Source organism: Ctenocephalides felis, unplaced genomic scaffold (genome assembly GCF_003426905.1).
Source record: "Ctenocephalides felis isolate EL2017-DRISC unplaced genomic scaffold, ASM342690v1 CF-g0.4_SCAFFOLD_01170, whole genome shotgun sequence".
NCBI lineage: Eukaryota > Metazoa > Arthropoda > Insecta > Siphonaptera > Pulicidae > Ctenocephalides > Ctenocephalides felis.
In genome coordinates this window covers 35,062,380-35,134,468 of record NW_020537324.1, presented here as the reverse complement: position 1 = coordinate 35,134,468, position 72,089 = coordinate 35,062,380, and the positions used below count along the sequence as shown (strand labels likewise).

Below are 72,089 nucleotides of genomic sequence, written 5' to 3'. Positions count from 1 at the left end.
TTCAATACTTAAATATTATGTACATCTTATAAATAATAAATATAATCGCACGTAGTGTTGTTACTATTTCATTATAAATAAAATATATTATATATAGACCACAGTTTCTATAATTGGTGACCCCGAAAGTGAATAAAAAACACGCATAAAGTGAGAAGGAAGTGAAACATGTGCATAATTTACAAGTGAGCAAGAAATACAGAACGTTCTAGTACCTACAATGGAGATTCCGACCACGCACATTGAAATCAACAACAACACGTGCTCAATAAATCACTCATTAACCTGGAAAATGAGTCGATTTTAAGCACCACGGCAGCGGACAGGGAGCACCAAGCAAACATGGCAAACGCCATACAACACGGCCACAATCAAGCGAACAACGCACCAAGCAAACATGGCAGCAATCGCCATACAATACGGCCACAAGCAAGCGAACAACGCACCAAGCAAACATGGCAGCAACCGCCATACAAAACGGCCACGGCCACAAGCAAGCAAACGATGCACCAAACAACATGGCGACCGCCAGCAAAAACGGCCACGGCCACAAACAAACAAAAATTAATCAAACAAAAACTTAAAAAAAAAAACTCAACAAAAATTTACAAGAAAATTCAAGATGGCAGCCCGAAGTTCAAGATAAACTTTTCGCCGGGGGAGAGTGATCTGTAGCGACCTGGCAACCCACATCGCACCTCAATTTGACAGTTAAACATTATCTTTGGCTCATCATGTTGGCAACACTACGCGAGAACCAAAGTGCAAGCTTTAGGGTCGGAACTCTCTCTTCCGTCTGCTGCCGAACAGTCAACATCATAAATTACAATACTTTCCTTTTCATTTTCAATACTTAAATATTATGTACATCTTATAAATAATAAATATAATCGCACGTAGTGTTGTTACTATTTCATTATAAATAAAATATATTATATATAGACCACAGTTTCTATAGGTCCTTATCTATGTATGGGTCTATGTACTAAGCATATACTCTTCTTTTATCTATGGATCTAAGTTTCGTCGTTTCGTCAAAACGGTTGACATGTTAACGAGAAACAAACGGTAAAAAAGCTTATTGTTTTGGTTTTAACGTTCATCAGTACGAATAACCAATAACTACGTTTTCAACAAATCGGTTGATTTTTCGATAGGTTTCTAGCGCTTTCTTGCGTCAATGGTTGATTATTGAATTGGTATATTGTTTGCTGGAGGTTGATTGGTTAAGGAGGAAGAAACGGGCTAATGACAAAATCAAGTATAACATTTATTGTATTTGTTGTATAAGTTATTCAGTCATTTTATAAAAATGGACATAACCACGAAGTTTATTCAGGACATTTTGTACCTAGAAAATACAATATCATTATTTAATGAAAAGTACATGATAGATAAGTCCATATTCGATCACGACTTACAATGTAATCTTCAAATGTTTTATAAAAAAATCACTTATCTGGAAAAGATGTGGTCTAGAAATTTGGCAGGCGAAATAAGTTATTCTAATTGTTTAGATAATATGATTAAAACATCGTCAAATAAATTAGATACTAGTAAGTACAAATATAACATACAACAACGTTGGAGTACTAAACATACTACATATAATAAAATTACTTATTAACAGTAACAGTAACAGATGACTTACGTCTATTGTTTAGTTGTATTTAACATAATATACTTTGTATTGTAATATTGTATGATATATACTCTATATGGTTAGTACTCCAGTGTCAATTTTGCTTCACATAATATCTTTATTTAATTTAATTTTGATTGTTATATATTACAGTATCTGAAATAAAGCAATCGTATCCCCACATTTCTGAAAAGATCTTATCGAAATTGATTAATATGAACAAATTTAATGAACTTGCTATTGTTTTAAACTTTAACCTGCGATACACTTGTGTTATTTGTTCAAAAAGATTAAATACTGAGCATGAACTGTTTACACATTGCAATAGTCATAAGCATAATAAAACGATTTCTGACAAAAAGAGTTTTTTGTCATTACAATCTTATTCGAACTATTGGGAAATTCATAAAAGACATTACATTCATAAATATGTTGTTTATCCTCATACACAAGATGCAATTTATTGCTGGGGATGTGGAATTGTATTGTGTCTTGATGATGCAACTTTTAATGAACACTTTTTGTCGAGTGATCATGTATCTACAGCTGCTTACAAAGCACTTATGATAGATAAACTGAATTGGAGTAATCTTACAAATAAGACTGATGAATTTCAAAGTTATCCTTCCAATAAAAAAATTATCGACATTCCCGAATTAAATAAAAATCAGTTGTCTTCATCTCAAATTAAAAATAACATAACAGAAGAAGCTGCCCTTGTGACATCTGATATACTATCCAAAAATATTAGTGGTAGTGAAATTATTTCCGAGAGCGAAGTTAGCTTGTTTGCGGAAGTAATGTCAAAGGATAATTTGATTCAGTAAGTTAATCTCTAATAATTTATCTAGTGTTTTAATAAATATATCCGTATACAGAATTTGCGTAAAACTAGGGTATATGTTATAAAATATATAGGTTTGATTTATTAATTGCTAAATTAATTAGATTGCTATTAATAAATAAAAACTTGCTGTATTATGTAATCATAGACTTTAAAATGATAATTTTTATGGATCTGCAAAATTCCATAAATTCTGACATTATTTTTTGTTCTAGATATAACTTCTGCTGTAACTATAGTTACAAATATATATATATATATATATATATATATATATATATAGTTTCTATATATATATAGTTTTTATATATTACAGAATCTGTGAAAAACTCAACTATTGCCTCCAATGTGATAAGTTATTACGATCATCCGGCACATCTCACATATCCGGTAAAACTCATAAGAGCAATCAACATATAACTCCATCTTTCAAATCGAGTGATATTTTAGTCTGTCTTGTTTGTAATCTAGTTTTTTTTAATGAAGAAACATTTAATATGCATATAAAACAGACAAGCCATATTGATCTGTAAGTCTCTTCATTACTAATGAAAACTATTTATTTTATTAGAATACTAAGTGGATTTATTTTTTGTAGGAGTTTTCTTCAGAAAGATTGTCCAAAGTGTCATATAAAATTATTTGGTTCATTGGAAATCATTTATCAGCATGAACACTTCATATCAAAATCTAAAGAAATACCAGTTAATGGTGGTGAGTTATTTATCTGAAATCATTAAATTATCTTTCTTATATTAAATTTAATAAGTTTTATTTTAACTTTACTTACAATAAATATTACGGTAAGTGGAATATAATATTTTTTATTAATAGTTGAGAAAGAGAAAGATCTCAGAAAAGAGCAAAATCATTTTGTAGAGCCGCAAGGTTTTGAAAACGAAGTAAGTGATATTGTTGCTGAAAATCAACCAAATTGTTTTAAAAATGAAAGAATTGAGATTAAAAGTAATTTAGATAAAACAAGAGAAATTAAAAAGGAAGTGCACAAAGTACAGCATGAAATAAATAATTTGAAACAGAAAAATATTCAAAGTGAAAATATTGCTTTGAGAAAAGAAAGGCTTGATTTAAATAATGAAGAAAATGTGAAAAATGTAGAGTTTAAAAGCACAATAAATAACGCCCAGTCAAAGGAAAAGTGTAGCTATGCTGTTGCTGAAATAAATAGCTTATCAATTTATAATGCATCTCTTGTCACCAATTGTTTGTTGTGTTTAGTTCATTTGAGCAAAAATAGTAAAACTATTTTACAACATGTAAATGGATCAAGGCATACAAAAAATTACCGAAATAGTGAGTCGATAATGTTGCTTAAACCTTTTATAAATAAAATTTTTTACATGCTAAAAAATGACAAAGACGATGTATTTCGTCAAAACATAGATTTTTTATTTCCTTATACAAAAAAAGCTGTTCTCTGTAAATTATGTGATGATGAAATTTCAAATAAGGCAAAGGATATACTTATTCATTTTAAATCATCTAAACATATTAAAAATCGTAAAAGCTACATAAAAAATTTTGAGAAAAGTAAACTCATGGTAAGAAGAAGAAGGGAATTAAAACAATTTTATGAATGTTTGGAAAACTCATGGGCAAAAATAAAACAGGATCACATATATAATAAAGTCTTTTTTGGGTAATTATTGTATTGAAGTTTTCAGTATTATATTCTATGTATTTTGATTAAACAACTATTTTTGTGTTTTTTAGGTTTGATGATGAAAATAATTATTTCTGCGATGTATGTAACATTGATATTGATATTTTTAATGGGAAATCTTTGAAAAATCATATTGAAGGTCATCTTCATAAACATAATCTCTCCCGAATCAACTTATCACACAGATATTACTGCCACCCATGTAATTTGGCAATGCAAAATGTTAAATTATATGAAATGCATTTATCAGAATCTCAGCATAAAAACAGGTAGATATTTTCGTGGCATAATTTTAGTCTTATCTAATTAACATAAATGATTTTTTTTTGCAAACCGTAGTGGTCAAAACTGCATTGATTTTAATCAGAATCTTCAATTTTTTGCCCTCTTTCAAAAATGACAATGCCCGTTAGATCATACTGGAAACATTAATATTACAAATAGAAATACAAAAACATTTTTTCTAAAGATTTTTGAAGGATATGGGGGTGTTTCCACATAGAATCAGCCTACCCTAGGATTTGAATGATTTATATGCAATTTTATGGTTCTCCTTGAAAAAATCTGATAAATATCGAAACCCTTAAGCGCCGCGTTGCAGTCTAACGGATAAACAATGATACGGAACCCAAAGGAATGTAAACAAAATTTTTATTTATTATTAAAATTTTTATAAACTATCTGAAAATTTAATGCATTCAATATCTATCTATCTAATTATATTCATCTATATATCCAGTATATGTACATTTGTCTAATGATCAAATTTGACCGCAAATTGTTTTTTTTTTTACTTTTTTTTATTGGATCTCCGAAACCGCTAGACCTCCCTTCCCAAAAACTGAACTAGATAGTTCTTCATTTCATCAATAAAATGTTTTATAACTTATTCATATTGGACGCTCCTTATCTTAAAAAAAACTGAATTACCATTTTTGCCTATGCCAAAAACAAATCAGCACATCTCCAAATCAATTGCTTTTAAATTTTTGAAATCGGTCTAGTCGTTTTTGAGAAAACGTCGACATTCGGGAAGTTAAAAATGAACTGAATTTTGTCTTTGCATTTGCAGATTAATTTCATTCCAAAAAACTGGAAGTAAGGATGCAGTATTTTCAGATTTGATTTGTCAGGAGTGTGGTTTAAAAATTTTCTGTGATACAAAATTTTTACCTAAACATGAGCATATTACATTCACATTTAACACGGAAACCGGTAAGACATTTAATATTTCATTATTAGAGATAAGTCCCAATATTACAAATATTTGCTGTAGAGAAGCAAAAAGCAATGTTTTGTCATTAAAATGATGAATTCATATTTTAAATTTATTGTATATGTTACAGCATTATTTAATTAGTACTTTTTCTATTTTGGTTTTCAATGAATAAGAATTTAACTTTAAGCACAAATAGATTTGCAAAAATATGATAATATGAATATATTCATATTATCGCTGTTTTGTTTTCATAAATAATGAACATTTGCAAAATAAATAGTGTTAGGTATTATTATTGCCAGATGAATAATACATTGTGATAATTAATTATGACAATTTTCATGCTGATATATTTTTAAGATGTATATTAACAAGTTATTTAACAATAAGTCTTTTATGTACTATATTTTCCTTGGGAGTCTTTTATGTACTATATGAATTTGAGATTTAACATGTTAATTGATTATTGTGGTTATTAATTCTATTGCACTTTTATTGGTTTCTATTGGCATTTTGTTAGTGACATTATAAAATGTGGAAATTTAGTATCTATTGAACTTGTGACATCACTATGTGTATTTATATATAAAATATTTGTCAATAAGTTTTTTTTTTGTGTGTACTTGTTTGAATGGTTCTTATACTAATATATTTAGATTTTCTGATTTTTTTGTTTTAGAAGCAAATATGTGTATTGACAACACGAACAAAATCGATTCAGAAATAAATTCTAAATCTAATTTTGAGCAGAAAAAATATATGGAAGCTTTTAATACTTTAGACACAGCTACAAAGTATTATTTGGAAGATGGAATAAACGCTAACAATGTAGAAGTAATGATAAACTCAATTAATAGTACCATATATGATAAAGATACATTCTGCTTAGCTGCTTCTGCGAGTGCTCCTAATAATTATGGTGTTGACAGTAAAAACAATATATCTGAAGCACCAACCATGAACGATAAAAATGTTTGGATATCGGATGTGGGAAATGATTCAAAAATGGCTATATGTGAATTGACACTGAAATCATGTGAAATTGATAATGAAAGATATGAAACTGAACCAAATCATAAAAGTAATTCATGTGGTCATTCAGAGTCAGAGTTTTGTGCAGTTTTTAATATGCTGGTTGATACAAGTTCGAAATATTACACAATTGGAATAAATGTTAATATGAAGCATTTATAAATTTTAGAAGTTTTTATATTGCTCAAAAGCAAAAAATACTGTTTATTGTTACAAAATATATTAGTGTTATTGACAGCCAGATACGAGAGGCCGCAACAAGATATTATAACTATGTTATTATATTTCTATAAATTGTATTCCTAATTTTATAACTTTGTCTAAATAAACTAAAAAATTTACAACTTTGTATATTTGTGAAATTTATTATCTAACTAAACAAACCTCCTAAAATGTTATGGGCCTATGACAAGTAGTTAATTATAAAAATTCAAACAAGTTTCGAATTATAGGCCGTATCTATGGTTGTGTTTATTTTTAATTTAACAAGTACTTGCCGAAATTAATTAATTAATTTTCCAATAATATTCAATAGTTTCTAACACAAGGCGACGTAACAGCAAATCGATGTACATACTTATAAACCACTCAATTATTTATAAATTCATTTCTTATTGCAGCAAAATATCACATACTAGTTTAATTTTATATTTATAAATATTATCTACTTTTCAAGAGAGCCCTCTTTATTAAAAACGAACAAAACATTTGTGTATTTATAATATAATACTATAGTAATGTTCCAAGTTGAATCAAGTGTTTAACAACCTGATTCGGAACACACTTTTTTACTTGATTCGAATCAACTCATATCAAACTGAAAAACATTTAATGTGATGTTCTAAATCAGATAATTTATCTGCCTGAGATAAATTATATGTATGAACATATTATATTACAATGAATATAAAAAAATAATTTAAAAATGAATAAATAAATTAAAAATAATATAAATATAGAAATTAAAAAATGAACTAAATCTTGTGAAGTCATCCGACTCCTGGCCCGAATCGTGCGAGCCATCCGACTTCTTTCCAATCAAAATAACATTTGACTGTGAGTCATTAATCGAATAACTTATACTATTCATATAACATTTGTGCCGAGTAAGAAACGTAAGTTTATTGAAATAATTCCTATATTATTCGTAGTTTCTATAAATCTCAGTTATTAAAATAGAAAATATTTTCATATGCAAGACAGATAGTACAGCTGCTCAAAGAATGAGACTGTTTCGCCAGCGAAAAAGTAAAAAAAAAAAAACAAGCAGTTAATGAATGTTTGTTAATTTTATTTACATGAAGTTCTTCAATGACAATTACATGATGTAAGTGATTATACTTGTTTATCTATGTAAGTGATATTGTGAAAAGAATGTTTATTATTTAGGCGTTTAACATAATAATAATTCTATGCACTTTTATAGATATTAAATAAGAATGTTAAAGCAACACAGCTTTATTCTATCATGCCGAAGATATCATAACTACACTAATTTATGTTGTAATTCATTAAGATATTTGGCCTTGATGATAACGCTGGTGTCATCCGCAAAAAGAATAAAATCACAAAGATTTGTACAATGGGGTATATCATTAATATATATGAGAAATAGGATCAATAGCCTCTCCTAGGAGAGGTCCTAAAATTTATCCTTGGGGCACACCTAATCTATTCGTCAATTTATCCGAAATTATTTGTGTTCGATTAGACAGGTAAGATTCAAATAGTTTAAGCGAACGTCCGCGAATACCACAATTTTCTAATTTGTCAAAAAGTCTTTGATGAGAACTACTATCAAAAGCTTTAGATAGATTGCAAAATATTGCAGTGCAATATGTGGCTTCTTTGAAGGAGTCAATGATGTTATGAACTAAATTATAAATTGAGTGGGAAGTAGAATGGTTCTTCCGGAATCCATGCTGGCTCTTGGACAAAATATTACATTTATTGAGAAAAGACGTTAAACTAGTATGCAAGATTTTTTCAATTATTTTATCAAAACAGTTCAAAAGGGAAAAGGGACGGTAATTATTTATATCGTCTTTATTATTTTTCTTATGAAGTGGAATGCTTATGAATGCTTAAGGTGGGATGGAAATATTTCTTCATCGAAGCATTTATTTAAACAGAGCATATTACAAAAAAGGTATAGAATTTTTTAAGAATAAAGCTAGGTATCTGATCTGGACCCGCTGAACTTATTAACTTCTCGTAGGGTATATGGTAATCGCAAAAAAATCGAAAATGAAAATGTTTGCATACCTTTACGTTTCGAAGGTTTCTGAACATTTTGGCGTACCTTAGAAAAAATGGATATGTGTGTGTGTATGTATGTATGTATGTATATGTTTGGATACAGTTTTTCGTCCACGATTTCGGGCGCACGGATCAACCTATTTGAATTATGAAAAAAACATTCAATTTCTATTGATGGAAACATGTGCTGATTAGTTTTTGACAAAGCTGTTTCGAAGATACAGGGCAAAAAGTGCCAAAAACGGTAATTCAGTTTTTGAGAGAACAGAGCGCCCGATTTGAATGATTCAAAAAACATTTTACTTGTATTGACCAAATGAAAAATTGATTAAATTTTTGGTTAGGCAGGTCTAGCGGTTTCGGAGATACAGATAAAAATGTAGAAAAAAAAAGATATTTGGCGGTCTAAAATTATCATTATAATGATATGTCTATAGACATATGCACATCAAATTATCAGATATTTTAATAATAAGAACAAATGTTGTTACGTTTTTTTTAGGTTTTGTACCAAAATTTATAATTTTTGAAGTTCAGTTTTTTTTTCAAAATTTACAAAAATATACAAAGTTTTATACTTTAAATATAAATTTTAAATTCACTATTTTATTTTAAAGAAATATATCTTCAGATGGATTCATTCGGAATTCTTCTTATGCTCTTAATGTAAACATTTTCAAGTGTTTTGAGCGATAACATCGTCACCTTATAATATATGAACCAACGAATATATAGTAATTATAATTATCTTTTTAAAAATATTCAAAGAATATTTAAAACAATTGTTATTATTCATTGATCAATATTTTTTGATGATTAATTTTTTTATCGGAATATTTAATTCTGGTACGGGAAGTTCAAGCAATGTGCCTTAAGGCACAATGTCATGCCCACTAGTTTTTACTTAAATGATATCTCTACACTCTTCTTTTATCTATGATCTCGTATATATATATGATCATAGGTCATAAATATAATATTTATAACTGATCATGAATGATGTAATTATTCTATTGTACATTGTACAATGTACACCTCCCATTGTCATTTCGTGGAACTTCTAATTTATTTTTTGTGGACCCTTTGAAAGTGGTCATGGACCCTGGCTGGACACCATATGGCCTACTTCGGAAATCACTGTTCAAACTGTAAGCGAGCAGAAGCAGTCGGTCTAACGTGATGTATAATATGCGCAGATTAATAATTTCTAACAAAAGCGACCCACGCGCATATCAAAATCAAAATCCATGTTCGTTCGTGCTCGTTCGCTAGGTGTGGATGCACCTTTACGTGAGGACGCACCTTAACGCGTTGAGTTTGACACTTTGAAAGTCATGTGACCATCGAAACAGAAATTGTATTTTTTGCAACGAGTATATATCAACAAAGTATATTTTATATGTCGTTTTTGTTTTATAAATTTTTGATTATGCAGATTTTATTTTGATCTAATATGATTTAATATAGAGCAAACAAAAACTATTTATGACCAATTTAGTCACTTGTTAACTTCTGTATATTTTCGAAATTATGAATATAACCACAAAATTCATTCAAGATATTCGAAATTTGGAAAATACTATTGCTTTGTTCATAGAAAAATATGCAACCGATAAGACAATTCTTAATGATGAATTGCAATGTAGTCTTCAAATATTCTGTAAAAGAATATTATACTTTGAAAAAATTTGGTCTAGAAATTTAGCTGGCGAATCAAATTATTTAAATTGTTTGGATAATGCAAATAAAATACCACTAGAAACATTTGCGACTGGTATGTACAATTTACACTATTTATATTATTGAATTAACTTAGTTTATTAGAATTGTTTTATGCCAGATCTTTGTTGAGAAAATTGAAAGAATTTTTAATATAACCTAAGTCATTCAAATCAAGTGAACACATATGTTTTCATAGATTAGGAAAATTACATGTTATGCTTGAATTAATATATGATAAAACTCATAAATAACATCATAACATGAATATAATCTATCAGCTTCATTTCGTAGAGGCAAGGTTTTTTTTTTTAACCCAAATCGTTTAATGTATTTCTTAACCTTGTATCTTCTAGATTGCTATTATATATTGAATCAAAATTTTCAAATAATTTTAACTAGATTGTATGACTCAGTTTCCTTAATTATGATATGACTCTTGTTTTTGAAAAACATTAATCAAGAAAATACAGTTTTATTTTATAAGGCAATACTTACAATACTAGTCGAATACGATTTATATATTTTTTAAAACTATTTTATAATTAGCAACTTATCTACAGAAATTTGATGAATTTCCATTAATTTTCAATTGTGATAACCAATACAATTTGTTGAGAAACAGTAGTCATTGGTTTCGATCTTCTTCATATTGGAAAATATTGTTATTCCACATTAATCTCAGATGAGAAAACACTTAAACATTAAAGACACACTAAAAGGATATTCAGATTATTGGCAATATATGGCATATAATTTGGTAACATCTTGAAGGAGATTTGCAATTTTCTATTATTTGTACAATAAATATTTAGTGATTATTTTTTATTGCATGATCATATGTCTTCAATTTCTTATAATGAATTGTTAATAAAATTCAAGCTAACAATAACAAGAATAATGACACACAAAAATCTGAATTATCTTCTTCTGCTGGTAAGCTATTAGAGTATAGGTACTCTATACAAGATTTAATAGAGTTAGCTCCAGAGCACGAAAAACATGCTTGCAATGAAAATATAAAAAAGCTGATTCAGTCATCATTCAACTCTGGATGTATTAAATTATGTGATAAAGCATCAGTTCAAAAACCCAAGGTTGATGTGAAATTGCTTCCTAAAAAAGAAATATTATGCACAGAAGTTATTCAGTAAGTTGAAACAGATATGCATAGAACATTCTTTTGCATGTTGTTTTATTTATTGCTAGACATATGTAAACAATGATACAAATGAGCAATTTAATGTTAATCTATAAGATATATAAGCAATATAATGTTTTCACAAATTTGTTCTGCTCATATTGACAAATTTAAATTAAAATCATTTTATTTTGCTCATTTGAGTTTAAAATGTGTATTAAAGATAGTTGGATTTAAAAAATAATTACAGATTATATGACAAGCATCATTATTGTATGCTGTGCTACATATTTCTCAATTCCAAAGATATACCAAATCATATTGTATCCAAAAACCATATAAAAAGACAGAAATATAGGTTATCTTCAATTAAGGCAAAGAAAGCATATTTTTGCTTCATCTGTAAAACTGTTTCTTTTGATGCTGAACTATTTGCAGTTCATATACAACAAACAACTCATAAGCATCCGTGAGTAGCATTTAACAATTATTAGTTTCATACATATTGTATTTTATCTTTTCAATACTAATTTTTATTATAGGCAATACATTCAAAAAGAGTGTTTCAAATGCCATATACAATTTTATGGAGCCACAGATAATATTTATGAACATAAACATTTTAAATCGGAACTGGAGCAAGAGGTGGAATCTGGTAAAGTATATTGAATTATCTTTCCTCAACTTCTCACTAAAGACTTAGTATCATATTGACTAATCACTAGATGCAGTGTAATGTTTTGCAATATTAAGTGATGTAGTGAATAATAGTTGATAAATTATTTTATTCAATTAACTGTTTAAGCTTTTGTATTGTATCAATACTAGAAACAATGCATTTTTTAACTTTCTGAAGGAATATGTGTGTGGTTTGTATGGGAGACAAAATTTGATTTATCGTTAACATTTTTTTAAAAGGCAAAGGCAGTCCAGGTTTGGAGATACGGAGCTAAATATGCAAAAATTGCACTTTTTGAGAGAAGGAATCATCGGATTTGAATGATTCACAAAACTTTCCGCTTCTGTTGACGAAACGATTGTTTTTAAGAAAAGAAAAAAAAATTCTCTTAAAAAAAAATTTAATATCAAAAATAATTTAGATTTTAATTTTAATTGTAGTTCAAGTTCTACGGCTCACTTATGTAATTCAAATAAATAATTCTAACTTTGCAATTCATCAGGCAAAAATGTATGAAAATCACCCTTTTTTGTTTCAATATATATATTTAGTTTAAACTTTTGCAAAAATTTTGAAAAAAAAGACAGATATGATGAATAAGTATTTTTTTAAATTTTATGCATATTTTTTTATTTTGTGGGAATCTTTGTTTTTCCTGAGAGATTTCTATTATATTTTTATTATAAAAATTTTAATTAAAACGATGCAATTCAATTTTTCTGACAATTTTTTTTTTATTTCGAAGATCCTTTATATACATATATATATTATAAATTCTGAAAATGTTATTGAAACATATATAAATTTGAAACATTTTTTAATCATATGCAATTAATCATTCTCTCAAAATTATGACTTCGTTTTTCAAATGTGTGAAATATAAACTTTGAAATCAATGTTTGCGGTTATATTACTGTTTCGTGTAATGACTTGAGCTGATATTGAGACATCTTCGATACATTTATAATCAAATTTACAAACCTTCAAATAGAATTATCTCTAAACATATAACACACATTCATATTTCTCTCTTTTTCTGTCAAATGCTTTTTAACATTATTGAAAAATTAATCTACATGAAGTTCAAAAACACTACATTGTTTAGCATGAAAGTCATATACTTTTTATGGGCATCAATTTATGATAAATATAAAATTAAATTTTCGTGTATAGTGTGAACAGGACCGTGCCTGGGTATGTGGCACAGCAAAATATCAAATGTGTTCTCACAAAAAAAATTGGCTTATAAATTTTATGTTTTCTCGACATTTCAATTCATTCTGGATCGTTTGAGACAAAATTTAATAAAAAGTGTGCATATGAGCTAATTTTTGACTTTTTGCAAACGTTTTCTCAAAAACGGTTAAATCGATTTCTGTAACTAGATAAGAACTAGCGTCTGCCAGTTATGTGCAACAATCGGCCATGCCGTTTATAATCAACAAAAAAGTCTAAAAAAATTGTACACGTTTTAACCAAAAATCCTGCGTCGATTTTAAAAACCCAGAAACTATTCGAAAGATATCATTTGGAAATCGTCCTGATTAGTTTTGGAGATCGATCGGGTCGTTTCTTCGTATTTAATTGTTAAATATTTTTTACCGTGATATTTAATATTTATTTAACTTCATTGGCGATAGAGATCATGGTCTCAAGTATACCTAAATATTTCGACCCTACAAAGTTGTTTTATTTTAAAAATACTATCAAAGTTTGAAAAAATAAGCAGCGTTTTTTTACGTGAGTCAAAAATTCATCTTTAGTCGACGTGTCCTTTAAAATACGCAATCCTATATGAAAAATTGATGAAATTCGATAAGCACTCGTGCTGGTTAGTTCTGCCGAGCCGTTTCTTTAGTATTATCAAAAAACTATCAGATTTTTGGCACACGTTATGAATTCGTAAATTGATTTTGAAAATTCAAATACCATTACAAAATTACTATAGGGTATGCCATCTAACATTTTTCATTTTCATTTTTTTTTCAACGCTCAGCCGAGACTTTTTTTTTCATTTTTGAATGAAATTATTATAATCATTATTAAATGAATTAATTTCATTATTAACTGAAAGGATAAAAAATAAAAAAATAAATTTTAGAAAATATTCAGTAGTTTGTAAAAAAAAATATTTGGCGGACCCTATATTTGAGAATCGTGCTGATTTTAAGTTTTGCCGCCTCTTAATCCAGCGGTCTTTTAATTTGGCCGCCTTTTGTTTCAGTGGACTTTTAATGCGACCGCTTTTTATTACGGCCGCTTTCGTTATGGCCGCCTTTGAATTTGCTCTTTTTCTTATTTGGCCGCCCCTCGGCCGCCTGCCTGCGTGCTGGCCACACGCTGGCCAGGCACGGCCCTGAGTGTGAAAGATTTCTCGTGCAGTGCTCAAATGAGCTATTATTGAAAATAGTTCTTTAACTAACAAGGGATGATATGCATGATATCGGGCTGGTCAGCATCTATGAATAATAGCAGTCATATTGATTTTTACTGTGTTAATAACTGCTTTGTGAGTAAGATATGTACAAAATATTATAAAAAATAATAAATTAAATTGCCATTTGCTGTATACCAAATTCTACTTATACTGAAGTATTTCATATAAAAAACGAAAACAGCATAAATAGTATAATTTTACTGAGAACAAAAACGAATGAATTTAAAATTTATCTTCACTGAAAATATTTTACAGATAATTGTTAGTTTTTGTTATTTTATATGATTAATAAGAATTATTGTTTGCAGTATTGCAGATTAACAATGATTTAAATGGTCCAAATGATTGGTCCAGTGATTGGATCACTGTACGTAATGTGAATTTTATTAATAGATATGCTATATATAGAGCAAATTTGTTTGATAATTGTTTGTTGTGTAACGTTAATATATGCAAGGGAGAATTAAATATTTTGACGCATATAAAAGGATCTAAACATGAAAAAGGATTGAAAAATGATGATAAAATAGACTTAATTAGGCCATTTTTAAATCGACTTGATAATTACATGAAGGATGACAATGACAACATATTGCTTTCAAATAGAGATTTCATATTTCCTTATTCTAAAAGGACAATTTATTGCAAACCATGTAATAAGGAAATTGATGTTAGACAAAAAAAAATATTCACACATTTAAAAACTATGGATCACATATCACAATGCGAATCTGTAATCAAGAGTAGTTCGGGAAAATTGACACTTTTGAACAAAGAAGTTTCATTAGAGAAAGATCACATAGGTAACTTGGTGTCTGATAGAAATAAAATCATGTATTCTAATGGTTTATTTGCAAACATCTCGACAGGTGTTATGAAAGTTAGTTCTCATGATGCATTCAAAAATAAACAGGAGATTGAAGGACAAAACATTTGTGTCAGTTTTATGAAAAGTAATGTACCAAATAATTGGAATCGGATAGATTCTAGAATTGACCCAGTAGAAGACAATAACATATTTATTGATGACAGCGTTAGTGCTTTTATTAAATGCATTGAAAGTTCATGGGCAATTGTTAAACCGATGTATATATATAACAGAATTTTTTTTAAGTGAGTATGAATTAAATAAATAAATATAAATATTATAACTAGTAAATATAACTATATATTTTATATTTTTATATAATTTTTTCTTATATTTTTTAGTTTTACTGATGGTATATATTTATGTACTTTATGTAATAATGATATTGATGTTTCTGCCAATGTTTTTTCCATAAAGAATCACTTGGAGAGCATTACTCATAGAAATAATGCATTACTGGTAAATTTATCACATCGATATTATTGTTATTTATGCGACTTAATGATTCAGAATGAGAAATCATATTTAACTCATAAATCACAAAAGGCACATAAGGAAAGGTATGGAATGTATTTGTACTCTAACAATTCATTTTTCTATTATTTTACTAATTTTGGTATTTAAATTTACACTTGATTTAATAAAAAAAAATTAAATTAATTAGAATATATACCAGTTAATTATGGAGTGCATAATTATGCAGACCTAAGTGGTGTGTTTGCATGCTTTATGTCATAAAGCCTTAAATAAATGAATTTATTTAAGGCTTTATGACGTAAAGCATGTAAGCATGCACTTAGGTCTGTAAACATGTACTGAACTAGTGGTGCATGGCCTTGTCCTCAAAAGATTTAATAATATTTCATATATTTAAAAAAATAGATTTTTATGAATTGGGAAATTCTTGAAAAAATTAAACCCTTTTTGAAAAGCTAATTTTTTTTCATAGAAAATGCATATAAATATAAATAAATTTATTTATATTTTTATGGATTTTCTCACTTAAGTACTCACTTATGTGAGTACTAATTTCACTGAAATGTTTGTTAATTTGATTTGCATATTTTCAATGATCATTTTTGGCCGCCAAATATAATTTGTTTCACACTTTTTCTCCGAAACCGCTGGGCCTACCACATGCACAAACACATACATCATTTTTTTCTAACGTATGCTAAAATGTTAAGAAATCTTTGAAACGTAAAGATATGCAAAAAATTTTATGTTTTCGAGATAACAGAGTATATGATTTGAATTATTCATAAAACATTCAATTTGTAATGATTGGGAGACGTACTAATTAGTTTTTGACAAAAATAAGTCAATTTTTTTCGGAGATACGGAGCTATAAGAATGCCAAAAATTGTAATTTTTGATAGAACGAAGCACCCAAATTCAATGATTCAAAAAACATTTTGCTAGTATTGAAAGTTTGAAGAAACTATTAGTTTTTGATGAGAAAGCCAATTTTTTTTTATTACGAAAAAATAGTTTTGAAAATATCGAAATTGAGTCGAATTTTAATTTTAATTCTAGTTAAAATTTTAAATCTCACTTATATACTTGAAACAAATATTTTTATTTTGCAATTCACTTTATATAATTCTTAAAGTAATATATTACACTACGTATTTATAAATATGTAACATATTTCTAAATATGTAAATGTCGTCGACTTATATTTTCTGTATAAAATACAAATAATGAAAGTTACAGTATTTGTAATAATCTATTTGAAATCATTTAAAATTTCTCTATTATTTTATTACATTGAGTATTCTTCGACGGCGTTGTTCCAAAAACGGCTGAACCGGTTTAAAAAATTTAAAAGCCATTCCATGTACCTTTATTAAAGACTAGCGTTTATTAATTTTGCCCGACGATCGGCCGAATAGTTTTTCTATGATTGAAAGTTCTGAATCCTGAATGGATTATAATGGTCCGATTCGATTCAGTGATTTAAAATTTCAAAAAAACATAAAATTTGAAAATCGGATTTTTTGACGAAAACGTCAAGATAGTTAAACTATTTACCTAGTTTTACTGCACTTTGAGTAATAAAAAACAAATTAATAAATATTTAAAATCTTAATGAAACAAGTGATTTATCTATATCAAACGATCAAAATAATATTGAATAATTGTCTTCTTTATTATAAAATATTTTAAAGCCGCAGAATAAGCTAATAGTTTGTCCAAATAATACCATTGTTTTGATGTATTTTTTATGAAGATTTATTCTTTAGTTAAATATATTATATTAAGACTGTCATTTAGTATCTCAAGTAATATACACCTAAGTCTGTTTTTACACGGTCTTTTTGTACACGGTTTTGATATAACACGGTTTAAAAATTGAATATTTTTAGTTTTTTTACACGATTTTATTCCATTTAGCACGATTTGAAATTTTATGTACTTAAATTTTTTTGTCAAATTTAATTTTCTGCGATGTATGTTCATACACAAAAAAGTATTTATGAAAGAAAAAAGTCTGAAACCATCGATAGTATCGATAGTTTGCGAACACTAGCTTAAAGATTTAAGTGAATTCCCTTTTAGCGCGTACAAACAATTTTTACTGCTCAAAGCAAATGTGAATAGCACTAATTTAGGGGAATTATTATTAAAATAAACATGAATTCTTGTTCTTGAAAATTCTTGTTTTTCGCTAATTTTAATAGGTTTTAGAGAGTAGGACAAATCACCCATTTTTGTATAAGATCAATGTCTTTTTTACACGTTTTTTTTTTACACGGTTTCTTCTGGAACCAATCTCCGTGTAAAAACAGACTTAGGTGTATATATATATATATATATATATATATATATATATAAGTATATGTATAGTATGTTAGCGAAAGATATTATTTGAATGAGTATGTTTGAATGTCGCGCGTGTCATTTTGTGCGGTTGGCTACAACAGACGTGTGTGAGCGAGTTCAGGCGGAAGGGGCAGAGCTAGAGAGTGACAAGGCGGAGTCTGTTGTAGCATAGAGATTGAGATAAGAGAATTTAGATGAATATAGATTTGATGAAATAAATGTTTTGCAAGGATTACTGCACCGTATTTTAGTTGTTCAATTTATGTAAGATTCCTGTCAAATAAATAATATTAGTATCTCAAATAATAATAGTAATTAAAATATGTATTTAATTGATTTCGTTTTATAGGTTAATTTCATACTTTGGATGTAAAAATAAGGGCCTATTTTTTAAAGACTTAGTTTGTCAAGAATGTGGTTTAATAATTTTTTCTAATGATGAGGGAGCATTACCTAAACATACACCCATCACTTTCAAGTTTAATGATACATCAGGTAAGGTTTTTCCACATCGAAAGAAATATTTTTAATATCATATTATTTACTTTAGAGTTGCAATTATTATTTCTCTAATATATTCATAAAGATTTTTTAAAATTATTTTTCACATTTCTAGACCTTATATATATGACATCACTGATTGGCTTCACCAACCCTATACAATTTTTTTTTTCATATTTTTTACATTTAAAATTTATATTTAATAAACAAACTGATGATTTTTTTCTGTTGAAAATTTTATACGATTCAGTAAATTCATATTAACAACTTTAAATTTAACTTCTTATTTATGACGTCGCTATAATAATAAACGATTTTTATAATTGATAAGAAAAAAATTAAATTTTGGAAAAAAGTTTTACAATTTTCCAAAATTTAAATAAATTATTAACTTGTCTAAATTCCAAATTATTATTATGGTTTGTATTATTTGTACAGAATATAACTTGAAGATGTTTAATCATTTTTTTCATCTAATATTTTTATAGCCAGCAAATTAGAGTAACCTTGTAATACTGAATTTTGCACAATTTTATTTATTACTATTATTCAACCATTATATTTTTAAAACTGCCATTTTATATTTCAGTTAATTATTTCTAGAAGTTTTAATTTTTTTTAAATTGGTTTTTATGGTAAAAATTTTAATCATTATGGGCCTTCTAGTTTTTGAGTTTGATATACGAAAGTTTTTTTAATTGAAAACATTCCGAGATATAAAAAGGCGAGAATAACTCGGTTCTATTTTTATTTAGTGTTCCTTTATACAATATGAATTTTCATTGGCCATATTAATAGTATTTACAATGAAAATATCGCATTAAAATATTACCAAATATTTTTTTGTATTTAAGACTATGAAAATAATTAGCGATTATTTTTATTTAAATATGCCACTTATTAATGTTAATAATTAGTTTTTTTATGATGATTTTATATTTTGTGCTCATATGTTTTTATTTTATATTACATAAAATTAAGACCTCTAATTAATGATATGCAAAGTTCTGTAAAATACAATCATAATTATTCTTGTTTCACATAAATACTAATACATTGTATTAACTTCCCGTAGGGTAAGTTATTTTTTGTTATTTAAATCATTAAGTATTCTTATAAAATATACTAATAATAGTTTACAAGAATGAATATATTGGAACTGTAGGTTCTAAACACAAACGGTCAGCATGAAAAATTTATTGAACATAACTTTAAAAGTTCAACTATTGTGCGTCTCATTGTGTCATATTGTATTTTTATAGTAAATACAGATACAAAAATTGATGGAAAAGAAATAATGTTTACTGCTATGAATGAATTACACGGAAATGCATCACATATGAATGGTGGCTGTTTAGGAGTCCGTGAAGATAATTTTTATGACAATGGAGTAAGTGCTGTTAATCAAATTAAGATTTTATCACTACTTATATTCATGTATCTAATATATATAATTTTTTAAGGTATTAGATACTATTACTAAATACTATGTAAATGATGGAATGGATATAGGCTGTGTTCCAGCATTTTCAAATGAAAAGATTGCTGTTCCGTTGATGAATGGTAATTGCAGTAGTTTTGACTATTTACACTTTCAGTCGATGTTGAAAATAATATAAATATAATTTATGACAAAAGCTAATTATGCAATTTTTTATGGTAGAATTAATTGCTTCTGATAATTCAGATTTTGTAGAAGAATATGAGCATGGCCAATTAGATAATTTAAAAATTATTGAGAATAATGGAGTTGAAGCAAATAATGGCAATGACACTGAAAATGTAAATGTGACAAATAGTAAAGAAGAAACACATAAATTAGAAGAAATATTTTTAAAGTTTTGGGACGATTTTGATCTCAGTGATAAGAACCTAAGTTTAAATAAGCAAATTTTCGGGTTTGTATCAAACTATTTTTTTTTATGTATGCTATAAGTTATCAAATAAAATTTTAAATCTAAATTGTTTTTCAGAATAATTGACAAAGGATTTTTAAAATGTTTATTGTGTCGTCATAAATTAACTCTCAACAAACGAGGTGTTCTTGGTCATATTAATGGAATGAGCCATAGAAGAAACCTTAGCGAATTTCTAGAAATTCGTCACTATTGCAGCGTATGTAGACTATTTATACAGGACTTCAATTTGCATAAAATCTCATCAAATCATATTTCTAAGTAAGATACAGTGATCTTAATTATGGTATATAATATACTTTAATTTAATTTTGAATTTAGTATTCCAGATTATAATGATGACTTTAATAAAGATAATCCTCCTACAATGAAACATGAATGCAGTGAGTGCCGCGTTATATCATACTATCCAGCAGGTACCAACTTTGAACACACACATTTTGAATTTGAATTCTCAAAGGTTATTACAAAAGGAAAAATTAGTTCCAATGGTAAATTCATTAAAACTTGGAAATATAAGTATTATCTAAACCAAATTTTATATTAGAAACAAAATTATGTTATTCAATTAACAGCAAAAATTAGAAAAAAAATTTTGACTTTAATCGAGGATGAACAAGTATTGAATGACTACTCTGTTAATTTAATCAAATTGGCAAAAACTGCAGCACAATCGAATGAATTGATATTAGCTACCTGCACTATGCTGGAGAAAAATTTATCAGTGTTCACAAGCTGCAAAGCCTACCCTTTTGGCTCTAGAATGACTGGTTTAGGATGTGAAAGTAGCGATCTTGACATTTTTTTTGACAGTGGTAACATTTTTGTATTGCTATATGTATGCATACATATATATATATATATATATATATATTAATTTGGAAATATGAACAAACAACACTCTTTTTGTTCATATTTCCAAATTAATATCTATTATCCACTCAGAATACATTTGTAATATATATATATATATATATATATATATATATATATATATATATATATTTTGTAGAGTTTCGAACAAGAATCCAAAAATAATACAAAATAAAAAAACAAGAAAAGTTTTTAATAAACAATTTCTTTATTTAATTATTTGTTTACTGTCAACGTTTCGGAACTAGGTACGTTCCATCTTCAGGACATCTGTCAAGAAACATGATCTTGATAAGATTTAAGCAAACAATATGTTTAAGAATAGAAAATAGATTTTTCTTAAATAATAAATTAATTGTAACAAATAATAATGTACAGAAATATGATAATATGATCAAAATGAAAATGATAAAAATAAATGAGTGGATTATCAGAACAGGATATTAAAAATGATAGAAATTTTTTGAAAGTTATGGAAAAATTTTTTAAGAAAGGATTAATGATAAAATTGAATTAATTACCTGTATGTTTGAATATACGTTAGCACTTTTTCACTAAACAAGAATTTTTGACAAAAAATGAATTTGTGAGTTATTTTTCCGCCGAATAGTTAACTTTTGTAAATCAAAATTACTAAAAGTGTTGCTTTTTTTAAAATTGTTATTTGAAAACAAATAATATTGTATTCGAAGTTATACTATTGGCTTTTGGAAGTGAACTAAACTGTATTTGCTGGATTCATATGTAACACGTGTAAACACTTGAAACGAGAACTGTGAGATTGTATGTGTGTGTTTTTTTCATGTTAGGGTGTAAATACTTAAATTATTGAACTTAAACGTATTTACACCCTAACATGAAAAAAACACACACATACAATCTCACAGTTCTCGTTTCAAGTGTTTACACGTGTTACATATGAATCCAGCAAATACAGTTTAGTTCACTTCCAAAAGCCAATAGTATAACTTCGAATACAATATTATTTCTTTTCAAATAACAATTTTAAAAAAAGACAACACTTTTAGTAATTTTGATTTACAAAAGTTAACTATTCGGCGGAAAAATAACTCACAAATTCATTTTTTGTCAAAAATTCTTGTTTAGTGAAAAAGTGCTAACGTATATTCAAACATACAGGTAATTAATTCAATTTTATCATTAATCCTTTCTTAAAAAATTTTTCCATAACTTTCAAAAAATTTCTATCATTTTTAATATCCTGTTCTGATAATCCACTCATTTATTTTTATCATTTTCATTTTGATCATATTATCATATTTCTGTACATTATTATTTGTTACAATTAATTTATTATTTAAGAAAAATCTATTTTCTATTCTTAAACATATTGTTTGCTTAAATCTTATCAAGATCATGTTTCTTGACAGATGTCCTGAAGATGGAACGTACCTAGTTCCGAAACGTTGACAGTAAACAAATAATTAAATAAAGAAATTGTTTATTAAAAACTTTTCTTGTTTTTTTATTTTGTATTATTTTTGGATTCTTGTTCGAAACTCTACAAAATATACACAAATCCAAGACTCTACCATTCAATATATATATATATATATATATATATATATATATATATATATATATATATTTATATTTAATTTGAGTTTGAAAGTCGGGCGTTACATCAATAAAAATAGTATGAGAGTTTTCAGAAATTTACTTAAAATCCATCCTTCTATACTTAATTCAGTGGCAATCAATATAACTATAAAAATTAGAACTAAATAATATTAGTCCAGTCATTTGGTGCAAAAAAAGGCTGTTGCCGGTACAGTACTCCGGGAATTCTGAAAATTGGTAATATTATAGATTTTGAGGTGCTCTTTGCGAAAATCAACTTTGCCACCTCAAATTTGAACGGCAAGTTGCCGCAATATTGAAAAAATGGCGTCAAAAAACAGCTTTTTCAAAATATCTCCTTTCTGGCTGACTCTGCGTAAAAATTATCTATGTACGAATTAAACTAAATAAAATTTCCTACAATTCCTTAAAAAAACGTTTTTTTGTAAAATTGATAGTTTGAGAGCACGGCCGCCTCAAAGTCTTTGCTGCTCTCGCCGCAGTATCAAATCTCTCCATATATGACAGCACTTCGAACTTGACCACATTCTCTCTAATAATTAATATTTTCAATGTTAAATTAAGCGAATGAGATCTAGAAATAAAATAATTCAAATATTTTTCTGTTTTTTTGCTGATTTTTTAACGCTTCAAGCTACTTGAAGCTATAAGGTGCTACTCAAGCTATAAGTATACTTATAGTTACTTTGCCATTGAAGTGTTAAAAAATTAGCAAAAAAAACGATAAATATTTGAATTATTTTATTTCTAGATCTCATTCGCTTAATTTAACATTGAAAATATTAATTATTAGAGAGAATGTGGTCAAGTTCGAAGTGCTGTCATATATGGAGAGATTTGATACTACGGCGAGAGCAGCAAAGACTTTGAGGCGGCCGTACTCTCAAACTATCAATTTTACAAAAAAACGGTTTTCTAAGGAATTGTAGGAAATTTTATCTAGTTTAATTCGTATATAGATACTTTTATCGCAGAATCAGCCAGAAAAGAGATATTTTAAAAAAGCTGTTTTTTGACGCCATTTTTTCAATATGGCGGCAACTTGCCGTTCAAATTTGAGGTGGCAAAGTTGATTTTCGTAAAGAGCATCTCGAAATCTATAAGATTACCAATTTTCAGAAATCCCGGAGTACTGTACCGGCAAAACGACCAAATGACTGGACTATATGTAAGAAATGGAAATAAATATCATAGAAAAACAATAATAATAATAATAAATAACTCTTAATAAGTTGAAGAAACTATGTATTGACTATTTGGAATCTAAGATAGAAATGTCACATTTTTTTTTGAAGCAGTTTTTAAAATGTGTTCAAATTTCACAAGAAATTTAAAAGGCGATGGGATTTTGTCATTTTTTAGGAAATTTTGACACGCTATATAGGAACCACGTGTTTATTTCGTTCAAGGCCGTGTTGTCGAATCGTTTGTTTATGACCCTATTGTTATGCAATCGCAAAAACAACCCCTCAGGGAATTTCTTTTAGTTACGTTCTCTTCAAAATTTAAAATTTTTGGGTTGAAAAAATCTATATTATAATTTAAATTATTTATATGCTCGGTTAACATGGTTATGAATTGTTTGGGATTTTTTGAGTTATTTTTATGTTGATAAAGGCGCTGACTCAGGTTTTGGCTAGTTCCTCCGATATAAAAGAGCTCACAAGTAGAACTATTAATCTGATATACTAAGTTCCTGAGACGGTCAGAATTAAACATAGATTTAATTTGTGTAAAAATGGAACTGAGGGTTCTATTGCAATTACATACGTCTAAACGGTTTTTATGGTCGGTGATTTTGTTTGTTGAAAAGGTAGTTAACCGAGCATGTAAATAATTCAAATCATAATATAGATTTTTTTAACCCAAAAATTTTACATTTTGAAGTGAAAACGTAATTAATAGAAGATTCGCTGAGGGGTTGTTTTTGCAATTGCATAACGACAGGTTCATAAACAAACGATTCGATAACACATCCCTGAACGAAACAAACAGGTGGTTCCTAAATAGCGTGTCAAAATTTCTTAAAAAATGACAAGATCCCATCGCTTTTTAAATTTTTCATAAAATTTGAACACATGTTAAAAACTGCTTCAAGAAAAAATGTGACATTTCTATCTTAGACTCCGAATAGTAAATACATAATTTCGATAACTTGTTAAGTTATGTTTATTTATGTGTTTTACCATCTGTGATGTTAAAAAATATATATTTTACCACTGTGCACATACTCATACAATGGATTAATAATGTTTTCATATGTTATGAATTTTAAATAAATTTCTAAATCTATGAAAAAAAAACTATTCAATTGAAGTTTAAGATTAAAAGTTCGGAAAATAGCTATGAGTAAAGAATCTCTTGAATATTAATTTGTATATATGTGTCAAATTTATTGTAAACAATCACAATTAAATGTTTTATAAATGATATAACTTGAAAGGTGTTCTACTATAATGACAAATATGTTTACAATTAACATTAGTAGTTGTAGCATGGTTGTAGCATATAACAGCATATAGTTAATTAGCTATTATTTTTGTATTATTACAGGTTCCATGTATAATGGATTACAAAACCAAAACAGTCAATTTCAGAATTCGTTAATTGATGTATGTTGTGAGGTGTTAAAAAAATGTGACGAGTGGGACTTTGTGTTCCCTGTTACAAAAGCTAGAACACCAATTATTAAAGCATTTAATACTGTATATAAAATGGACTGTGATATATCTTTTAGAAATGGCTTAGGTGTTGAAAATACTGTCATATTAAAGTGAGTAATATTTTTGTTATGGACTATTGTTCCAATTTGCTTTCAACATATTGTTTTTTGTAAAAATTTTTTTTTTTCAGGCGAATATTGGATGATCAACCTATAGCAAAGCGCATGATATTAATCTTGAAACATTGGTTAAAACTAATTAAAGTTTCAATGAATGGGTATGCTATAGCATATCTTGTTATATTTTATCTTCAGCTACAAAAGCTCATTGTACCTGTATGGCATATGACTACAGGAAGTAGTCATGAAAAAAAAATTATTTGCGGTAAGTGTATATTCAAATTGTACTGCAAATTTAGCTACAGATATATGAGTTGCTTGTGCGTTATAATTGGGAAAGGCAGGGCACAGTGATTAGCTTTAGGATATTAATTTATGAATTATTGGATTCAATCTTCTTTGATCGAAGATGTAACCCGTAGGTTTTTTCAATCCATAAATGTGGTCACCTCATAAATGGACAGTATTTTGGGAAGCACAAAAAACATATATCACCTTTCAAACGTTACTTATGGATAATTCGTCCAAACAACTGCACTGCCAGAAAATTTAAACAATTGCAATGCATAAGTGCAGTGCAATTTGGGGATATCACAGAATGCGAGATATTTTTAATTTTACATTTTGTTTTTTTTAAATCCGGAACTGTCAGCGTACGAATCAGCCCAAAATTGCCATTTCTTTTACAAGTTATTTGTACAATATAGGGTAATAATAAAGAACTCGACCGGTATAAATGAAATGAATGAAAGGGTTAAATTTGTTTCCAATTTAGTGTCATAACATTATCATAAAGGAATCTCATTTTAGTAAATATTTCATAAGTGTCCACATTTGAGGACATTATTCAAAACTAATTATTTATCTCAGGTTTAATTTTATTATCTCAGGTTGGGAGTGCCAAGTTGTAGACTATGTGGCTTTTCCGAAAAGCACTGAAAAATTATCGAATTTATTGCGTGGTTTTTTCAAATATTATGGAGAATTCAATTACTCACAGAATGTGATTTGTCCATTATTGGGCCAGATAGTTAATAAAGAAGAGTTTGAAGATTATATGTCACTTCCTGAGCAATTTAAACCATATATAGATCATTGCCAACGAATTTCAAGGGCTACATTAAATGATTTCGATTCAAACGATATGGATTCAAACGATTTGAATTCAAACGATATGGAGTTACTTGATCAGTTATATTTTGGACCCCTAAAAACTGATGCATCAATGTGTCTTCAGGATCCTGTTGATTTGTCTCATAATGTAACTAAAGGTATTAGACCTACAGATTTGGAAAAATTTAAAATTATGTGCGAGTTTTCTTCATCCATTATTGCCACTAAGAATTCGAGTGATCGTGCGGATAATTATATTGAAGAATAATAAGCTGCACAATAGTTTGATTGTCGTTTCAAGCATACAAGTACAACCATTATTGTTGTCGACAATAATATTTTATAAAAATATTTTTTAATCTTACTATTAATTAATTTTAATATGAATAAATTTAAAATTTTTAAATGAGCCATATTATTTACTTCAAATTATTTTTTATTTTGGACAAAATGTCTGTATGTACGGTATGTATTTTATTATAGTCTTGGAAAATGCTTTTACCCATTACGCCTTGATAAATACCGAATTGTAAGTATCTGGCATGAATTGGGAATTTCAGTTGCTGCACTTATATATATATATATATATATATATATATATATATATAAATGAGAGGTTTTTTCAGATGGTGAAATATTATAATAAAGTTGTTCTTGGGCGTCCATCCATTAATTAAAACTATTTTATTAAGTAGTATTTTAATTTTCCATACATTAATTAAAACTATTTTATTAAGTAAAATGTTTTATTGTCAAACGTTTCGGGTCCTGATTTGACCCATCTTCAGTGCATACAAATAATTTGAAGAAAAAATAAAAAACACGGAAAATATAATGCACCAATTACTATTCAATTTTCAAAGCACGAATTTTAAAACTAATATTAAACTAAAATGAAATAAATGAAAAAGTTTAAAAAAAAAGAACTCTTCTCATCGAGATATGTTATAGGTTCAAATTACTATACATATGCATACTTTGCATAATAGTATACATATTATGCATAATATAAAAACATCATTTTACAAAAGAATAGGTATGCGTTATGCAGACTAATTGAAAATATAAAAAAAAATCTTTAAAAAGCATATTTTAAAAAGATTCTAACATATGCTGAACGTAATCATAAATTTTTCGTACAATGTTGAATTACTTAAGCTTCGCAAAACAAGTCATAAAACGGATGTTCATATTACACAGAGTAGACATGTCGTTGCGTTTTTTAATTATTGCTTTTTCGTAATAGATGTTATTAAAACTTTGTTCCGAAAGTTTTGTAAGTCTTTTAACTTACAAATAAATTATATATTTTAGAATTCTAATCAAAAGAAAATATGGAAAACTCGGTATTTTGCAAAATACCCATTATTACTTCTAGAGAGGAAAGTCGTTTACTAAAATATATAGTCATCATTTACTACAATACAGTCTAATAACTAATTTCGCAATACCAATGAAAATGAGAAAAGGGCTTGAAACTAATTCTTCTTCAGCAAACATCAGCTTTAAATTAGACAGGATCTGAAATAGAAAGAAATCATGTATAGGAAATGTACACATAGACGCAAAACGTTGTTTTATTTTGTTAAGAGTCGCTTTCAATAATTTTGTGTTGTAACATACTTAATAAGATATCTTTATAGCGCGTTCAATTTAAACTTAATTCCTTCGTCCTAATTTAAACCTAAATTCATGACGGTTACAATAATTCATAATGGGCTGTAACTTGATAAAATTGCTTAAAATACCATTATGAAAGTAATCTCAAAAGTCCTTATCGTCCCGGTGCGAGCTAAAAATTTGGCACAAGGTCAAAGGCCGAAGAAATGATTTTTTTTTGCGATTTTCAGCTAAATGGTCAGTTTTATCGAGAAATTACCCGAAACAAAATTGTAGAGCATAAAGTTAGCTACAAAAGATGTATGAATACTTTTTATTCAGAGCCACCGTTTCAAAGATGTCAAGACTGATATATTATATTTTTAAACTTGTACATTATTTAAAAACTTGTAAAGAAATATAGAGAAATTATCGTTTAACCTTTTCTTTATATTTTTTCAAACATCGCATCAAATAACCGGAGTACCGCCTTACACAAAAAAAAAATCCCTACTAAAATGTTTCGGATTTTAAATATTATTGCAAAATTGGGAAAAAAATAAAATCAAGCTCTCTCTGAAGACCTCTTAATTTTTCCTGGTTTACGACTTCATTAACTCGGCTATAGCAGAAATTCTCGTTAAACTCAAGAACAATGCTTGGTATAAGCTTGAATCACTTATAAGTGCATTTAACATAATACTTTCTTTTAATAGTAAATAATATTATACTTAAATGGATTTACCGGTGATTCGTTGAAGCTTTTCTTCCGAAACCGCTGCGGTTCTTTCATTTTCCGTTGCACTGGAGCAAGCTGAACTGTCGAATGAGTGTTGAGATATTTGACAAAGACAAGCACAAACATCTTTGGAACCTGTTTTATTATGATTTTTATTAAGTTCTACTCATAGATAAAAGAAGAGTATACTTACAACGTTCTACTTACAAGTTACTAATTGCGCAAAAAAGATTTTCTGATCTTTTAAAGCATGCTATGTATATTATCGGTTTATAGTAAGAAAGACCCTTTCAATATTAATAAATATTGTTTCTGACTTTTGTCGAGCTTTATCATATAAATGAACCAAAGTAATGTAATTTTATAGTTTAGTTAGCACAAGGCTTTTATAGTTTAGTTAGCTCAAACTTTTATAATGTTGTACTGTATCTGGATTCTGAATTTTTTATGTCTGCGGAATTTATGTGAAATTAAAGTTTGCTATGTGTTTTCATGTGACATTTTTTGACTAATTCCGGTTAGTGTTAGTTAGTTGTGTTATAATGTTATATTATTTCATTTGGTTACCTTCGATTATTGTACTCTTCATAGATGAATTTTCTCCATCTATTTCAAAATGCAGACTTGGATCTGGTTCATCAAACACGGATGAAATGTCGTATGGGGTCCATGTTATGTTTTTAATGAGTCGTGCTTTCACTCGATTTAATAGCCCGTTATGGTTTGTCTGTGGAAATATTATTAATATATGTGAAAAAAAACGCAAAAATATTATGCTATTTGGATCTTAAACAATTCTAAACAGAAATCTTTGAATTTAATATGAATGTTTTTTAATAATAGCGTTATTGCATAAATATTGAAATAAATGTTCAAGTTTGATCATATATATTCTGACTGGTAATATTTTTCATTTAGATTATTGTTGTTTAAGACATTTTTATATTGTACTAGCTCTTTCATGCTTATCCACATTATCGAGTCTTTGCAAATAGAGTTTGCTTTTTGCACTCTTTTGCTTTAGAGCTTTGCATTTTGCTTCCTTTCAATGCTATTATTTTTTGCTATTCTGACAAAAAACATTGTATCAAATGATGCGAAATTTATCTAAGAATGCAAACAATCTGGTCAACCCGAAAAAAAATATTTAAAAAAATAATAATAAAAAGATACCTGCACTTGTTTAAGAATATCCAAGCCATTAGTGAGCAAATCTTCCCGAATGGCAGGCAAATCACAAATATTTTGTAAACACTGGAATAAACGTAAAAATCTAGTTAGTAGGTTTGTTCCCTTTTAAATTTTCAAAATAAAACTTTGAATTGGTCAAAAATTGTTTGTATAATAAGTGTGAGATATTCCTTGAGGTAGACAATTCCCACAATGGTGGTCAATGAGAGTAGGCCTAAGACAATACATAATAATAGGGTTGATCTAGACTAGATACAAGTTGATTTAAAATCAATTATCAATATAAGTTTGGTAGCAAAATATGTACATTTCGAAAAATCGGATTTGAAAAGTCTAAAACTCAAAAAAAAGTTCGGAAGATGCCACCTGGAATCGTGATGGTAAAGATTGTCCAACCTATTTTTTCTATGGTTAAAATCGTTTCTGATGACTTTGATGATCAAAGAGTTCATGGTCTTACCGAACAACTTTAAATATTTTTATGGGTATAATTATAGAAATTCATAAAAGTGTGGAAAAATGAGCGGTGTCAAAATTTCAGAACTGTATAGGCGCTAATTTTAAAAGTTGTTTTGCAGACTACAGTTGGTATAGTATAGAATCTGTGTGAATATAGAAATGTTGAAACTTGCCTGCATAGCGTAAATTTGACAATTAACGTTTTTCCTAATAGTTGCCATCTGCACAAGTCTTGCAGGTAATTTGTGGAACTCTCTGCAACGCCATTTCGACCTCGTACTGGATGTGACTGCTTGAAATGCCATTGCTGCTCTTGTATGGACAAGAGCACGCTGTGAAATTGTTATATTTCGATCAAATATCAATCAACATTTTTAACTTCCCGTTGGGTAAGTCATAGTAATCTAGCTGTAAGTGGAATTCTGTCTTAAGGCAATTAGGGCATCGTGCCTTAAGGCAAATTGCTGGAACTTCCCGTACCAAAAATTATTATTTTTTTAAAAAAGTTTAACATTTTTAAAAAAAATTTACTTCGAAAAAATTAGATTTTTGAGAAACTATAAATTTGACAAAAAATTACTTTTTTGAAAAAAAAAATTTTTTTTTTGAAAACCAAATTTTTTTTGAAAATAAAAATGTTTTCTTCATTTTGACTTATTTCGGAAATTCTGAACTTTTTTTCAAAGCAATCGTACTGCTTTATTTGCATAGAGACGAAATGTCAAAGCGCGCAAGTGCCGCGCCGCCGTCTAACGGATAAGCATTGGTACGGAACCCATAGAAAGTAAAAATTTTTTATACTTATTGTTAAAATCTCTATAAAATATCTGATAATTTGATGCGCATATGTCTAATGAAATGAAATCTAATCTAATGAAATGAAATTTGATCAATTCTTCATCTTGTCAATACAAGTAAAATGTTTTTTGAATTATTCAAATCGGACGCTCCGTTCTCTTAAAAACTGAGTTACCGTTTTCGGCACTTTTTGCCCCATATCATTGGAACGGCTAGACCTGCCTTCGCCAAAAACTAGTCAGCGCGTCTCCTTATCAGTAGGAATCGAATGTTTTTTGAATAATTTAAATCGGTTGATCCGTGTTCCCGAAATCGTCGACGAAAATTTGTATCCGCACGCACATACATACACACACACACATACATCCATTTTTTCTAACGTATGCCAAAATGTTCAGAAACCTCTGAAACGTAAAGATATATAAAAATTTTCATTTTCGATTTTTTTGCGATTACTATAACTTGCCCTACGGGAAGTTAAAAAATCGAAAATGAAGTTTTTTGCATATCTTCACGTTTTGAAGGTTTCTGAACATTTTGGCATACCTTAGAAAAATTGATGTATGTGTGTGTGTTAATTATTGAAAATAATGTGTATATTAGATTAGCATTTTAATTTACCTCATCAAATAATAAATTAATTATTGTCGGCAATATATTTTTTTCGTCGGCTTCGTTTTGACCGCGTTCGCATCTTCCAAGTTGCGCTATAATTTTGCAGGCTTGACCTATTATCCTTTCATCATCCTTTCCACAATCGATATTTTGCATCTTAAATTCAAAATATGTTCATACGTTTGTTAAAACTATAACTTTAAAAATATAATATAGGAAACCATTCACATGTGGATTTTGAAGTATGATGCAGTAAACAAAATTTTCAAAAGTTCAGTTCTCAAAATTCAAGTACACTGCATATAAATAGTTCATATTGTAACAATTACCATATAGTCCATTAATTTCAGCTCACATCCAAGTTCTGGATTCATTGCGATCATATTATGTAGAGCTTCAAATAAGGTTACCTAAAATAATAATATGAAGTAATATGTTTGATACAATGATAAAATATGTAAGATATATTACTACTATTTTTTATTGTTTACTTTTTTGCCAGAGTAAAGTTTGTGTTCGTCTTTTTTATCCCACCCACATGTAAGACTGTTGAATCTTGAAAATAATACCACATCTTATTAAATAATGTAATATCGTACTCTTAACCATTATATTAAGGACTCGTAAACTAAACAACAGTGCAAGCAAATAAAAAAAACTAACAATACAAGGAATTTCTTTTATTATAGATTTTCATTGCTTCATTTAAGGCGACGGCTAATTGCACATCTTTTTTCCTCTACTTTCAAATATTGTCAAAAAATCTCAACTTTACTTGTTTTTGAAATATTGTTGGTATCCGCGGATATTTAAGCCTCGCTGTTGTTCCAATATTCGAAATAACACTTATCAACTCGTTGACTAGTGTTATTAACACATAGTTTACAATATAATATATTGTGATCTTACATATGTTGCTTCCAAGTCAATTGCTCTACTTGCATCGATGACGGATACAGGAAATCCCAAATCCAGCATTTCATTACAAACTGAAATAGATTAAATTTCAGTGTAAAATATTTTTTTGTAAAGTTTATCTTAAGCTGAAATTATTTTGAGGAAAAAAATGCATACGTTTTGAATTTTATTTTGTTATAATTATTTATAACAATTTAATATTTACAACAATTTAATATTTACAGCAATTTTCCTAGTTAACTTCCCGAAGGAGAAGTTTATGTTTTCATTAAAAAATCCGATTCGCTAATTTTATGTTTTCTCGACGTTTCAAGCCATTCTGAATCGAATGAGACCAAATTTGGAAAAAGTATGTGTGTGTGTGTGTGTGCGTGTGCACCAACAGATTTTTTGCCGTAAATCGCCGTTTTCTCAAAAACGGCTGGACCGATTTCAAAAATTTAAAAGCCATTCGATGTATCTCGAAGAGGACTATTGTTTGTCAGTTTCGTGCGACGATCGGCCAAGCCGTTTCTTCGTAAATAGCAGAGAAGTAAAAAGTCTTTCGCCCACGTTTTAGCCCGCAATTCTGAATCGATTTTGAAAATTCAAAAATCGTTCGAAAGATATTAATTGGGAATCGTGCTGATTAGTTTTTGGTAGAGATCGGCCGGGCCGTTTTCTTGTAATAAAGTTTTTTTAAAAAAAAAAAAATTGACGATTTTTATGATTATTTTTTTGACGGTAGAATCCATAGTCTTCTATATCGTACTAAAATATTACGGCCCTACGACAACAGGTTCAGCTTTAAAAATTCGTCAAAGTTTGCAAAAATTGGTATCGTTTTTTTGGCATTTGTCAAAATTAGACCTTTGATCGACGCTTTCTCCAAAACGCCTGAGCCGATTTTAGAAATTTAAAAGCTATTTGATGTATTTCGGTGAGGACTATCGTTTGTCAGTTTTGTGTGACGATCTGCCAAGCCGTTTCTTTGCAATTTGAAAAAAAGTGTTAAACTTTTCGTCCACATTTAAGCTCATCCTACCGAACCGATTTAAAAAAATCAAAAACTGTTCGAAAGATATTAGTTGGGAATGGTACTGATTAATTTTAGGTGAAAATCTACCAAACCGTTTTCTTGTAATTAACTGTTGAAAAAAAGTGTTAAATTTTCGTCCACATTTAAGCTCATCTTACCGAACCGATTTTAAAAAATCAAAAACTGTTCGAAAGATATTAGTTGGGAATGGTACTGATTAATTTTAGGTGAAAATCTACCGAGCCGTTTTCTTGTAATTAACTGTTGAAAAAAAGTGTTAAATTTTCGTCCACATTTAAGCTCATCCTACCGAACCGATTTTAAAAAATCAAAAACTGTTCGAAAGATATTAGTTGGGAATGGTACTGATTAATTTTAGGTGAAAATCTACCGAGCCGTTTTCTTGTAATTAACTGTTGAAAAAAAGTGTTAAATTTTCGTCCACATTTAAGCTCATCCTACCGAACCGATTTTAAAAAATCAAAAACTGTTCGAAAGATATTAGTTGGGAATGGTACTGGTTAGTTTTATGTGAAAATTTACCGAGCCGTTTTCTTGTAATTACCTGTTGAAAAAAAATTTAAGCCGATATTCATGGAACTTTTTTTGGCAATATACATCATGGTCTTATAGAACTTACTGTAATATTGCGGCCTTACGACAAGTAGTTTAATTTTAAAAATTTGTCAAACTTTGCTAAAATTATTATCGTTTTTTTAAAGTAGGATTAATGAAGTATATTATTTACTCATTTTTTTATTAAGTCGATTATTTACACATATCGGGAAGTTCATGTAACAAGGCTAAATATTAAACCAACTAGTTTCGATTTTTGTTCCTTGCGTCATATTTGTTTTGTATTTATTTCATGTATTTTATGTATTTCTCTTATTTTTATACCAGATGGTCATACGAAGTAAATCATCAATGTCGTTTCCTTTAATTGCTTTTTTTAGAAGCAAATTGAAAAAATCGCTGCGGTGTCTTTTTCTAAGGCATCCGGCAGCCCAATAAAGAAAGATACTTTTAATAATAAAATTCGAATAAAATTTATGTTTTTGTATTATATTTCTATTTAGAAGCTTAATGTGCAGAAAAAGTTTTGTAATGATGAATCAGAATGACCTACCTAGATTGACTGATTAATTAACTGATTAACTCTATTCCCAGCAAACCACAAAATTAATACGTAATAACGTAATTAAGACGTTAATATTACGTGATAGATGTCACGTCAAACATGGAGGTTACGTAACTTAGAAGGCACAAATGCGTCTCTATTTCCGCCTCAAAAGCTTATCGGCCTGTCACGTAACGCGAATACGTAATGGTTTCAGTTTTGTTACGTTTCCAAATTGTGCGAAAACTAGTTAAGCTATATAAAAATATACTATTAGAAACAAAATTCCTAAAAATGCCTATGTAAATGTCTAAGTCTTTAAAAAAAATCTATATACCCCAAGGAATTCTGGTCATAATTTCGATAGTGTTTGCTGCTTGTGCTTGTACCATTGGATGCATATCTGATAGACAATTTTGGAGATTTGTTGCAAGATTCGGTGCTGTTATCATTCTCCTGCTTCCTTCGCTGTGACCTCCAAGAATACCTGTACAACATGTTTGCACAATTAAATTCGTTTTGACAATAAATATTAACTTGCAAAAATGAATATTAAATATGCATTCTATGTACGTGTCAGAACAGAACATGATTTTGGTTAGAAGATAAACAAGCAAACTTATTTATTAAAAATATTTTTTTGTAAAAATAACATTTATAATGTGGCGGGATTAGATCACAGAGTAGCGTTCCCGACTCAGACGCTTGAGGTTCTGAGTTCGAATCCCCGGCAACAATTTGAAAAATATTAAGTAGTTAATTTGGAATTATGAGAGAATTATGAAATGTAATAACGTATGAAGATCAGAATCATGTATGAAGATTTGAGAATTAGAATTAAATGAATTAAATTAGTCGAAGGAGTAAGAAGAGCTTAGAAGATGAAATGAATGGATAGTGTAGAAGAATCAAGATAAGTAGAAAAAGTATAAAGAAGAATAGGATTTATATGAATAGAAGGAGATAGTGTAAAATTGAAGATGGTATAGAATGTGAGTGTATAGAAGAAATGTTGTAGGTGGCTAAAAGCTCGACTAAGCAAGGTCAAAAAATAAATGACGAAAAAAACGTATGATATTAGCTTATTTGTTTATCAAACAATGTATAATTATATCATTTTATAACAAAAAGCTGAGAGATAGCATGAGTAAGAGTACGAGTAAGCATTATCGTGAAAATTATTCCAAATTCAATAATCTAAATATATATTATAGTTATTATCACCTGAAAAATTAATTTTATACATTACCCAGAACAAACAATGCGCGTTCCCGGACATACGAATCCTGGTGAGTCAAAAGATCAGTAAATCTGTTTAGAACAAAATTCTATGAGCTGTGGTAACATAAATAAAATCGAATACTATTTTATGATGTACCTGGGAACTATATCAAGCCTAAATGCCTCGAATGCCTTTTCGGGATTTCTTAGTAAATCGGAGAGAGTAGCTAAAGTTTTTCTTTGCGTGGTACAATCCTTGCTATGGAGATTTCTTATCTTAAATAAAAAGCGTTGTTAAAATATATTTCTCGCGCGTTTGATCTTATATTTTAGAAAATGTGCTATATTTCATTGACAGTTTGGAACTAAATAAATAAATGTGCAAAATTCTAATTATCCATCAATCCCAACGATTGCTCTTTAATCAATCTCAAGAACTGCATACGTTATCATATTTTGCTATTGATAAATTTATATGATGATAATACAGTTTTGCTTCATCAAACTTTCAACATATACTATTCTTGTTCGAAAAAACTACTTACTTTGATAGGTAATACACAAAATCTTTTGATGCATCATAATTAAGTAACTTTTATCGAATCCGTTTTGAAATAATTATTCAAGGCAAGGAATTTTGACGATCGCGTTGACCGAATTTTAGCCAACGGTTCTTAACTTTTGAAAATTGATCCATGATCTAACTAAATAAACTAATAAACTAAATCTAATCTATCTAACTAAATATTCGTAACATATTTATTATCACTCTAACTGATAATTCTGAAGAAACGGTAGACCTATGAAACTGGTCATAACAGAAAAGCGGGTGCATCAAAGCGAATTATTATTGAATTATTTTGAATGGATTTTATTTATTTCAATGGATTAAATTTTAATGCAATAATTTTGTTTTATTGTTATATCAAATTGTGTCTCTGAAATTCGATTAAGGAGGAGTTATTTTATATTTCTTATTTAAGTTACCAATACATAATTTATTTTAATTTCTTCCTCATATTATGTAAAGATAATACTAAATTTGTGAATCTAAATTAAAGCGAAAAATAACTTTTATTTTGAAAAAATTGATCGACAAAGCATTTGGTGTACCTAAATGAAAATTAAAAATATTTAGTAGGAAGTATTTCAATTGGCTTCGCTTTTTATGCAGATATTACAGGTAAATAGACACTGACCAGTTTTGGTATAGCCCAATGTAGAAATGCTTGCGGTGCTCTTGTGCAATCAGTTTCAGGTGCAAATTTATAAGGTGTCGGACAAGGTTTGGCTAAGAACGGTGGTTCCAAATCTTCGCCGAAAGATTCTGCTTGCATGGCTAAGAAAAATTCAAAATCTTGAAACATTGAAAACTAATATCAAAATGTCTAATACAACGCGATAAAGGGTGAGTAGATAAATATAACGTTAATCACTATTTAATAAATTCTAATTTAAGTATATACACAGCGTGTTCCATACTTCAACGTCAACCCGAAACGAAGATGATAGTATTGATTATGAAAAATGTTGTAGTTCGATAACATTATGGAATTTTTATTTGTAATTTTTTTCATGACATTTACGATCAATACTTTTACTCTATTTCGTCCTAACGTATATATCCCTTAATAGTGTAAAAAACAAGTTCCTTAAAAAAAGTTAAATAATTTTTAAAATTTCTTATTTTCTAATTTTCTGATACTTAATGGCAGTTTGTTGTATAATACCCAGTTCATTATTAAAAAATGAGGTAGCGAGTTTTAATGTGGGACCTTTAACAAGTTGTAATTAGATTTGGGATTTTGGGATATTTCATCTTATCAAATTATTTCAACTCTTGATTTTTATTAACTTCCCCTAGAGTAAGTTATTGTAATCGTCCAAAAATCGAAAATGAATTTTTGCATATCTTTACGTTTCAGAGATTTGTGAACATTTTGACATGCTTTCGAAAAAATGGATGTGTGTATGTAGTTTATGCATTATGCAATTTTTTGTCGTGTTTCCAGGAGTTCCGCTCAGCCGATTTGAATGATTTTAAAGTTTTCGATTCCTATTGATAGGGAGACATGCTGATTAGTTTTTGTCAAAAGTTGGTTCAGCCGTTTTAGAGATGCGATGCAAAGAGTGCAGAAAATAGGAGTGCATAATTTGAGAGAACGGAGCATCCGATTTGAATGATTCAAAAAACGTTCCACTTCTATTGACGTAATGAAGAATTGATTAAGTTTATGCAAAGGCAGGTCCAGTCGTTTCGGAGATTCAAAAAAAGAATGAAAAAAAGCCATTTGGCGGTCGAAAATCAGATATATTGTAATTTGAATTAACCGATATGAATGGCTATCAAAATTTTTCAAGAAATGTTAAAATTTATAGAAGCAATAAAATAATGTTGGTTTTCCAAAAAAAATGATGTTCTCAAAAAATTTCTGAGTTTTCAAAAAAGCAATTTTTTTATATATTCAAATTTGTGTTATGTTTAGAAAAATTCAAAATTCTCAAAAAACAATCCAATATTTCTTTTCTGAGATCTTATAAAATTTTAAAATTACGATACGGGAAGTTACTGCAATTTGCCTTGAGGCACAATGCCATGCACCACTAGTTAAGTTTTGTACGTTATTTAGAAATTTTTAAAATAGACAAGAAAGTCAGAGTAACGCCATTATTAGAACATGAAAATTTTTGAAGTAGCTATACCTTCATTGACCATCCGATTTATTAGACGTGGTGGAACCGTCATGACATGTTGTAGATATGCATTTTTCATTACCGGAAACATTTTCAGGGATCTTTGATCTACTTTATTAAATAAGAATATAATAAATTTGAGGTAAATTTGTAAAGTAAAATATTTATTTATGTAAAAATATAGACACTAGATTAGTCGTTCACGATATAATTTTTGTAGAGAGTTCTTTTGTTAAAATTGCTAGCTAGATATAACTAAAACATTGGTAGATAATGATTTTGAGTAAAAGACCTTACACAATAAGGTAGTGTAAAGTCTATGTTTTCAGTTCCAAAATCAATGAGCAATATGAGCAATTTACAAAAGATTATTTGTATTAAAACAATACAAAGATTCTGATTAGAAAATAATGGTTAGACGTCTTTTTCAGTAGTAGACTCCAGGTGAGGATGATTCCTACTTAATTTCATATAGATATTATATTGTTTGCAATTATTTTAACTATAAATTTTATCCGATTATTAGTTATTAACAAAAAATAACTGTCAGATTTCAATAATACTAAACAAAACACATACTACTCTTTATTATAATTTTGTTATGAATTTTATCTGTAATTTAAATATTGAGATTTGAGTTATTTTTTTATCTGATATTTCTTTAAAATTGTAATAGATTAAAACATTTAATAGTATTTTCAATTTTTTTTAAATTAATAGTTTTAATATAAATATATTTAAATATGCCGCCAAAAAAGAAAGCTCCTGCTAAAGCCAAAAAAGAAGGAGAAGAAAAATTGACACAGCTAGATAAAACATTTTACGAACTTGAAATAGCGGAGATCAATAGAAGGTTTATACTTGATATGATTATCGGAATTTTCTCACTTAGGAATATATTATTTTACACTTTTTATGAAATTATTGTCCAAGAATCACGTCTTGTATAGTGTCATGATAATGATACAATAGTCCCATATTATGTGAATAATAATATTAATTATCTTTGTGTATGAAATTCAAAAGAAAACTTACGAGAAATTGAACAAAGTCGACGATTTTGGGCACACTGATCAACCGATTTGAATAATTAAAAAAAATCGGTTCGTATTGATGAGGAGTAGTGTTAGAACGATAGTATCGATACTGAGTAAGTATCGATACTTTGACTTCGATACTGAGTACTTTTGGAATCGATACTTCGGGCAGATTCTTTTGGCGGTGTCGATACTTTGCGCTGATTCTACTCAAAAAGTATCGGCTTATTTTTGACCCCACCAAAAGTTCGACCGCATTTTATGAACACCACTCATTCTCCGCTCTTCATAGATAACGAACGAAACAGGCGATAAGTCGAGTGCGATATGGTTTTTGTTAAAGAATATGAATGCCCCCAGTTCGAAGCCACTGATTAACAATAAATAAAAGAATTAGAGTTCAAGATTACTGTAGGTCCATAATATAATTTCTGTTACTTCCGAGAACATATGTTTATCAACGATAATAAGTTTTGTATATTTTATGGAAAAATCTTGTCTGCGAAATTGCCGCGGCGTAAATGAATACTTTCGTCACGAAACAATACTATTATTTAATTAATGAGTATTTTTCCTTTTGAAATAAATTAGCCGATACTAAATTCATAAATGAATATTTTTGTCACAAAACGATACTGTTATTTAATTATTGAGTATTTTTTCCTTTGAAATAAATTAGCCGATACTAAATTCATAAATGAATACTTTCGTCACAAAACGATACTATTTTCTAATTACTTATTGAGTATTTTTCCTTTTGAAATAAATTAGCCGATACTAAATTCATAATTGAATACTTTCGTCACAAAACGATACTATTTTCTAATTATTGAGTATTTTTCCTTTTGAAATAAATTAGCCGATACTAAATTCATAAATGAATACTTCCGTCACAAAACGATACTATTTTCTAATTATTGAGTATTTTTCCTTTTGAAATAAATTAGCCGATATTAATATTATAAATGAAAACTTTCGTCTCAAAACCATAGTATTATTTAATTATTGAATATTTTTCTTTTTGATATAAATCGAATTTGAAATTAGTATCGAAAAATTATTGTTTTAAACTTCTCAAAATATTGAAAATGACGCTGATTTAACAGCATCAAGTACAGGCAATATAATTTATCATAATATTGGAATTTGATCTGTAGAGAATTTTAGACCTCTCTTGCACTTAAGTTTAATTTTGGTGAAAAGTACTCATTATTCGATACTGAGTAGTATCGATACTTTTGCCGCGATTCTTTTTTGGTATCGATTCTTTGCCGCGATTCTTTTTTCAGTACTCGGTATCGATACTTTGCCTCGATACTTCTAACACTAATGAGGAGACGTGCTTATTAGTTTTTGCCCGCCGTTTATATGATACGGGACAAAAAGTGCAAAAAATAGAAATTCAACTTTAAAAAACAAAGTGCCCGATTTTAATCATTCAAAATACATTTTACTAGTATTGACGGAATGAAGATTTTACTTAATTCTTCAGATATCAAATTATCAGATATTTTATATAGCTTTTAACAATGAGTAAAAATGTATCATTTTCTGGGTTTCATAACAAGATTTTTAGTTGTTAAAGTTTACTTACATATTTCAAACAAATGTTCTCGACATCTTTGACAGTACGGATCTACCGATTGGAATGATTCAAAAAAACATTCGATTCGTAATGACCGCGAAAAGTACTGGTTAGTTTTTGCGAAAGGCACGCCTAGCCGTTTTGGAATACTGAGCGCAAAGTGTGTAAAAATGGTCTTTCAGTTGATTTTAAAAACATTTTGCTTGTTTTGGATTTATTTCAAAATTATCAAATAATTTAAAAATTTCCAAAGAAGTTCAAATTTTCAAAAAAAAAATTGAAAAAAGTTATCGTAAATATACACATAAATTGTTTCTAGAATACGCTCGTCACCCAATTTACAGTATTTTCATAATCTATTGGAAAATATTTCAAACAATTTTTATTAATTATTGAATAATTTTTTATTAATTATTGATATTTCTATTTCTCGAATGTTTAATTATGGTACGGGAAGTTCCAGCAATTTTCCAAATAATTTAGATGAAAATCTGTAGCGGGTTGCCAACACGCATCGCGGCTTGTCAACACGCATCACATGTTACTGGACAGATTGGCCCATATATTGACAGCACAGAAAAAAAACAAAAAATAAATTGAAGTGTCAGATCGGACACGGTTTTTGTCTCTCCCTAGTCGAACTTGCCAAAATGTATAATTTTCAAAACCTTTCTTTTTCTATTATAAATAAGAAAATACCAATCACATTTTATTAACGATAAGTATGACAACACATAGTGTCGTGGATATTAATCATATATAAAATAAACGAAATATAAATAATATTTTATGAAATTTATTATGACTATAATTTGTACAATTCCGGTATTTCTACAATATGGAGCACGCCTCCATATTTTGGTGACCCCGAGAGTGAACTAGTAACACACATACAAGAAGGTAAGAAGATCAAGACATATTTTGAAGTAGCACAAAAAAAAATAAATTGAAGTCTCAAGAATTACTAAGAAAAGAATTTTTAAAAATATAAATAATTATTATAAATGGCTCACAACCGCCATAACTAGAAGAACATTCTAATCCTACAACTGAGACTCCGACCACGCACTTCAAGATCAACAACAACACGTGCTCAATAAATCACTTATTATCATGGTAAATAAGTCGATAATAAGCACCATGGCAGCAGACAGGGAGCAAACAATTTGGCAACCGCCACATACACTCAACCGCTAACTCACCAGCGAAGGGCCACATACAATCAACCGCTAACTCACCAGCGAAGGGCCACATACAATCAACCGCTAACTCACCAACGAAGGGCCACATACACTCAACCGCTAACTCACCAGCGAAGGGCCACATACACTCAACCGCTAACTCACCAGCGAAGTGTCAAATATACTCAGCCGCTAACTCACCAGCGAAGGGCCACATCTACTCAACCGCTAACTCACCAGCGAAAGGCCACGTAAGCAATCAACAAACTCAACAAGCCAACACGGCATTCAAAACGGCCACGGCCACAAACAAATAAAATTTAGCACACAATCTCAACCAAAAGAAATTTACAAGGAAGTTCAAGAATGGTAGTCAGAGATGCGAAACAATCTTTTTCATTAGGGCGGAGTGATGTAGCGGGTTGCCAACACGCATCGCGGCTTGTCAACACGCATCACATGTTACTGGACAGATTGGCCCATATATTGACAGCACAGAAAAAAAACAAAAAATAAATTGAAGTGTCAGATCGGACACGGTTTTTGTCTCTCCCTAGTCGAACTTGCCAAAATGTATAATTTTCAAAACCTTTCTTTTTCTATTATAAATAAGAAAATACCAATCACATTTTATTAACGATAAGTATGACAACACATAGTGTCGTGGATATTAATCATATATAAAATAAACGAAATATAAATAATATTTTATGAAATTTATTATGACTACAATTGGTATTAATATGGACCAAGCCTCCATAAATCTGATATTGAATTTTCTACAACTTAAGCTTGAATTATTTTTTCAAGACTTGCTCGGTTGCGGGCCGAAAATGCTGAACTTGTGCAGAAAAATGTAGATCTCCAAACAACCGTGGAAAGCAATACTGTCGATGCCGAAGATGTCATCGAGCACCTCAAACGAGTTGCAGATAATGCTGTTAGAGAATCTGAAGAACAGAGAGTAAGCAGTTTTCTTCTCTTTTAGATTAGTTTTATGCGACGATCGTCCGAGCTGTTTCTTTGTAATTACTAGACAAGTGCAATGCTCTTCATACTTTTTTAACCAGCAAATCTGAACCGATTTAATTAAAAAACTGTTCGAAAGATATCAGTTGGGAATCGTGGTTATTAGTTTTGGGTAAAAATTGCCGAATCGGTTTTTCGTAATTGATTGTCGATTTTAATGAAACTTGACGATAGAAGTAAAAAAAAAAAAATTTTAGGAACATACTAAAATATTACCATCGTTTTTTATCTATGATTACGATAAGTCCTACAATAAGTCCTTTAATTTTAAAAATTCATCAACGTTTGTTAAAATGAGCAGAGCTTCTTTGATATGGTTCAAAATTTGGCCCATTATCGACGTTTTTCCAAAAATGGTTTCGATTCACTCGCGTTGTTAGTTAACAGAAAAGTGCAACATTTTTGACTAAGTTTTCGTGAAAAAATGTGAACTGAGAGACCGATTCTGCCGCATAACAGAAAAATGTTACGGCAAGGCCATGTTACGCTCCGACTTTCATACATTATGCTAATGAATACAGTCAAAATGTCATGTCTTTGCTGTTCATTCAGGCGTTTTACACATAAACTGCAACGTCACTCGTATGTTATGGAGTTATATCAGAAACACACTGTTATCTAACATCGTTTTTTTGACATTTGTGCGGCTTTTAGGTTATGTTTTCTATCAGACAACCTGAGAAATTCGCCTGACTGCACACCAACCGCATGGTTTTTGTCAATATTAGTATGGAAAGTTCTTCATAACATGACCTGGTCATACCATTTTTCTGTTCGGTCCCTGAATTTGGAAATTTACAAACTATTGAAAAGATATCATTTGTAGATCAGTTTCTTTCAAAGAATGGTTAGGTCGTTTTTTTGTACATGTGAAAATTGATGTTTTAAGATGTTTTATTTATTGAGATTATATTTTTGATGCATTTTATATATTTAATTCATATAAGTAAATTCTTGAAATTTATTTTCTTTTATAAAATTTTTAAAATTTTCTGAATAACCAAATTTTTTCCAATAAATTCCTGAGTAACTTCTATGAAAAATAAAACTTCTACGAAACTATATCTTAGTAATTAATAATTTCATTTTAATATATAAGTATTTGAGTTTCATTAAAGTTATTATATATATTTTTCAGATAAAGCTGATAGCACTGCAACAAGAAAAAAATGACGAATCAAATGAATTCAAGAGGCAGATGGAAATAGCTCATAATGATTATAGGCAAATGCATGAGCATTTATCTAATGATAAAAAATTGCTAGCTGGAAAACTTAATAGTTTAGAAGAATTTCGTATAATGCGTGACGATCTTATGAAGAAGTTTGCAATGCAAGAGAAGTTTATTGAGGAACGAGAAAAGGAATTTCAGAGAACCATTTATAACTTGGAGAGACAGCATGTAAGATCTTTTGCCATTTTTGAAAGATTTAGAGTAATAAACAAAAAAAGAATTAGAATGTATCGAATGCACTTTACCATTAATTTAATATAATAGAAGATTATAAACTTAATATATTTTAGATACTTGCAAAAGATCGTCTTAAAACGGAGATGGAGCAGCGTTTATACAAATTGTCATGCGATTTTAAGAATTCCGCTGAACTTTGCATCGCTGATACAACGAAACGAGTGATTCGTGAAAATATTTATATCAATAATGAAATGACGAATATGATAGAAACTCATCGCAGGTGTGTCTCATTTTGATGTATCTTAAGGGGGAAAGTCCATATAGACGCATAAAAATAGGTCATATTTTAAAAATATTTTTAAGCGTGATGGAATTATTTTATTGTTTTTTAACTTTAACACAACTTTATTTAACGCTTTTAGAGTACAAAAAAATATTTTAATTTTTTTTTCAAAATGGCGGCTCGGGATAACCTTTTGCCGACTGCCTCCGACGCGAGGTCCCAAACTGCTCCATTTCTCACTCATCAATCGTCGATCTGAAAAAAAAAAAAATTAATGTTTTCTTTTGAGAACATATTAATGGAAAGCATAAACCTATAAAATTTAAAAATAAGTATAAAATTCAATGAAAAACAAGCCTTTGAAAGAAAATCTGTATTTATGGCTATTTTTTTGACATTTTGGACCCCAGAAAATACTTTATCAACGCGAAAGATCTAAAAATTTAGGTTTATCCTTCCGATAATAGTATAGAGAAAGGCCTCACCAAATTTCAGACAAATCGATTAATAACTTTTTGAGTTACAACACGAGCAGTTTTTAAAAATGCAGTTCCGAGATAATCGCGTTTAAAGATTTAGTATAGGAAAATGACGAGTTTTAGTTACTTACCGATTAATCTGCAATCCCAGGTCCATACAATAGTCCTTCCTTATCTTCAAAAAGCTGATTTTCTGTAAGTTGTTGTTGTTTGCGAGCTGTAGGAGCATCTTTTATTTGTGAAAGGTTCCTACGATCCTGTCAAGTTATTCGCATCTCATCAGTATTATCAGCATATGCTTTAGCATAAGTATCAACAAATTCAAGAATTTCAGAAGGTTCATTATTCTTAATATTGAACTAAAACCTTCATTAAATATCCTAGCTGCAATATATGAAATTTGAACTACCCTTTGTCCACAATGGTGATAGTCGCCAAACTGTCGCGTTGAAACTTTCATTCGCGTTTGCGTATGATCACCAAGGCATCGTTCAAGTAAATCATCTTTGGACAAATCTTTATAAATTTGTGAAAGATGCTGTTTCATTTCTTTACCAAGTAATGGAGCTAAATGTACGTCTAGAGTCTTGACCACTGGCACTTTCATTATGACTTGTACTGGCGTCAATTTTTTCACCAGCTTTATCAGTAAACTGATTGCTCTGATAACGTCTTTTTTAGTGTTGTTGCGTGCAATATTACTTCGCTTACCTTTTAGATAATTCGGCATTTTTACGTATTGAAATGAACTGAACACTACGAATTTTCCAGCTAAACTAACTATATTTCTCGACTAACTTTTGTTCGTATACCAATATTACACATGTGATAGGGTACATAGAAGTGTTCTGGTTGTAGGACAAAAGAAGTATTTCCAGTTATTATAATGGAAGAGACCTTTTTCACTTGTGATTTAACAATACGCTTGATCGCTTGACAATGCGCACTCCGGCCCGCCCCGTTATGTTAGCTATAACTTTGTTAATATAAGAGATTTTTTTTTTTCGACTCGTCAATATACGCTCAACATACTATTCTTGCAGATTATCGAAAAAAAATCATTTTTTTTGAAAATGTTATATGGACTTTCCCCTTTAATTCTTAATAGGAATTATAGACAGTTGTCGTTATAGTAAACACATATTTAATTATAAACTTTGCAACTATGCTGTACTCTTTCGAAGAAGATTCTCAAAATTTTCAAAGCCATGAACTATCCGAAAGAAAAGGTTATGTCAGCAAATTTGATTTATTAATTTTATTTTTTAAAAAGTTTCGAGTTTGAATTCTAGACAATATTAGAATACCCCGTGTTCGTGGTTTGAATCGTTTGCCAAACTAGCTGTAAGTGGAATTCTGTCTTAAGGCAATTAGGGCATCGTGCCATTAGGGCAAATTGCTGGAACTTCCCGTACCAAAAATTATTATTATTTTTTAAAACAATTAACATTTTTGAAAAAAAATTACTTTGAAAAAATTAGATTTTTGAGAAACTATAAATTGGACAAAAAATTTTTTTTTCTTTATTTTCACATATTGTGGAAGATCTGAACTTTCAATCGTACTGCTTTAACTACATAGGGACAAAATATAAAGCGCGTAAGCGCCGCGTCGCTGTCTAACGCATAAGCATTGGTACGGAACCGATAGGAATGTTAACAAAATGTATACTTATTGTTAATTAAAATCTCTATAAAATGTCTGATAATTTGATGTGCATATGTCTAATGATCATTTTTGACCGCCAAATGGCTCTTTTTTTTACTTTTTCCTTTATATCTCCGAAACCGCTGGACCTACCTTCATGAAAGTTGTATCGATTTTTCATCTTGTCAATACAAATAAAATGTTTTTTGAATTATTAAAATCGGACGCTCCGTTCTCTTAAAAACTGAGTTACCGTTTTCGGAACTTTTTGCCCCGTATCTTCGGAACGGCTTGACCTGCCTTTGCCAAAAACTAATCAGCACGTCTCCTTATCAATACGAATCGAATGTTTTTTGAATTATTCAAATCGGTTGATCCGTGTTCCCGAAATCGTCGACGAAAATTTGTATCCGCACATACATACACACACATACATACATACACACACACATACACACACACACACACACACATACATCCATTTTTTCTGAGGTATGCCAAAATGTTCAGAAACCTCTGAAACGTAAAGATATATAAAAATTTTCATTTTCGATTTTTTTGCGATTACTATAACTTGCCCTACGGGAAGTTAACAATTGAAATTGATGATAAAATTAAATAATGACTTCCGTTGATTGTCTTGGAAACTGAGTCTATTGATTTTCAGTAATTATGATTAATATTGTTCATTTGTAATAAATGGCTAAACAAATTTTTATAAATAGCTTGCTCGATAATTATTTTTTATCATCAGTCCAAACGCCACGAAAGAATCTAGTTCCTCGAAATTGGTCCAAACGAATCTAGTTCCTAATTTTATTTTTCTAGAATTTCTATCTGTAGCAATGATCTCTGGATCAAAATTTGCATTTATAAATGTTTCGATAATTCTATTTAGGTCGTGATTTTTCTGTAATACGTTAATATATTTCATCTTGCCCTGACTAAAAAGTGGTCATCGTCTGATCTGAGGCTGTGTTAATTATGATAATATTTTTTCAATAGATTTGTTGGAAAATTTTTCCTTTTCCTGGTTTCACTAAGTATAGGTATATATTTGAACGTCAAATAATAAGAAGATTTACATCTTCGACAATAATTATTATGGAATTTCGTCGCCAAGCTTATTGCTGTATTAATTATTTGACCATAAAGTTTCTAGCTTCAAATTTTGTTTTTTCAATGAGGTGCTTCTTGTTTATACCATTGGCCAATAACTTATTTTGTGGAACAGTTGGAATCATTGTCTCGTCAAAATTTATATCTATTTATGTGACTTCGTGGCATGAATGTGGATTATCAGCTAATGGTTCCGGATTGCATAACCTTCTTGGTCGACTTGATATCTAGCAGTTGTGTTAAGAGAATTTCACTTGAGATTATCCACAAGCCTTTTGAGGCATACTTTCACGTTACTTTAGGAAATATATCTAATATATCTTGTCAGAAAGAGAATGATCCAGCTCTAGGTTTCCTTCTAGTAGGTTCACAAGCATATTGAACCAATAGTATTATATTCAAATTAAAAAGTTTTCTAAATTATTCATATAGTTTTCAGATTTTATCGGTGAATAATTCAACAATAATATAGCATGAATTTAATGTGGTGATAAAATATGAAATGTTGCTGAAGCACACAATTTTATTTAAAACTTTTCTTTTATTTCAAGATTTTGTTTTAATTATTATGTTCAATTAGATTGGAAGATGAAAATAAAGAATTTAGAGAGCGCGATCAACGAATAAGTGCTCAATTATGGGAAGAGAGTGCTGAGAAAAGGCGTTTGTTTCACTGCAAACGTGTCAGTGAAGAAGTTATACAGAAATTGGAGAATCAGCATGATAAGCTAATGCAAGCACTGAGGGATGCCGAAGTAAATAAAGATGAAAACAGGCAAATCAGGGAGAAATTAGCTCGAGCTGAACATCTTAAATATAACGCTGAACTTAAGGTTAAGTATATCTGGTAATTTATTTTTTTGCGAATATGTTGCGATTATTTTTTTGTTGATGTAATATTTGATACAATTGTCAAATTTATTATTTGTTTCTACTTTAGATTATTACTCTATTTTAATAAATAATGATAAGAACTGTTAGATAGATAATATTAACTACCTGCGATTTTTAAACATTTGTTTAGCATATTTGTGTGACAAGCGGCTCGGCTTTTCCCTAAATTAATGTTATTTTATTTTGTATAATGATTGCTCGATTGAATAAGTGGTTAAAAATAATTCTTATTACATTTTGAAATAGAATCTATGCATTAAATGCTTTTTATTTTTTTATAAACTTCATATTTTTACTTGGATTTTTCGCATAAATTACTGCACTAATCATATTCGTAAATATTCCGTACAAATACGGCTCACATATCTACACAGCCATACATACACAGTACACACACGCTTTTTTCAAATTTGGTCTCATTTGATTCATAATGACTTCGAACGTCGAGAAAATAAAATTAGCAAATTAGCAAATTGGAATTTGTTGCAAACAAACTATTTGGGGAGTTAGTAATGATTTGTTGTAGTATAATAAATAGTATTTGTATGAAACTTCATTGCATTGATAACTATAATTAAATCTTTTTATAATTGTACATTTATGCATGTACATTATTTTATATGTTTTTGATAGGCTCAGAACTTGACAGTTTTATGAGCTTCTTTGGCACGTTTGAGAAGACTTATTGATTTTAGATACGATGCATCAATGCAATCTATATTTTTAAGTAAATGTGGATAACACTACTGCTTGATGTCAAGTTATACGAAATGGGTATCCAACCTGGAGAACCCAGGCTACTAACACTAAGCCACGAGGAAGCATTTGTCTATATGCATACATTGATATTTATCTGAATCTAATAAGAATCTATGATTTAAGGCTTTTTATTTCTATTTATGTTTTCTCGACGTCTCAAGTCTTTCTGAATTGAATGAAACCAAATTTGGAAAAAGAGTGGGTGTGTCCATGCATGTTATTTTATACTTACTTACTTACTTTATATTTCTATGGTAAGTTATAGTAATCGCAAATCTTTGCATTTCAAAGGTTTCTAAACATTTTGACATACCTTAGAAAAAATGGATGTATTTGTGTGCGTGTGTGTAGACGATGACGGGAATACGGATCAACCGATTTGAATTATTCAAAATGCATTCGATTCCTATTAATAAAAAGGCGTGTTGATTAATTTTTGGCGAAGGCAGATCCTGCCGTTTCGAAGATATGGGGCAAAAAGTGCCAAAAATGGTAACTCAGGCGGAGCGTCCGACAAAATTGACAAAATAAAGAAACGGTTAAATTTTTGAAAAGGCAGGTTTTGCGGTTTCGAAGATCGAGTGAAGAAAGTGAAAAAAAAAAGCCATTAGCAGGTCAAAAATGATCATTAGACATATACACATCAAATTATAAAACAATTTGTAGAAATTTTATTAATAAGTATAAATTTTGTTTTTATCCATTAATCTTTGATATTTCTTCTCTAAAACAGCTACGCAGCACGATTGCTTCGAAAAATGTTGTAATTTTTGGTCCGGGAGTTCCAGCAATTTGCCTTAAGGCACTATGCCATGCACCACTAGTTTGATATATTTTTGATAGGCAATCAGAACTTAGCAGTTGTATGAGCTTCTTTGCCACGTTGCTTGCAATGCAATCTATATTTTCGAGTAAATGTGGTTAACACTACTGCTTGATATTAAGTTATCCGAAATGGTTTTCGAACCTGGAACCTTTTATTTGTAAGACCCAGGTTTTTAACACTAAGCCACGAGGAAGTCTTTGTCTATACATACATTGATATTTTTTATGCAACTCAATCAGGTCAGACAGCTGGAGCAGAACCTACATGCGGCAGCCTGCGAGCGCAATCTTCTGCAGCAAAACGCCATGACTTGGATCAGCGAGAGGGTCAAACTACGCGATTGTGTCAAACATTCAACCAATGCTGCAAAAGCAGCTATTACAGCATACAAACAAAAATCAAAGGATTTACCAGAGTAAGAATCTATTAATTTCACAATGCTTTGAAACCATTTTTATAGAATTATATAAAACTAAGTATATAGAAACATCACCAATCCGGAAGAGAAGTGATGCCAATCCAATTTATGCACAATTTGTTTCAAATAATTATTTTTGTATTATAATTGACATTTTTAAAAATATAATGGAAGAGATTTTTGTATACATAGGAATCGTCGATATGGGACGTGTTTTAGTACAAAATCTAGAATATAATAAAAGCTAGGTCCATGAAATCCTAATACTCTCGTTTCGAAATAGTCGTGTTTAAAAAATTAAAATCGTTTTGAAAATGACAAAAATATTTTTGACTTGAACGGGGCCTGGTCAACCTATTATCGATACCACCCCCTCCCCCTTATGGGCATGGATTTTTATCAGTTTCAAATTAAACGGATAATAATATTAAAAATTATTGTAAAAATGCACGTGAATGAATAAGTGAAAAGTAAGGTTTATTATTAAATCTTCTAGCTAATGATGTCCACTAAACATTTTTTCACTAAACAGCATTTCCATTAGGTGTGACACTCATAAATTTCCTCTCAACATTACAGATTATGTACTTGATTATAATAATGGGTAAAAAATCGAAAATGAAAATTTTTGCATATCTTCATGTTGTAACATTTTGGCATATCTTAAAATTAGAAAAATGGATGTATGTGTGGGTTTGTGTGTATGTGTGGAGACCATTTCTCGTCGACGATTTTGGGCGTACGGACTAACCGATTTGAATAGTTCAAAAGCCATTTGATTTCTATTGACGAGGAGACGTGCTAATTAGTTTTTGACGAAGACAGGTCTAGCGGCTTCGGAGATATGGAGCAAAAAGTGCTATGAATGTCGTTTTTAAAAGAACGGATCAACCGATTTGAATGGACCTAAAAACATTCGATTCGTAATGATGCGGAGAAGTGGTGATTGGCAGTTTTTGAAAGAGCTAAGCATCCGATTTGAATGATTTAAAAAACTTTGTCTGTGTTGATAAAACGATTGCAATGGGGAAAGAAATTTTCTATTTAATTTTTTTAGTCTAATGAAAGTTATATTATTTTTAATAATCTATTTGAAAACATTTAATATTCCTCGAATATTTTATAAGGCACGATGTCCTACACCAATAGTTATATTATTATTATAATTAATCCCTGTAGTATTATAATTTTTTTCTTTACTATATCAGTTAGTTGGTTTTAACATAGTCAAAACATTCTTGAACTTATTATAAAAATCTGTATTGATGTTTTTAATGTTGAACATATTTTAAAACATCACCTTCCTGTCAGTTCATCTATGATAAATTGAGGACCTGGAAAAGTTGTGAAAACCACCCAACCAGTTCCAAAGGTTGTAAGAAATACAAAAAATTGTATGCTTGAAGATATCCTTCATCACGTAATAGATTATTGTCATGGGCAATACTATTAACAAATCGACTTATGATCAACTTAACACATTCATTGACTGCTTGTATTTTTTTTTTACTTTTTCGTTGGCGATATAATCTCCTTCTTTGAACAGCTGTAATATCTGTCTTGCCTAAAAATATTTTCCATTTTAATAACTTCAAAATTTCATAGAAACTACGATGTTGTTTTATTATTTTCAAGGAACAGAGCAAAATATTCTTTTGATACAGGCATTTTTCATTAAATCAAGATTTAAATGTTTATTTATCTACGCCGATTTCCTTGTTGATATCGATACGCATACAACGACAGATCTCTATTCACATACGCGACGTCTAATCACAATCGACCTGTATAGAAATGATCTCATCGAGAGCGAATGACGAATCATTGGCCGTAACGCACTTCCGTTGCATTTGTACAAATTTACACCCTAGTCGCGCCTATAGAAATTTTAATTAAAAAAACAAAGAGTAAATTTACACAATTGCGCACTATTATTTATTATTATATTATATATTATATTTATTAATTTGACTATTTTTACAAAAATCGCGCTGAACAAGGAGAAAATTGATGGTCCATGTGGAGATGTGGACCACTTTGGGAATCAATGATCTGACTGAACTTTCAGTTATTTACAATGTGGTTAGGGCTTCCGCAGTCGCTGTACGGAAGAACAATAGTACAGCGGATTTTCACATAAGATCTTAGAATGTTAACAATAATTGAAATTGAATTATTTAAATATTCAATAAAAAATATTCTAGCAGATAATTATATGTACCAGATTTTCTGACAAAAGCTCACTATTTCTTGCGGTAGTTGAGCTCGTTGTATTTGTCCGATTGTTAAGCTGTTTTTTGAACTCGGTATTTGTTTTTGAAGAATTAACAGTATGATATTCGCTATTTATGAGTAATTTTAATGAAATGTTATGAACGTAAAATCTTATCATTTATTTTAATTTTTATTTTAGAAGATTGTTGACAATAATATGCATTCTTGAATCGGCGCTATCCGAGACCGGATTATTGAAAAAATCTTCTTCATTGGCAACCATACCGTCCTTAGGCGTAATATATCGAAACGAGGTGGGTGGGTTGATGCCGTTGTCCGAGGCATGCAAAGAAGAAGCCGTTCAGCGCATAAAAGAACAATATACAAAGAAACCTTCCGAACCAAAAGTTGAAACTCTAAAAGATACTAAAGTCGGTAAGTGTTTAATATTTTTTAATTTTTTATGATACAGGTTCCTAAAATTAAATATTTTATACATTTGTTTTTTGATATCTTTTTAATTTCAGAAACCAATTTTCAAAAAGCGAATTTTTGAAAGGCATAAGAAAACATCTATAAATCACTTAAGTTTACCCTAAACAATAGATTTTAACAATTCTAATGAAATTGCCTATTTAATGCTGCCGTTTAAATTATTAAATTATTTGCAATAATTGTAATTTTTAAAACACTAGATATTTTAACTAGTGGCGCATGGCTTTGTGCCTTATGGCAAATTGCTGGAACTTCTCATACCGTAATGAAACTTTCGAAGACTATTAAATGTTTTAAAATAGAATATTATTATATATACTGTGACTTTCACTATTCGTATTATAAACACAAAACATGAGCTTATTTTGACGATAAGAAGACGATTTATATATATATTTAGAAGAAAAGTAAACAAACTAAGAATTTTATAAACTAAATTGCAAAGTTGAAATTATTTATTTCTAGTATATAAATGAGTTTTAGAATTTTATCTAGCATTAAAATATAAAAACAAACCGTTATCAATATTTAAAAAAAATGTTTTATTTTAAATTTAAAAAATTGCTTTTCCCAAAAACTAATCGTCTTTTCACAAGAAAAATGTTTTTAAATTTTTAGAATCGGATGCTTTGTTCGCCCAAAAATTGTCATATTTTTCACTTTTAACTTCGTATCTGTCTTTGCCAAAAACTAATCACCACGTTTTCCCATCATTACGAATTGAATGTTTTCTGAAATATTCAAATCGGGTGGTCTGTTCTTTTAAAAACATAATTTTCATTTTCTGCACCCTTTGTTAGACTTGTCTTTGCCAAAAACTATTCAGCACGTCTCCCCATAAGTAGGAATCGGTTGCATTTTGAATCATTCAAATCGGTTGAACGGTGCTCCCAATAACGTCGACGAAAAATTGTATCCATACATACACACACATACATACATTCATCCATCTGTTTTAAGGTATACGAAAATGTTTAGAAACCTTTGAAACGTAAAGATATGCAAAAATTTTCATTTTAAAATTCGAATCGAATTGTTAATAACATAGCATGAAAAACCTAATTACAAGAATCTTATAATATGTGCATCTAAGAGATGAGCGTAATAACAATAATTAAGAAATCAAGACTTTTGGAAAACTTAATAAATATATGATATATCAGCTGTACCACGACTTTGTTCGTGTGGAATTTAATATAAAATTTAAGGCATAACCAATCGGTGTGTACTCAAAAAACTGAACAAGATCATTAACTTCATTTTGTGCGAGCGACATTGCAAAAACAGATAGTTGCCTAAGTTACGCCCAATTTTATCAGCTAGCTGCCAGTAGAGAATCCGTCAAAATCGGTTCAACCGTTTCAGAGATTATCTGGAACAAACGGACAGACAGATAAAAATGAACAAACAATGAAAAAGCATCTATTTTAATATTATAAACGGACTCTCCAATTTTATTTATATACTTATATGATAGACAAAATTTAAATTCAATTGAAGTGTAAACGTTAATTTGAACAAGAATTTATATATAATATTGTTTTTATTTTTTTTTGGTTTATTTTTCATAGCAAACTCTACACAGTACATTCAGCTATATATTATTACAGATATATATTATTTGACTGCGTGAGATGGATCGCTATCCAGCGATAGCACCTTCTTAGATTTTAAGTGATATTTTGTAGTAAATCATTGCAGATTCTTTTTTTGAGACGCTTTGGTGGTAAAGGATTTAGCAGATCACACGCTAATTCATTTGGATGACAACTTCGACGAGCCTTGTACCTGGAGCAGTAAAGACTAATTTCTTTTTCTATAGTTGGAATTCTGAGATCTTGATGTATCAACCAATTGAGAACGTATTATGGATCGTTCACGATTTCTTTCAAAATTTTATTTTGGGACCTTTGTAGAATAGTTATGTTCGATTTACTGGCAAGACCCCATAGTTGTAGGCCGTAGGACCATATTGGTTTAATAATTGTCTTGTATATTAGGAGTTTATTTGCTATTGTGACTTGTGATATTTTAAATTATTATTTAAAATTATGTAAAGTAACGATTCTATACTAGAAACACATGTGACTGCGCAAGATATTGGATCTGCAGGTAGTAGAAGCATTGTATCTACGGCATCATCATTAAAATATTCTGGAGAAGAAGGAGAAGAAGAACGATCATCAGAAACATTCTACAGGTTAAATCACCACATATTTTTTTCTTTAAACATTTGATATCAAAAAGACGTGAATCAATAATTTGTTCGAATTTAAAATTTACACAATTATTCAACACGAGGAAAATCTATGCTCGAGCAGACTCGTTCTGTGAAAAATTCATTCAACTGGTTATTTATACGAATTTTTCACAAAATGAGTCTACTAACTGATATATATTAAAAAAAAAAACACTTAATGGGTTTCTTCAAACTTTGATCAAAATCTTACCTAAACTGTGCTAAATCTAATAAAATTGCATTACATTGAAATAATTACCAGAAATAAAATCACATAGGGGTGTATTGAGTATATTTTATTTTTCGAAACTTAATAATAAGCAATAAAATACACAAACAATCACAGAGGGGTTTACAGGGGGATAAGAATCCAATAATCATTGTTCCAATAATCGTTCAAGTGGCCATCACTATGACAAAAATTGAATGTTTGTAAATCATTTCTTTAAAATTCTTTTTTCTTTACAAGAAAAGAACAATTAAAAACATTGTTCAATTAAAGTTAGCAAAATAAATTGAAATTACAATACTTATTCAAAACAAAAGTATTATCAATGGAAGAAATAACGACCAGTGCTATTGAATATCAAACTTCTATATAAATGCGATTCGCCGGCTATTTTATCGTGAATATTTTTCCATACTTCATAGATATTTATTAAGTAAATATTTTACATAATTAATTTGATATAATGGTTATGTAGGATAATATTTTTACAAAATATTTCCATTCATGTGAGAATAACGTTTCGTTTTTTAAGATAATTGATTGCTTCAAATATTTCAGGCGATAAAGATTTGTTTAGCAACAGCCGCGTTACTCGATACAATTATAATTTCGAACAAAAATCATTTCATAAAGTTTATTATTATTTTTTGGTGATTTGAAATGAATTTACATATTCTTATTATTTTTAAATATTGACATTGAAATATTTACGAATTTCAGTGTCGATTTTGCTGGTGAGCTTGATGTATCTAGTGTGTCACGATCTGAATACTTGGATGACGAGAAATTAGCAACATATTACACGTATGTATATTTCTGAAAAATAATTATATGAGTTAAAATAATAGCGCGATGGTTCACAAAAATCAGACGGAGTGTGGGTTCAATCCGGGTGTGGGATATCAACTTTTACTTGGAAATATAGATCTTAAATACATAGATTAAGATGTAAAGTGTAGAAACTCAAATATGTAAATGTCCTTCACTGCGCGTTGCTGCCTCAAATTGAATACTATGCCAGCCCTATTAGATTAATTCTAATAGGCTCTATAAGATAAATTCTAGTAAAATCCGTTGGGTTATCAAAAATATGACGTTAGGACAAGTTTTAACACAATAGCTTATAGGATATGAGGTTCTGTTTGCTTTTAAAACAATATATAGAATACCCATATATAAGATCTATCTATTTATAATTATATAGACAGATCTTATATATCGGTAATTGAATTGTCTGTTAGACACGTAGACACCGAAAGCTTAAGAGGGAGGGGGGGCGTTAGCCCGCTTTGAAGCTTAAAAAAATCGTTTTTTTAGCAATTTTTAGGGAAGGAAATAAACATTTAATTGAAATGAAACTGTCAGGTTTTATTGTTGTATATTTCAACATTTTTCTTATTTTTTTGTATTAAGTATTAAGTATGCGTCATAATATACCGGGTGCAAGCATTTTGAAAAATTTCTTTATATTATTTAAAATGTGTGTTAATTATAACTTTTTTTAAGGTTTTTTAGGTTCACCTAGAAGAGAATTTAATCTTAAATATACTCAATATAATCAATTTTGTCTCGTTTTGATAGAAAGTTAATTTTTTTTTCTATGGAGAAATAAAAAAAATGAAAAACCGAGAAGTTTTCGTTCCGCTTGTATACATGGTTGACGTTTACTCACTATTTTTTCTATAACTCCGAGAATACTTTGAATTTGTTTCTGAAATTTATGGTTTATATTTTTGCATAGCCTGGGAAGACATTTTTGCAAAAAAGTCGATTTTTTGAAACCTTTAAAGCACGGTCCCTCTTTAAGATGGAAGACTAACACTAACATGTAAAGTTTCGACAGCAACAATTTCATCATGTGATTTGAAAACCCAATTGATGACATTTTCCTTATCACTATCGTTATATAAGTCACTAAAGATATGCTATATTAAGTCACCAATGATATGATATATTACTTTTAAAAAATTAAATCTGCGTATGGATTAAAAGATAAAGTTAAAGCTAAAGCTTGGATTATAACAAACTGATAATTTTTTATTTTAATTTATATATATATATGTCATATATACATATATATATATATATATATATATATATATATACATATATTGTAAATATATTTATACAAAATAGAGATGGGATTATCATATCCGAAGCCGGATCGTTTAGCATTTAACTCCACTTCAGAGAGGAGTTATATCCACTTAACAACATTTTTGTTCATTTTATTATAATAATTACTAAGAAATTTATGCATTTCAAATCTCAAATTGACAAAAAACTTGGGAATCAATTTTGTAATTATTTTTGAAGAGAAAATATAGAATTCTTTGACTATGTTTATTTTTATATGAAAATAATACAGTGAACTTTGTATATGAAATAAGAACAAATCTTTGAACTCGGATATGACAAATCCTGTGAGACAACTTCACTCGGATTCACTCCGAGGGAGGAGTTGTATCGGAGTGAAAACTCCGGAGTGAGTTACCCATCTCTAATACAAAATATGTTGCGTACAACGACAGTGATATTTTATTATTTAAATCACCTTTACTTAATAACGAGTAAGCGTAGAGGATTCTTTTTTCTTTTGCCCCGGATAATTACATTTTAATTACATTATTACATTATTAATTATCAATTACATTATTAATGTAAACAAATTAATTTAAATAAATTTATTATTTGCAAACAGAGTTTCTACAATATCTGAAGAGACAGTTACTGCTGAGGATGAAGAAAGTCTTGAGAATGTAGAAGATGATGATGAAGAGAGCAATCCATGATTATTCCAGATTATAAATTTGTATTCTTTTGACATTCATAATCTAAGTTGATTATAAATTATGTAATATATTACTACTTCAGTAACGACTAAAACTTTTAACTAAAATTTAAATTGCACATTTATTTTTATTTTTTATGCAATTTCAGAATTCCGGAATACTCGATTTTGATTATTTTTTAATTTTTCTTTAACTTCCGCAACTATATAAAACGATTATTATTTTTATTGTCTTGTGCAATAATACGTTTTATTATTATGTGAGCTATTAATAATTATTGTTATAGTTATGATTGCATATATTATAAAAATTAGAAATTAATTATAACAGGTATGACGGTATAACAGTTACTATAACGAAAAATCGTCACATTTATAGGTATCTAGTTATTTAATCTAGTAATTTTTTATAAAACCATTTTGTCCATTTAGTACGAACAAAAGGACACATTGGGTAAAAAAATTGGTCGAAATTACTTGTACTGGCATAAGTGAATTGCTTTTAATTGAAATAATTACTATTATCAATAAATAGGTCACCGAAATACATGAGAAAACACATACACATTGTGACAATGACGCCCAATATCTGACAGGATTGTTATTATTGGGGGTTCTTTGTTATACAGTCGCGGGAACGTTGATAAAACTAACCAATTTTTAAATAAGGCCACTGTGTCATTTTGTTCATATATATCATTTTGTCCGTATTTTCCTTAAATTTTCCTTCCTACTATTGTTAATTTTACCCATAACATATCTTAACATAAACGATTTAATTAACTTTTAGTAGTGCAAGTTATTGCAATCGTCCAAAAATCGAAATTGAAATTTTTTGCATATCTTTACGTTTTGAAGGTTTCTGAACATGTTGGCATACCTCAGAAAAAATTTATGTGTGTGTGTATGTATGCATGGATACAATTTTTCGTCCACGTTTTTAGGCGCAAGGATCAACCGATTTAATGATTCAAAAAATATTCGATTTCTTTTGATAGGAATATGTGCTGATCAGTTTTTGGCAAAGGTCGATCCAGCTGTTTTGGAGTTACGGAGCAAAGAGTGCAAAAAATAAAAATCGAGTTTTTGAGAGAACAGCATCCGATTTGAATGATCTGAAAAACATTCATTTCGTAACGATGGGGAGAAGTGGTGATTAGTTTTTGGCAAAGGCGGGTCCAGCCATTTCCGAGATACGGAGGTAGATGTGCAAAAAATGGCAGTTTTTGAGATAAATAGGCATCCGATTTGAATGATTCAAAAAACTTTCTACTTGTGTTGACGAAACGATTAATTTTGGAAAAGGTTTTTTTTCAATTTTTTTTTTATTTTCAAAGAAATTTTGTTTTGAATATCGAAAATAATTCAGATTTTTTAACTTCCCGTAGGGTAAGTTATTGTAATGGGCCGAAAATCGAAATAGCAAATTTTTACATTTCTCGACGTTTTGAAGGTTTCTGAACATTTTGGCATACCTCAGAAAAAATGGATGTGTCTGCGTGTGTGTGTGTGTGTATGTATGGATACAAATTTCCAGTCACGTTTTCAGGCGCACGGATCAATCGATTTGCATGGTTCAAAAAACATTCGATTCCTATTGATAGAAAGAAGAGCTGATTAGTTTTTAGCAAAAGCAGGTCCAGCCGTTACGAAGATACGGAGCAAAGAGTGCAGAAAATAGAAATCGAGTTTTTGAGTGAACGGAGCATCCGATTTGAATGATCTAAAAAACATTCAATTAGTAATGATTGGAAGAAGTGATTATTAGTTTTTTGCAATGGCAGGCCCAGCCATTTCGAAGATACAGAGCTAAATGTGCAAAAAATGGCAGTTTTTGAGAGAACTAAGCGTCCAATGTAAATGATCAAAAGAACTTTCAGCTTGTTTTAACAAAATAATTGATTTTGGAAAAAAAATTGTATCATATTTTTTTTTTTAATTTTTTTTTTGTATATCAAAAATAATTCAGATTTTATTTTTAATTCTGACTATAATTTTAATATACTTTAAACAAATAATTTCAACTTTGCAATTCAGTTTATGCAATTCTTATAAATATTAGACAATGTTACAATATTAATAATAATCTATTTGAAAACATTCAGTATTTCTCGAACATTTCGTTACGGTACGAGAAGTTCCAGCAATTTGCCTTAAGGCACGATGCCATGCGCGACTAGTTATATTTTAGAATTGATTGAAATCTGTTATAAAAGATACAATTATAATTTTTAATCAAGTTTTAGATGCAAATTGAATGATCTCAATTAGGATATTAACGGCTTGAATATTTTAATTAAATTAAAAATTAACATGTACGGGTACATTGCAATAACGTATAAATTACTTTAAATCAGAATTGGAATTTAAATTTAATTAGCACCTATTCTATTTATTTCTCAATGTATGCGAAATTAATAATAGTCGAAACACGAATATCAAATATGGTGTCAAAGTTTTTATACAAGTTCACTTGTAACAATAAATAGTACTCCCATAGATAAAAAAGATTATTTCTACACCGTGAAAAATGAGCACTTCTGTCATTTTCTACATTCTAAAACTTACAATGTGGCTTTCCATATATTTCTTGGAATTTTGTAAATGTCTTTTATATATTTCAGGTACAAATAATGTAATGATTGGTGTATCGGTGTATCAAATTAAAATTCACATATTTAACAACCATATAATAATTTTCTGCAAACATATTTTGAATTTCTGGATATTGAAATCGATTATTATTTATGAACAAACTTTAATTTTTTATTGATGTTAACTTCACTCCATAGATAAGAGTATACTTCACCCGTAACTGATTCTCAAAAATACCAACAATGAAATAACTCATGCGAATTTAAATAAAATATGGAAATTTTCTTTTCATAACTTAATAATTTTAAAATACTTCATTTTGTGAATATATATCCAAATAAAATTTGAAATATATCAAAATAAGATTCTAATCTGTCATTTGAAAACAACTTTATTATTATTAAGTTGTTAAGTTGCTTGCCCTGCGAAGCCGAATCAGTTTGACGTGAAAAGGTGAAAAGCTTAAACGTAAATTCACCATTTTGAATTCTATTAGATGTATGTGGATAATGAAATAATATCATAATCTTAAGTGCAAATAACGTTAAATATGGCTACTAAAGTATTAATGAAGGCTACTGAAACGGAATTGGCTTGTTTGGTAATGCTCTTATTATATTACGCACTCCATTACATTTTGTGCAAATGTCATTTTGTTCAATGTTCATTTTGGCTTCTTGCAGAGTGCTACCGATATATTGGTCAAACCTGAGCTTGCTTTTACATCTGAAACAAATTCCATACTCTTAACCAGACAGTTATTTGCTGTTTCTATTAGTGCCATATGCTATATGCGCAAAGTATTTTCAAAGGAGTATTTCAGGCCTCGTAAAATTGGGACCATGTCAATGCATATGCTGCAAAATGTCAAATCTGATCCGAAAATAACAAGATTTCTTAAATGTGTAAAGGGCTGTTTTGAGGCTATGAAGAAAGGATACGTGAGTTAACATAATATTTATTAAAACTAAATGGTATAAAATTTTATTATTTTTTCATTCGATAATAGTTGCGTGACATTATTGTCGCTATTCAACCGCCCGGACAAGAAGATGTTAGAAAGGCGTTTGAAAGCTACACCTTTAGAATAAAATACAGTACAGCTTGTAAATTTGATGATAATGCAGCAATAGCTAATAGTCGGTGAGTTTTTAGATTATACTAGTAGTAAGTAGCATTATGCCTTAAGATGAGTTGCATAGATTTTTCGATACGTATACATAATTAACTTAATTAATAAAAAATGAATTCAGATATTTTGATAAAATGTTCAACTGTCTTTTAAAAAATACAGATTTCGATTTCATTGAATCAATTTCCCTTATATTTTTGAGATATACCTATAATATCTGCACTTGTATAAATTTAATCAATTTATATTAATTTAAATTAATTATTGTTTAACACATTTTATTTGATCATTTTCGTGTTCTTAAAATGTATTTTATTTAAGTGTGGACGTAAACTGTAATCGGCATGACGAAAATGCATGTTTCCTGTTAGTGAAACTGATATAATGTCTATCCATTTGCTGTGCAACCAGGCGTATTTGACATATAAACAAGCAAGGAACTAGTGGGGCGCATGGCATCGTGCCTTAAGGCAAATTGCTGGAACTTCCCGTACCAAAAAAATTTACGGAACCCATAGGAATGTAAACAAAATTTATACTTATTGTTAAAATCTCTATAAAATATCTGATAATTTGATGTGCAAATGATCATTTTTGACTGCAAAATGGCATTTTTTTTACTATTTTCTTACTATATCTCAGAAACCGCTAGACGTACCTTTATAAAAATTTGATCAGTTCTTCATCTTGTTAAGACAAGTGAAATGTTTATTGAATTATTCAAATCGGACGCTCCGTTCTCTTAAAAACTGAGTTACCGTTTTTGGCACTTTCTGCCCCATATCTTCGGAACGGCTAGACCTGCCTTTGCCAAAACTAATCAGCACGTCTCCTTATCGATACAAATCGAATGTTTTTTTAATTATTCAAATCGCTTCATCCGTTTTCCAGAAATCGTCAACGAAAATTTGTATCCGAACACACACACATACACGCACACACACACACACATACATCCATTTTTTCTAGGTATGCTAAAAAGTTCAGAAGGTTTTGAAACGTAAAGATATATAAAAATTTTCATTTTCGATTTTTTTGCGATTACTATAACTTACCCTACGGGAAGTTAATAACCTTATGATAACTGCACCAACTAGAATTCTGTTATCATAATATTATTCCTTGCTTATTAATAGGTGAAATACGCCTGATAGCACAGCAAATAGATAAACATTTTTACAGTTTAGCTAACGCATTGCCATGACAACTCTATTTTATGAGGCAGAATTGCCTTCTATTATATTTATTTATCTATTGCATTAGATTCGATTCACAATTCGATATCGATTTAATTAGATTCAATGAATTTTTAATTCAACCGCTTATCGTAGGTTTATAATAATTTATTATGGTATTTCAGACTATGAAATGTGTTGTTAAACAAGGTTTCATGAATATCGTCAAAAAGATTTTTTTCAACATTTCATTACGAAGAAACTGCTTGGCCGATCTTAATAAAAAAACGCGATTCTCAAGCAATATCTTTTGAACGGTTTTTGATTTTGAAAACGTCGTGATAAAGATATAGACTTTTTTGCTAACTACAAGGAAACGGCTAGGTCAATCGTCACGGTGATCCTTATTGACTTACATTGAATAGTTTTAAATATTATCTCTTGAATAGCTTTGGGAAAACGTCGACAGAAACTCAAACGGCTTAAATACACACACAATTACCATTTCCAAATTTAGTCTCATTCGATTCAGAATGATTTCAAAACGAAATATGAAAAAAAGTGTCAAAATTGAAGAATTGTTGCATTTGGTTCATGATATCAAAACTCTATTTAGACTTGAATTAGACATTTTGTTGATGTTATCGACTATACGGAATTGTAGTAAAAAGGTAAAAACAGTATTTATTTTGTACTACTGGTTGCTTTTATGATTTTTACACGTAATCTACAACTATCGGGTTGCGAAGAAACTGTGCACATTACAGCTAATTTTATGATATGTTATGTAATGTTTATGTATGAATTTCAGTATAGTTTTAAGTATGAATTTAAAATGGTTTTATTTCCTTTAACTTATACCTATATGATTCCATAACAATATTTTTTTCTTGAGGCTCATCACGATTGATTCATCCAAAGTATCTCCAAAAACATTGGAACAAAATATCATCGATTGTTTATTCAACTGCGTTGAAATTGTGAAACATATGCCAGATCTACCGGAAGGTTGTTCACTGGGAATGATGCTGACATATTATGAAGGTGAAATATGGATTAATTTATTTAAAAATATTATAAATACGTATTCAATAGTTAAAAAAAATCATTCTCCATTTATGTTTTGTTCATGGAGTTAAAGATATAAAAACTTTATTTTAAGGCATTTAAAGATTGCACACGGAAGAGGTTATAAATGAATTCATAATAGTTTTTCTATAAAATTCAGCCTATTTAGTCATTGTAATATATGTTATCCATAATTTTATTTTATTGTTTATTTTTGACTTTGTATACATGTACATTAGTCATATACATTTTATAAGTTATCTTTACAATTTTATTTTATTAGATTGTATATAATTTATATAGAGCACCATATATTTTTTTTTTGTTAACAATGTTATAAAATTAGTTGGTAGGGAGATTTTTCGCCTTACCATCTCCCTCCATAGTTCTTTTGTAAATTTTTTGCACTCCATAATGGCGTGCTCTGTATCCGCCCTAGTCGCTCCACCCAAGCAATAGCAGTTATCCATAATTGCTTTTCACTATTTTTAATGACTTTCCAAAACTTAGAATAAATTTTTAAGCTTTATATAACAACCCAAATAAGTTGTTATCCTTCACAACATGTCGGACTTCGAGTACAAGCTAATTTAAGTTTATACATTTAAAAAATTAGTACCTACATACAAGTTAAAAAATGTGATGTTTTTTTAAAAAGTTATACGGAAAGACAGAAAATAACATTTACTTGGAAGATTTGATGTTGCTTTTATAGTACTAATTACAAGACAATGGTATGTGATCTATGATCTCTGACACTTTTTAGTAAACTTTCAGCTTTAGTATATCTACTTAAATAAATTTGATAAATAAGATAGATAGCTTGGCCTAACTAGAAGTCACAGAAATTTATTATTAGACTTTAAGTGTCGATGTTTCATTTGTCAAATTATATAGCAACTTTTATTTTCCAAGTTGATCAATACTTTAAATAGGTATAATTTGTCGTATCCTTTTAGGGACACCTCGTGAGTATCAACCACCTGGTTTTGAGCATTGTGAATATAAGGCTTTTGAGTATTCTCAAGGGCTTTTTAACTTTGAAGTAGGAAGGTACTCAACACCTTATCATTCAGTCAGTATGGAAGCTAATGCCAAGGTAAAAAATAATGTTTGGTGTTTGGTATATTTTAAGCTGATTGTATGCCACATTGCGAATCAAAAAAAAAAAAATCTTTGGAAAAAGCGCATATTTGGCCTCAGCAATATGAAGATGATACGTTAGTTTAATTGCCTACAACTAACTTATTAAAATTAAATATTATTTCATTAATTCAATTTTATAAATCTAACTTTTACCATTTATAAATTTATAAAGTTATCTAACAACATTTACTTTAAAACGTTTTTAGGTGCCATATTTTATCAACTCAATACAAGTTAAGAAATATATTAGATTACAATATCTATTTGATTTTTACCATTGCAATAATTTACTCTGCAGAAACTACTTTCCATTTGGTGTTGCATACTTATGAAATAAAAATTGGTTGTAAGATAATTGAAATTTTATTTCTTCATAGTTAGTCGATGCAGATTCTACTGATATTAGTGAAGCAAATAATTCTGGAGTTGTAGAGAATTCTCAACCTGAAGTTATTGGTAATACGACTGAGGTTACTGTGAGTAAATTGCTCATGTAAAACTTTGAATATGAATATTTAATCTGTAAATATTCTTACAGAACTTGATTGACAACGAACGAACTGAAAGTCAGGTGATTACTGAAGTATTAAGAACTTATCATGATACGTCTCTCGAAAAATTGGTATGTATCGCATTGTATGCATCTTATCAAAAGGAATAAACTAGAATCAGTTTTTTAGACTATATTATATTGTACACTTATTGAAAAAGAAAATTATAGTGAGAAATTTTAGTTATATTATTACATTCTTGTATTATTTTTTTGCAAACTCAAAGAATTTGAAATCATGTCTACATGCGCTGCAATTTCTCAATCACCCGTTTATACAGTAAAACATGTGTAAACATAAAATATATAGACAAATAAATATCAAATATCTCTTTTGCTAGTTCTTTTTTGTAATGAGTATAAGGTTGCAAACATTCTGATATGCATTAGGTCAAATTGTGTCTCAAAACGTATGGAAATCGAATAAAAATAAGTTTTTAGAAACATAAGTTTTCACATATATTTATATATATTTAATTTTTGACTATTTTTAGTTATATTCGCCAGAGAACATTTGCCAGCTAGAAGAGGTTGATGATGCAAACATTAAAATATTGTCAGTAGATACAAAATTACACCATCAAGAAGGTGTTCAACACAATAATATCAACGTTGACAAACATGTCATGATTAAAACTTCTATTCCAAAAAAGAAAAAAAATCTTAGCGATCAAAATAGTAGTGATAGTAACAAATCAATAATTACTTTGGATGATATGATAGAGTCCGGAAAAGGTATGAAATATGATACGAATTAAATTGATTTATATCATAATAATTAACTTTATTGAATTGATTTATTAAAAATTAAACAAAATTATAATGAAGCAAATCTAAATAATTTAAAAAAATCATTATTGGGGGGACGACCGTAACAAGTACTAAAGTAAATTAGACACAAAATAAGTAAATGTTTTTGTTTGAATTTACTTTGTAGATATAGATTTAATATGCACTAATAATCAGTACTCTTCTTTTTTGTACTTTACGTGGTATTTTCATATATTTTTATGAAGTTGTCGATTTTGTAACCGATTTTGGGAACTTCCAGTTTCATAACCGACTTGTATTGCATTTTTGAGATACGTATTTGGAGGTATTCTATATTGAAACTGACAGGATATCTCATTCGCGTCCCCAAACTTTTTTATTGAAAATTATTTACTCAGAGTTTTTAGCTGATATTGTATTACTCTTTGCCGATATTAGCCAAACCCAAGCATATGTCATAAATAAAGTGGAGCGTATGGCATCGTGCCTGAAGGCAAACTGCTGGAACTTCCCGTACCAAAAATTATTATTTTTTTAAAAACAATTAACATTTTTTAAAAAAAATTACTTCGAAAAAATTAGATTCTTGAGAAACTATAAATTCGACAAAAAATTACTTTTTTTGAAAAAAAAAATTTTCTTTAGTTTGACATATTTTGGAAATTTTGAACTTTTTTTTAAAGCAATCGTACTGCTTTGATTGCATAGAGACGAAACGTCAAAGCGCGTAAGCGCCGCGTCGCCGTCTGACGGATAAACATTGGTACGGAACCCATAGGAATGCAAACAAAATTTATACTTATTGTTAAAATTTCTATAAAATATCTGATAATTTGATATGCATATGTTTAATGATTATTTTTGACCGCCAAATGGCATTTTTTTTTACTTTTTTCATTAGATCTCCGAAACTGCTAAACCTGCCTTCATGAAAATGTGATAAATTCTTCATTTGTTAATACAAGTAAAATGTTTTCTGAATTATTAAAATCGGACGCTCCGTTCTCATAAAAACTGAGTTACCATTTTTGGCCTTGTATCTTCGAAACGGCTAGACCTGCTTTTGCCAAAAACTTATCAGCACGTCTCCTTATCAATACGAACCGAATGTTTTTTAAATTATTCAAATCGGTTGATCGGTGTCATCGAAATCGTCGACGAAAATTTGTATCCGCACACACATACACACACGCACACACACATACATCAATTTTTTCTAAGGTATGTCAAAATATTCAGAAACCTTTGAAACGCAAAGATATATAAAAATTTTCATTTTCGATTTTTTGCGATTACTACAACTTGCCCTACGGGAAGTTAATAATCTGGGCTATCAAGTGCTAATATAATTGCCATATCATCTGGAATACAATGTTTCAACAATTATGATACGAAAGCAAATATTGATTATACCCAATTATCAGCATTGAAATATTATGAAATAAATCATATTCTGTAAAACAGTTGTTAAAATGTAAAATACTATTTAAAATTTACATAACTTTATTCTCAGAGGTCACCACAAAAAGGAAGCAAGTGCTTGATCCGGATGTGTTTCAGCAAATGTGTTACGGAGAATCTCAGAAAAATGAACTTGCAAATAAAAGAATGAAAACCTAAAATCTTATATGATGATAAGATTTTATTTTTACACTTTTCTCTAATAATAATGATTTATATATAAATGAGGGTTCAAAGCTCATTTAAGATTAATTTGATTTAGACATAATTTTGGTTAATTATGAGTATTTATTACGGTACTTTTGAATAAGTTAGAAATTCATTTTAAGTATAGAAAGTATTACATATATAATATTGTATTGTAATTTCATTAATATATAAGTGGTCTATAACAAATAACTTAAAATTGAGCAATTTTAACAAAAATAAGTAATTTAAGATACATATTCATACATTCCTATTCACTGCATAGTAATTTTCATTGATTACGCAAAGTAAGAAATGATTTTTTTCTGCATTAGTATTATATTTAAAATTATATATTCTTTTTTATTAACTACAAATAATTAATTAGGATTTTTTATAATATTTTATCAATTTTATCAATGTTTTATACCATTTAAAGTTATCAGATATCTACTTTGCATTTTTTTTTATTTTTTTAGAATTATTTATACGACACAATTGCATACTTTTAATAGTATTGTTGTATATACTGTTGCAAAATTGTTTCAGAATAGATCACAAAGTAAAAAGGATATATATTTATATTTCTAACAATAAGTCTAATATCAATCATCGTGTATGTAATTGTTCGAGTACATAGATTGTGTATATTCATATACTAGGTTTATACTTTGAATATTGTATAAAACTGTCATTGTCATTAATGATTAGCAAGAATATACCGTCTTATATAGTAATTTAGTTCATATCATCATAATAACCTTTCTTTGTATTAATTAGCATTTATATTCCAGAGAAAACCATATGCCTACTCAAATATTAATGGGCAATGATTTTCTATTCAATGTATCCTTTTAATATATAAATAATTGTTTTACAGACGCATCTTTAAAATACAGCTCATATTTAAGATATCACAATATCGCTTGTCGAATTTACAAGCGGTTACATGGAACCTCCTGTCCGCTTACATCACCTTACATCTACTTACATTAGTAGATCTATCCAAACATTTATCTTCTGCTGTTGATGTGGTTTCGGGACCAACCAAATCTTCCAGGAAAATATCTAACGGTAAAATTTATTTAATCACTGTCTTTAAATATATTTCATTCCATATAAAATGGTTGTAGAAAATAATTTCTACGAGTAATACATTATTTATTATTATTTCAAACAAAATATTTTTGTATATAATTTGTTTGAAATATATCTTTTTCACCGCTTTAAATTTTAACGTAAGAAGATGTTTAAAAGTTTTTGTTTAAATTCATATGTTTAATATAATTTATTTTACAAAGAAAATACTTACCAAACGCGCTTTAAGTTTGGTGCGATCGGGTGGTTTATTTGGTCACCCGGACTCGAATACAAGTTCCATTGGAAGAAGGTTATGGCTGAAACTCATAACTATACGTTTATGTATACTATATGAAATGCCTAAAACTAAAGGCTAATCAGCGCTCTCATGGTACTCCTTCTCAAACATAAGTGGTACTTTGTGTCTGTGAGACTGGGTTGGTTCTTGCTTAAAATTTCTCGATAGAAATTAATTTTGCTCTTTTCATTTTGTTACCATTAATCACTTTATACACTTCTGCTTCATTAATCACTTTACCAACTTCTGCTTCCATGCTTCCTGGTTCTGTGCTTAGACTCTCTGGGCCTTGTATTTTTTCTTCGCGATTAAATCAACCATCAACATTCTTCTTCCCAGTCCTGCAGACTTTCTATTTTACCTTCGACGACGTCATGCAGATGGTACCCAGAATGGGTCCGATCCAATTTCCTTTCCTTTTAATGATTGTGCTCAGTAGAGTCCTTTCTTCGCCCACTCTTCTCAGGACTTCTTTTTTG

At 29.0% G+C, this 72,089-nt stretch overlaps 5 protein-coding genes across 6 annotated transcripts; all 5 read left to right on the top strand.

Moving 5' to 3' along the window:
- Nucleotides 1-1,147: 1,147 nt before the first annotated feature.
- LOC113366526 lies at nucleotides 1,148-6,703 on the top strand. 2 transcript variants are annotated; one of them, XM_026608148.1, is made up of 8 exons: nucleotides 1,148-1,556; nucleotides 1,796-2,465; nucleotides 2,803-3,015; nucleotides 3,085-3,200; nucleotides 3,366-4,146; nucleotides 4,221-4,439; nucleotides 5,243-5,385; nucleotides 6,069-6,703. In XM_026608148.1, the coding sequence occupies exons 1-8, from the start codon at nucleotides 1,313-1,315 to the stop codon at nucleotides 6,581-6,583; spliced, it is 2,901 nt and encodes a 966-aa protein (XP_026463933.1). In that variant the 5' UTR covers nucleotides 1,148-1,312; the 3' UTR covers nucleotides 6,584-6,703. The 2 variants fall into 2 exon arrangements, with proteins under 2 accessions (XP_026463933.1, XP_026463932.1); XM_026608147.1 differs by having other exon boundaries at nucleotides 3,321-4,146.
- A 3,507-nt stretch (nucleotides 6,704-10,210) lies between these two features.
- On the top strand, nucleotides 10,211-26,019 carry LOC113367137. The gene is made up of 14 exons (XM_026608767.1): nucleotides 10,211-10,454; nucleotides 11,282-11,549; nucleotides 11,791-12,009; nucleotides 12,083-12,195; nucleotides 14,965-15,459; nucleotides 15,526-15,742; nucleotides 18,700-18,845; nucleotides 20,114-20,241; nucleotides 20,315-20,414; nucleotides 20,539-20,749; nucleotides 20,825-21,028; nucleotides 21,089-21,258; nucleotides 21,343-21,582; nucleotides 25,796-26,019. Exons 1-14 carry the CDS (start codon nucleotides 10,211-10,213, stop codon nucleotides 26,017-26,019), a joined length of 2,979 nt encoding a protein of 992 aa, XP_026464552.1.
- A 173-nt stretch (nucleotides 26,020-26,192) lies between these two features.
- On the top strand, nucleotides 26,193-27,444 carry LOC113368020. Its single transcript, XM_026609585.1, has 2 exons — nucleotides 26,193-26,289; nucleotides 26,915-27,444. Exons 1-2 carry the CDS (start codon nucleotides 26,250-26,252, stop codon nucleotides 27,403-27,405), a joined length of 531 nt encoding a protein of 176 aa, XP_026465370.1. The 5' UTR covers nucleotides 26,193-26,249; the 3' UTR covers nucleotides 27,406-27,444.
- Nucleotides 27,445-40,252: 12,808 nt separating this feature from the next.
- On the top strand, nucleotides 40,253-60,149 carry LOC113367136 (cilia- and flagella-associated protein 157-like). Its single transcript, XM_026608766.1, has 10 exons — nucleotides 40,253-40,362; nucleotides 44,123-44,276; nucleotides 45,480-45,743; nucleotides 45,866-46,035; nucleotides 49,864-50,116; nucleotides 52,002-52,177; nucleotides 54,594-54,829; nucleotides 56,966-57,089; nucleotides 58,078-58,161; nucleotides 60,059-60,149. The coding sequence occupies exons 1-10, from the start codon at nucleotides 40,253-40,255 to the stop codon at nucleotides 60,147-60,149; spliced, it is 1,662 nt and encodes a 553-aa protein (XP_026464551.1).
- A 3,144-nt stretch (nucleotides 60,150-63,293) lies between these two features.
- LOC113367135 (HORMA domain-containing protein 2-like) lies at nucleotides 63,294-70,205 on the top strand. The gene is made up of 9 exons (XM_026608765.1): nucleotides 63,294-63,344; nucleotides 63,427-63,684; nucleotides 63,753-63,886; nucleotides 65,946-66,094; nucleotides 67,078-67,217; nucleotides 67,642-67,740; nucleotides 67,803-67,886; nucleotides 68,309-68,549; nucleotides 70,099-70,205. Exons 1-9 carry the CDS (start codon nucleotides 63,294-63,296, stop codon nucleotides 70,203-70,205), a joined length of 1,263 nt encoding a protein of 420 aa, XP_026464550.1.
- The last annotated feature ends 1,884 nt before the right edge of the window (nucleotides 70,206-72,089 follow it).

Coding starts and splice junctions, on each gene's coding strand:
- LOC113366526 (XM_026608147.1), top strand. CDS start 1,313: ATGGACATAACCACGAAGTTTATTCAGGACATTTTGTACCTAGAAAAT. Junction 4,147..4,220: donor TATAATAAAGTCTTTTTTGG/GTAATTATTGTA, acceptor TGTGTTTTTTAG/GTTTGATGATGAAAATAATT. Junction 4,440..5,242: donor GAATCTCAGCATAAAAACAG/GTAGATATTTTC, acceptor TTGCATTTGCAG/ATTAATTTCATTCCAAAAAA.
- LOC113367137 (XM_026608767.1), top strand. CDS start 10,211: ATGAATATAACCACAAAATTCATTCAAGATATTCGAAATTTGGAAAAT. Junction 20,242..20,314: donor ATAATTTTTATGACAATGGA/GTAAGTGCTGTT, acceptor TAATTTTTTAAG/GTATTAGATACTATTACTAA. Junction 21,583..25,795: donor TGACATTTTTTTTGACAGTG/GTAACATTTTTG, acceptor GTATTATTACAG/GTTCCATGTATAATGGATTA.
- LOC113368020 (XM_026609585.1), top strand. CDS start 26,250: ATGACTACAGGAAGTAGTCATGAAAAAAAAATTATTTGCG. Junction 26,290..26,914: donor TGAAAAAAAAATTATTTGCG/GTAAGTGTATAT, acceptor TTATTATCTCAG/GTTGGGAGTGCCAAGTTGTA.
- LOC113367136 (XM_026608766.1), top strand. CDS start 40,253: ATGCCGCCAAAAAAGAAAGCTCCTGCTAAAGCCAAAAAAGAAGGAGAA. Junction 44,277..45,479: donor GAGAATCTGAAGAACAGAGA/GTAAGCAGTTTT, acceptor TATATTTTTCAG/ATAAAGCTGATAGCACTGCA. Junction 52,178..54,593: donor AAATCAAAGGATTTACCAGA/GTAAGAATCTAT, acceptor TTTTTATTTTAG/AAGATTGTTGACAATAATAT.
- LOC113367135 (XM_026608765.1), top strand. CDS start 63,294: ATGGCTACTAAAGTATTAATGAAGGCTACTGAAACGGAATTGGCTTGT. Junction 63,685..63,752: donor AGGCTATGAAGAAAGGATAC/GTGAGTTAACAT, acceptor ATTCGATAATAG/TTGCGTGACATTATTGTCGC. Junction 68,550..70,098: donor TATGATAGAGTCCGGAAAAG/GTATGAAATATG, acceptor CTTTATTCTCAG/AGGTCACCACAAAAAGGAAG.